The 72,089-nt window shown below is 43.5% G+C and overlaps 1 protein-coding gene and 1 long non-coding RNA gene across 3 annotated transcripts; one reads left to right on the forward strand and one right to left on the reverse strand.

Annotated features, from left to right (window-relative positions):
- The first annotated feature begins 5,131 nt into the window (after positions 1-5,131).
- LOC310767220 lies at positions 5,132-27,509 on the forward strand. Of its 2 annotated transcripts, XR_014550762.1 has the most exons (4): positions 5,132-6,141; positions 7,635-7,679; positions 16,438-16,509; positions 25,491-27,509. It is a non-coding gene; the product is annotated as an uncharacterized lncRNA (long non-coding RNA). The 2 variants fall into 2 exon arrangements; XR_014550763.1 differs by lacking the exon at positions 5,132-6,141 and having other exon boundaries at positions 7,428-7,679.
- On the reverse strand, positions 8,516-39,022 carry LOC310767008 (uncharacterized protein). The gene is made up of 14 exons (XM_083623689.1): positions 38,535-39,022; positions 37,674-37,762; positions 30,600-30,662; positions 29,774-29,960; positions 28,031-29,223; positions 27,569-27,655; positions 21,644-21,706; positions 20,756-20,942; positions 19,016-20,208; positions 12,522-12,584; positions 11,635-11,821; positions 10,096-11,084; positions 9,429-9,515; positions 8,516-8,745 (listed from the first exon to the last, which is right to left on the reverse strand). Exons 1-14 carry the CDS (start codon positions 38,647-38,649, stop codon positions 8,662-8,664), a joined length of 4,587 nt encoding a protein of 1,528 aa, XP_083479815.1. The 5' UTR covers positions 38,650-39,022; the 3' UTR covers positions 8,516-8,661.
- Between the last annotated feature and the right edge of the window lie 33,067 nt (positions 39,023-72,089).

The raw sequence follows: 72,089 nt of genomic DNA on the forward strand, positions 1-72,089 counted from the left end.
GCGTTGTTCCCGGACTTCGGTTTGTGCGTCTTTTGTGATCAGCACATAAGATAGGGCACGGACGTGTCTTCTCTGTTCTGCTGGTGCAGTCAGGGTCATCCCTGCTGTCACAAACCGATAAAGGAGAGGGCTCTGAGCACAGCTGGGTTTTTGTTTATACATTGTCTCAGAGCTCAAGTTAATGGATTTTAGCTAAGGAAAAATAGGGATTTTGGTGCAGTTTCAAACTGCCTTCACAGTCAGTTTTGGGTGTGGGAAACCCATTCCTTCATCCATTTCCTTTAAGTGACTCAAAGAGCCAAAGGATCAAGACGTATAAGACAAAAACAATGACAAGATAAAATGATGGTTTACGGGTGCTGTTCAGAGCTACAAAAATGATAGATGTTACATGCTAATCATACCTTTGAGATTTAGATCATCCCAGTGGAAGGACTGGCACTTTCAGCTGACAGAACTGCTTTCCTTTCTTGAAGGAGTCTGGTGCAATTTTCTGTCTTCCCTGATCCCCCTTGTTAAAGCATGCTCTGTAGACAACGGGATGCTTGGGGCGCCGTGGTCTAAACCACCAAGCCTCTTGGGCTTGCTGATAGTAAGATTGGCAGTTCAAATCCATGTGACGGGGTGAGCTCCTGTTGCTTTGTCCCAGCTCCTGCCAACCTAGCATTTCGTAAGCATGCCAGTGCAAGTAGATAAATAGGTACTGCTGCAACAGGAAGGTAAATGGTGTTTCCATGCATTTTGGTATTCATCACAGTGTCGTGTTGCACCAGAAGTGGTTTCGTCATGCTGGCCACATGACGCAGAAAAGCTGTCTGCAGACAAACGCCGGCTCCCTCGGCCTGAAAGCGTGATGAGCACCGCACTCAATAGTCAAATTTGACTAGACTTAACCATCCAGGGTTTACCTTAACTGTAGACAACATAGTGTTTGTTTGTTTGTTTTGGAGGGAGCTCAAGATCTTGGTTTTGAACTGCTGTTTGGCCTTATATTTGGATTAGAAGTTTTAGATTGCAGAATACACAGGAAGTAGATGTTTGTTTGCTTTTGCCAAATCATTTCCAGGTTGGGTTTTTTAGTTTTTGGTTTTGGTTACCTTTTCACAAAACAATCAGTCAATGGTGTACAGGCAGGCCATGGGTTTCATAAGTTTCATAAGTTGGTACTTCCCTTCTCCTTAGACTACTAAAAGATAGATACTCTATGAATCTAATGAAGAACCTTCAGCTGGTACTTGGACCAGGAAACGTTTAGAGCGAGGGGAAACACTTTCTCATTTTCCTGTGTCATTTAGCAACTTTTCACAAGCCTACCTTGATTTTTTGAGGAAAAAAACAAAACGGAAAAATTCTTGAATCAGAAAACCTAGAAAGAAAACAGAGGCACAATAACAGCAAACTATATGTGAATGCAACTTTGACAAGTTTTTGAAATGAAAAACACCCTCAGGGGGCTGCAATTTTGATCAGAGAGGTACTTATTCCTTTCCCTGATAGCTGTTTTTCAGCTCAGACTCAACCCTTCCAAGCTGCATTTGCTCTTGGGATTCTAAATGTAACATTACCTTTGAAAACTTGCATCTCAAACCCTGGGTGGGGTGGGGAAGTAGACAAAAAAACCCCAGACACCTGAGACAGGATAAGACACCTCCTCCCTTGTCGAACCCTCAAATTCAGAATTGAGGGGCTGCTTTTCTTTAAACCAATCACAAAACCATTAGGACTTCATTCTGCATTATTTGTGCACAACATGTAGCTTGCCAGGATAGAAAGGAATCATTGGAAAAGAAAAAGGAAAGAAGAATTACCGTATTTTTCGCTCTATAGGATGCACTTTTTCCCCTCCCAAAATGAAGGGGAAATGTGTGTGCATCCTATGGAGCGAATGCCGGCTTTCGCTGAAGCCTGGAGAGCGAGAGGGGTCGGTGCACACACACACACACATATATTTATTATATATATATATATATATATATATATATATATATATATATATATATATATAATTTCAGCTATATTATATTGCTTAAAAGAAAACTCAGTTTAAAATGAAATAAGAATTTAATGGAAACAAAAGGTTAACTTCTATCCATAGTTTATTAAGCTTTACTAGATATGCTGAACGAAAGCCTGCTTTTCTATATAAAAGAGAAAGTCTTTTATGTAGATAGAAACATTTGGCTCAAAGTCAAGCATTAGAAGTATGATACAAGAGAAGAAGAAGAATAGGAATACCACCCCTCAAACTAAATATGGGAGGTTCCCCACCCCTTTTCCCTATAAGTCTCACACTTTCAGAATAAAAAATTTCTTGAGCCACACTGAATGTTATTATTGATAGGAGATACACTGGAAAACAAAGCGAAACAGCTCCTTGTAGTGCTTGATTTATAACGTAGAACACAACTACTTTATAAAATGATAACAGGACACCCAGAAAGTATAAAACAATGCAGCTACATAGGAACATGGATCATTCCCAAAATATAATTATAAACAAGCCCCTTACATAAATGTACCTTAGCTATGTATACAAACTCAGTGAGAGTCATAAGCATGCTTTGGCCAGGCAATATCATTTATATTTGGTCTAATTTGAGACAAACAAGCTCTCATCTCCTTTTGATAATATTTTTTATTAGTTTTCAATTACAATCCAATAATAGCCTCATTATAACAATACCAATTTATAATACAATTATTAATGCCAATAGTTCAAATACCAAATTATGTAATTTAGATATGGTGGCCCCCCACATGGTAGAATTGATGGCTTGATGATTTGCTTTATTTCTGCATTCCAAAATCTTATTAATTTCCATTACATTCCGGTCATAATAATAATCCATTATACAACAACTGCAATATTCATAACTTCTACTCATGTTGACACATTAAATGACTTGTAAAACTACAAGTGAGGAACTCAAACTATATTCTTATTCTTCCTGTGTGTGACAATTATTCTGTCTGTGGTGTTTCTTCCTGTGCTTGTAAGATGTTATGTCTTTCTTTCCCCTGGTTGTTGCTGTTATCCAGATGTTTTTGGCCTACAACTCCCATGATCCCTAGGTAGCAGGACCAGTGGTCAGAGATGCTGGGAATTGTAGTCTCAAAACATCTGGAGGGCCGAGGTTGAGGAAGCCTGCTGTTATCCACCATCCCTTGAGTGAAACAACAACCCATTGTTGTTTCAAAAATTTCTCCATCGTTCCATCCCATGCTTCATTGTATATATATTTGAGACCCAAAGGATTTGATGCACAGTGAGGACTTAAAAGCTATTTTTTTTAGGATCAAGAATGAATAGATGGATATATAGAGGGCTTAAAATATTTCCCATCTCTTAGGGTACTAAAGAAGACCAAGGGCATTTGAAATCTGTTTCTTCTTAACAGGGGCACCAAGCTGGCTCATGTACACAACAAAATTATTCATTATTATGTTCCCTGAAGTCTTCACAGAGGGTAAAGTTAAAGGGACCCCTGACCATTAGGTCCAGTTGAGGCCGACTCTGGGGTTGCGGCGCTCATCTCGCTTTACTGGACGAGGGAGCCGGCGTACAGCTACCGGGTCACTCAGAACTCTTTCCACACTGTCAAGGACAGTTGCCAGCACAATAGGAAGAAGAATCCACAACATGAAGCAGTGCAAAGCTGGCAGATTAGTAATAGCATCAAGAGGTGACAATCTCAAGTCTCTTGCCTCCCCTTTCTTCTTTGCATAGACAGTTTCATGTCTGTTTATCCCTCTCCTTTCAGAGTGAGGAACAATAGCTCTCCCCAATCCGCTGACCTTTGCATATTCTATGCTATCTTTTCAAGCTATGTATACACAAAATCTAATGGTTATGATGCCAATGAATGCGTTTACACTATTTATTGCAAACAAAATGAGCTGTTTGCAACAGTGGAAAGGACTCCCTTGAAAAGTAGGGGACTCTTCTTCATAGGAGGGTTTTCAGCAGAGCTTGGGTGGCCATCTGTCAGGAATGCTTTAGTAGAGATTCCAACTCTACAATTCTGTGATCCTATGAATATATAAGAAGAATGTAATGTCAAGGGATGCCGGTGGTGCTGTGGGTTAAACCACAGAGCCTAGGGCTTGCCGATCAGAAGGTCGGTGGTTCAAATCCCCGCGATGGGGTGAGCTCCCATTGCTCGGTCCCTGCTCCTGCCAACCTAGCAATTCGAAAGCACAAAGTGCAAAAAGAGTTACATTTGGTTCAGGTTATGTCTTTTCAGGTTGCGTCCCACGGTGACCCGGACGTACTGGAAAGGGTTACTTCTGGGTTTCGCCGCTTGTGCATGCATAAACGTGCATGCACAAACACACAAAATGACATCACACGAATGCGCAGAAGTGGTGAATCACGACCTGCGCATGCGCAGACGCGGATTTTGTTCCTTTCAGGTTGCGAACAGGGCTCCGGAACGGATTCTGTTCACAACCAGAGGTACCACTGTAGATAAATAGGTACCGCTCTGGCGGGAAGGTAAACGGCATTTCTGTGCGCTGCTCTGGTTCGCCAGAAGCGGCTTAGTCATGCTGGCCACATAACCCGGAAGCTGTACGCCAGCTCCCTCGGCAAATAAAGTGAGATGAATGTAGCAACCCCAGAGTTGTTTGCGACTGGACCTAATGGCCAGGGGTCCCTTTACCTTTTATTGTCATGGTAGCATCTGCTATATATTTTGGAAAGCTGTCTGTTTACTAGGCATTTAGAATTTTTAAAAAGCTATTATAACTGAATTTTACATGATGGTTCCCGAGACCAAGGGGAAAGTTTTTTATTGATGTCTGAATACAACTGCATGTCATTCTGTACCATGATGAGAGACTGAGCATTTCAGAACTATGCTGACTGTCCTGATATTATTGTTGTTGTTTCTTAGAATTTCTGAGCAGCTTGTTTTAAATAATTAGGAATCGCCATAAGGGAAGTTGTACCCCTCCTTTGAGTCTTTAAAACGAATATTAAAAGGCAAGAGTTCAGAAATGGCTAAGCTAGCAAATCTCCCAACCTTCTCCAGATATGACAGTCTACAGCTAGAAATATCACTACACAACCACTTCGGGGTAGGCAAACAGAATGTCTTTCCTTGTCTGGGGTTCCCAACCAAGAATAAAAATGGAGTACCTCACCTTAGAGATCCCCCAGAAAGAAGGGGCCTCAATAGTTTGTATGAAAGAGATCCAGTTGGGAGTGAAGAACCAGAACTAAGGTGGACATACAGTACAGGTGAAACTCGGAAAATTAGAATATCATGGAAAAGTTCATTTATTTCAGTAATTCAACTTAAAAGGTGAAACTAATATATGAGATAGACGCATGACATGCAAAGAGAGATATGTCAAGCCTTTATTAGTTATAATTATGATATTATGGCGTACAGCTAATGAAAACCCCAAATTAACAATCTCAGAAAATTAGAATATTGTGAAAGGTTCAGACGGGCAGCCCATGTTTCACATTTGACTCCTCTTCTTTCTTCTATATCCAATCCAGTCATTTCTTCCTGTCCAACTGATTATAATAATAGCTTTCCCCTTTGAAGTTGTGCCTTACATATCCTACTGCTTTCTAAGCTGCTGTGGATGTCTGTCCCATAGAAAATAAACAAAAGTGTGTGTGTGTGTGTGTGTGTATCCTGACTGATCAAACAGCAACATAAAACAAAATAGGGAAAAAAATAAAATAAAAGTAGCAGATTCAAATAAACTTTGTGATCAGTCAATATACGCCAAAAATCTAATAGCTGTGTTCCCTTCACAGAGCTGCAAGCTCCAGAGTTCCCTAGGAAGAGGAACTAACCTCTCAGCACCCTTAATAAACTCCAGTTCCCAGGATTTTAGAGGGGGAATTCATGACTGTGTAAATAGGTATGATATTGCTTTAAATGTATGCTGCAGATGGGGCCTAAAACCACCAGAAGATTAATATCTGGGGCAGAGAGAGGAAGGCAGAGGGCAAGGAAGACCTTACACAGGAATGGACGAAGTCACAGAATCAAAGAATCATAGAGCTAGAATGGAAGAGAGGGTCATCTAGTTCAACATCCTGCAATGCAGGGGCTCAAAGCCATGACCCTGACCTGAAAATGAAAGCCATGGTAGGAACTGGGGAAAGCCAGAAGTGAAGTTGAATGAAATGCCACAGCAAAGAGTTGGGCTCAACCCAAGAGACAAAGAAACCTGGGAGCAAAGCAAAGAGGACTTCCAGACCAGCGTTAGTCTTGGGTGGGATTCAGCCACATCCCAGCAAATCCCAGTTGTGCAGTCCAAAGTTTTTGGGAGGCCTTGAACAACAAACCCACTCCTCCCAAAAGAATGGACTTTTAACAAAATATTCCCCCTGTGGGGAAAGCTGATATTTTTCCAGGACTTCTGCATCTTTACAATATGCAATTGGAAAGAACAGAGAGCTGGAGAAGCCTGTCCTTGTCGTCCAGTAATCTCCTACCATAGTTAGATTTGCCTTGGAACAGAAACAACACATTGGAATGAAAATGGTAAGATGTTTATGGAGAATGCAGAGATACCTTCTGATTAAAACAGAAGACTAAATTAAGGCATTCTGGGAGATGATTTATAATGAAATGAAGAAGGTATCTAAATATACCTTCCTGAAGAAACCAGAGGCCTTTCTCCTGGGCATGGTTGGCCAATTGGTGTCAAAGAAAGACAGAACGTTTTTTATGTATGCCACAACAGCAGCAAGAATACTTATTGCAAAGTACTGGAAGACGCAAGATCTACCCGCCTGGGAAGAATGGCAGATGAAACTGATGGACTACATGGAATTGGCGGAAATGACTGGCAGAATCCGAGACCAGGGAGAAGAGTCGGTGGAAGAAGATTGGAAAAAATTTAAAGTATATTTAAAAAAAACACTGTAAAATTAATGAATGTTAGAAAGATGCTGGAATGGATTTACATGGTCTTAGCAGAAAGGTTACAAAGAATTAAGTAAAAATGGACTGTTAATGGGTTAAAGTGTAAAATTTAAGGTTAAATTGCGTTAAGATAAATTAAGGAACAAAATTTGAGAAAGAGGGAAAGGACTTGCTGGAACAATTATGAAATAGAATACAAAAAGGGAGGCGTGAGGAAGTCAAGGAAATAAGTAAATGAAAGATAATAATATGAAAATACTGGATGTTAATGTTTTTTTAAATGTTATTGTTTAGTTGTATTGTCTTTGGGTTTTTTCTTTTTTTCTTTTCTTTTTCTTTTTTCGCTTTAGTGTTGTATTTTTCTTTATTTTTGAAGTATTGTAATCTTTTTTTTTCATTATTATTGCCTGTTTTTCTTTTTTCTGTAATTGTTAAACTTCAATAAATATTTTATAAAAAACAAACAAACAAAAAACAGAAGACTAAATAAGACTCTGCTCACAAGGTGACCGGAGCCCTCATACAGTGGGCACAGGGGGAAACTGGAACCTACAGTGGGACACTTTTAATAAGCAGCCATATGTTAGCAGGCCTTGCATTACTAGGGATGATGGAGTTTTGTCACAAATCCCAATAAACTATGGGGTTTGTGAGGGCGTTTTGTGACAGGGCTGAGGTAAGTTTGTGATGGCCCTTTGTGATTGGGCTGAGGTGGGGTTTGTGATGGCCCTTTGTGAGTCTGCTGAGGTGGGGTTTGTGATGGTGCTTTGTGAGTGGGCTGAGGTGGGGTTTGTGACTCAAGCCCTTAGGATGAGTCCCCAGTAGCATTTCATCTTTCAGCCTTGTAGATGTTAGCAGTTATGGAATTGGACAATAGCCCTTTAAAGAACACAGCCAGCTCCTCTGCAAAGGCAGGGCTAATTGCAGGGCAGGGTTTGCCAACCTCAACCTCTTTGCTGAGACAACATCCACCCATTAACCACAATCAAGAGAAAACTGCAGCCACTGGACCTCACAGGACCTGTCCCATGGTCCTGATAGGGCTTGCCTAAATCTGGGTATATATTTACATCCAGGTACCTGCTTGGGAGTTCCATCTGAAAATATCTATTTCTTACAAATGCGGATCAAGTATTATGTGGCACTTGTAACCGTGCCAGTTCCACAGATCCAAGCAGTTGCATGGGCATATATAGGATAAGGAAATCTCACAAGTAAACTAGGGACAAGCTGTTAAAGGCTTTATATACTAACCTGTATATTTGACCTTGGCCCTGAACTTGAAACTGCTAAATTGGATCTTTGCATTAAAGCAACAAAATCGCCAAACCAAGCCACAAACGCCCCCGCACCCCCGTCTGTCTTCCTTTTTCACCCCACACTCGTGACCAGTAATAAAACCAGAAGCTCTTTTCTTCAGGATCGCCTAAGCAAGAACAATCGCACAGTTTTACACCCCAGAATGGTTTTAAAATTAAAAATTGGCCGGCGTCCACTTTACATCTCGCCCGCCCTCTGCTAAGAGAAGATTGGGGGGGGGGGAGTAAAAAAGAAAGAAAGGGGGGGTAGCACTTGTGTCAACAGAGTCTGCCCCAAGTAAGAAACCTTTTTCTTGCAGATGCCTTGAAAGCACAACTTAGGTGCTCCTTTATTACTTCAGAGAATTCTACAAGGCAGAAATGCAGAGTCCTGTTCTTTTATCTCCGTTAAAGCTGAATTGTTTCTTGTGTGGTATTTGTGGAAACATCATTGTAAGAGGTCTGAGTTATTCTTCCCCAGAATGTGTAGTTTCATTCAGGAGAGTGTTCATGGCTGGCATTGCCTCAGCAAGTTCTCCCTCGCACTCCTCCTGTAATCATATCAAATATACCACATAGTCAGGATGAACAGTCCAGTGAAACAATAACTTTCCAAGAACCACCCTTTCCCTTCTTATTCCAGGTGCTGCCACTGGATGTGCCTTGATTGGAATTTATTGAGGGCCCTCTCAGTGGCAGCTCCCCACCTGTCAAATGCACTCCCTGGTGCAATGGGAACATGGTCACCCAGTGAGTTTTAGAACTCAGTGTGGATTGGAACCCTGGTCTCCCCTGGCTTAACACTCAACTGCATCACACTCACTCACTTGTGACCCCACAAAAGGAGGGCATTTTTGCCCAATATTACTTTTAACTCTGGGGTAAATAGCAACCCTAGGGAGGCAGCTGTCAACGTTTTCCTTTTTTTGAGGGAAATTCCCTTATTCCGAATAGGATTCTTTGCAAGAAAAGGGAAAAGTTGACAGCTATGGGCGGATCAGAAGGGGGGGGGCAAGGGGTTGAAACCCCTCTAAGTAACATCATGTGTGAACATCCCCTCTTAATTGCGGCTCTTTAGTTAAAGAGCAACTGTGGAAGGGCACATCATGTTCTGACAGTGCAGCCCTGTGTGTGCCTCTTTTTTTAGTCTTCTTGGGTTCAAGGGGGCTTACTCTCAGGTAAGTTGGCATAGTAGAGAATGGGGAGGGAGCACCAGGCTGCACAGCACAATGGCCTGAATACCCTGGGCAATAGCGGCCGCTTCATTGGCTTCCTTTTCATCTGCACCCACTAGCTGCTCCTTGGCATCAGAAACTGCAGCCTAAGGAGGACAAACCAAGGAAGAGGGCATAATCTACATATTAATTCCTTACTGTCCCATTCTTCAGTTCACCACATTTCATAACCATATTCAAATTCAGGAAAAAAATCAAAACAAAAATGCACCAACATTTTAGTGGGCAACTAGGTACCAGAATCTGCCAGTGATGTTGCTTTCTAACTAATCAGGAACTGTAGTTTGTTAAGGGTGCTGGGAATTGTAGCTCTGAAAGATACAGTGCCCAGGATTCTTTGGAGGAGGTCATGGGCCTTGGTGTGTCTACAGCTATTGTCTTTCAACAGCCCTGTTCATAATACTGAGCTTGCAACGGCTACAGCAGATAATGAAAACAGATACAAATTTCCATAAAATCTACCTGTTTCAACATAACCAGAGACACGGGCTCCTTGGTGACGTGGTCAGACTCCTCCAAGTAGTATTCCACTTGAAATCCATTGAGTAAAAACTTGAAATTGCTTGAGAACTCAATAACGTTCTCTCTCAGTCTCTGTTCATAATACTGTGCTTGCAACGGATACAGCAGATAATGAAAACAGATACAAATTTGCATAAAATCTACCTGTTTCAACATAACCAGAGACATGGGCCCCTTGGTGACATGGTCAGACTCCTCCAAGTAGTATTCCACTTGAAATCCATTGAGTAAAAACTTGAAATTGTTTGAGTACTTAATAACGTTCTCTCTCAGTCTCTGTTCATAACGCTGAGCTTGCAACAGACATGGCAGATAACGAAAACAGATACAAATTTCCATAAAATCTACCTGTTCCAACATAACCAGAGACATGGGCTCCTTGGTGACATGGTCAGACTCCTCCAAGTAGTATTCCACTAGAAATCCATTGAGTAAAAACTTGAAATTGCTTGAGTACTCAATAACGTTCTCTCTCAGTCTCCTGTACTCTACACCCTGCTGTTTGAAAGTTGCCATTAGCAGCACTGGCTCTGAGATGGCAACCAACTCTTCCTCGCCGATATTTTCAAGCAAGACTAGGGTTCCAAAGTGGATGGCGTTCTCCAAAGTCCTTACGTAAGTGGAGTCAGAAACCTTGATAATGGAAATATTATAGCTTGCTGCTTCCGTGCCCCTATCCTCCTTTCCTCCCAAGCTCATCCTTTCAGCAATTTCCAGATTTTGAGAACATTCCTCAATGCTCTTTTCAAGTGATTTCTTCCGGTGATTAAGTGATTCAAGTTCATCGTGTAGGTCCCGGAGGCGGTCAGTTACTTTCTTTAGTTCGTCTCTGTCCGTATTGAGCTTCTGCATCAGTAGAGTGTGCAACCCTTCCTCTTTCCTGAGTTCTTGATGTTTTGGGGCCACCACGTTTGCTGCCCGGTCGTTCGCTTCCATGGATCCAACTCCTTGGCACAAGCCTTTGCAGGCAGATGATACAGCTGGCTCTATGAAAGATGGCTGAAAGTCCACATGGCTGAAAGTCCACAACTTCTCTGTACTTCTCTTCATTACAGCTGGGAGGAAATTCTCTTTGTCAGAAGTCTTCAAGGAGTCGAGGAATTTCAGGTGCCTTACAACCATTTTGGAACTACCTGAAATTTCAAATAAATACATATATATTAAAATGTTTTCAAAATATAAATATCTCATTTTAAAAATCTGGAAGATTTTCAACCTTGCTGTTCTTTCCCCTGTAATAGTTTTTGGAGCATCCAGGTGATTCTTAAGCCAAAGGAAATGGATAAGGTCATAAAATGACACTTGCATCTATGGTTCATTTTATTGCATTGAATGCAGGGGGAGGGGCTGATGCCCATTGGACTTGTAGGGCAGAATATGGGAGATTCAACAGTAGTGGGGAATTAGAGCCAATGACAGGCAGAGTGAACTAATTCTGGCTTTGTCCTCACCCTCCTTCCTGCTGAGTTCTATAACAGCAACACTGGGTCTACGGAGGAACAGGAGCAGATGGGGGCTGGCTAAGCAGAAGCTTAGCTTTTTAGGGCAGTTCCCCACTTGCCCTAATGGACTAAAGTCTACAGGTTGAATGTCTGAATATAAAGTGATATGATGAAAATGCTCAGTATCAACAAAGAAACACATGACAACCCCTCCCAATAGAGGATTAAAAAAATAAATTACCGCTTCCAGTTGAATCAGGTTTTCTTTCTGGCGTTTTTGTCACATTTTCCATGCCCAACGTGACAGGTCCTGGTGGATCGTTTATGCAGTTGACAAATGAGGTATTTGTCAGTTTGAGGGTATGGAGAGCCGAAAACGGACCTTCCAGGGCGGGCATTCGCTCCACCAGGTCGCTCTCACACTCCTCCTGTAATGACATCAAATATATTCTCAGTAGGGATTTGATAGCCCTGGTCTCCCCCGGCCTAACACGCTAACTGCATCACACTCACTCTCTTGTGACCCCACCCACAAAAGGGGCAATGCTGGAGCTTCATGCTCCGGCACCGGGGGGGCAGAGAGAAGGCGGGGCGGGGCGTGCGTCCTGGGGGCGGGAAGCGCTGCCTGTGGGGGCGGGGTGCCCAGCGCGGGGGCAGCTGCAATGGCACCCTGCCAGGATCATGCTGTCGGGGGTGGTGTGCTCCCCCTGCACTCCTCTTCCTCTGCCAGTGAAAGGGGGGCATTTTTAGACATTTTTAGCAATAAATGCAAATGTTTTACCTTTAAAGGTAAAGGGTAAAAGGACCCCTGACTGTTAGGTCCAGTCACGGACAACTCTGGGGTTGCGGCGCTCAATTCGCTTTACTGGTTGAGGGAGCTGGCGTCCAGCTTCCGGGCACGTGGCCAGCATGACTAAGCCGCTTCTGGCAAACCAGAGCAGCATACAGAAACGCCGTTTACCCTCCCACCAGAGCGGTACCTATTTATCTACTTGCACTTAGACACGCTTTTGAACTGCTAGGTTGGCAGGAGCAGGGACCGAGCAACGGGAGCTCACCCCGTCACGGGGATTCAAACTGCAGACCTTCGTATCGGCAAGCCCTACCCTAGTCACATTTTTTTCTTACCTCAGCATGCTTGGTGCCAGAAATTGACACCAAGAGAATTATCCAGAAAATCGACATCGTAATCTATGAAAAAAGAAAAGCAGATGAATATTGCTTTTAGACAGCTTTTAAATCCCAGAACACTTTCCCGCCTAGGCTGTTCACCTAACAACTTACCTATTTGCAGCTCATTTGCTGAAATGTCCTCTGTGCACCAGATAACCCCAATATAAACTTAACATTGGATTGTGATGTAAGCTGGCACCCCTGTCTTGAATTATTATGCCAAGATGGGAAAAGTTAAAATTGTCATTGCTAGGCAAAATTTCAGTGATTAAAAATGAATGATTTGCCTAGAATGATATTTTTATTTCAAATAATACCTCTTGCGACTGATTCACTATTTAAAGAATGGCAAAAGGGGTTTATCTAAGTGTTATGGCAATGAAAAAAACTACAAGTTAAAATGAAAGTACTGCAAGATGTAAAGCAAAGGGGAGGATTGGAACTGCCTGATTAGAAATTGTATTTTGCCACCTATTGCTTAGCGTGGATGAAGGAGTGAGTGATCCTAAGGAATAGGGGGATTTTGGAATTAGAGAGTCATGATTTAAGGTTTGGGTGACATGGATATCTGTGGTATGACAAGGTCAAAGTGAATAAGGACTTTCAAAACCATTTTGGTAGATGCACTATATTGAGAATCTGGAGTAGAGATAAACCTAGGTTGGAGGTGAAGATACCCCTATGGACTTCAGTGCAAGACGCATTTCATATGGAAACAGGTGACAGGTAAAGGCAAATGGTTAGCCTAGGGAGGCCAGATGACTTCACCTATTACAACTTTCCATTTTATAGGTTTGTTAGATTTGTGCATTGCTTGCCACTAAGAAAGTGCCAATGCTATGTACAGCTGTTCTTCTGGTTTCTGCCAGAGCATTCCTACATCCCACTCTTCCTGAATTCTGGGTGAACTAGAATAATTCCAGAACAAAAATTTCAGAACAGCAGCATATGTGCTTTACTACAGTTTTAAGTTTCCCCAGTTCATTCCTTTCCATACCCATACCAGTGTGCTCTGCACTTTAAGCTGGACGCAGCTCAACATGGGCTTCCTCCATGACATTTCAATATCTTTCTAGGGCAGAAATGAGATGGGAGAACTAACGCAGTTGCTCCCTCAGTCTTAGGGCGCAACAAGGTGGAGGTGGGCGAGCGGGAAGATGAAGCTCACAGGATCCTTATCAAGCAAAGCAATATACAGTGTCTTCATGGAAAGAGTGAGATGGATGGGGGATGTCTTAGCCATGACCCTGCAATGATGGGGAAGAAATTCCAAACAAGGCTGAACTGGCCCCATGAATAAGTCGTCAGCCTGAAAGTTGGAAAAGAGTAAATGGCTTTCAAATGCAGCAGAAGTTGCATTATTACCAATAAGAACAGTTTGCTATCAGTCAATATGCAGAGCCAGACTAATACATTTTGCTGCCTGAAGCAAAAAGCAAAAACAAAACGGTGCCTCTTCAATCCCATTCCACGTACAGCAGCCAATTGAGCTGGCAGCTGAGTCTTACAATGGGGCAGACAAACTCCAGACAAAGCATGGGATAACCCACCTAAGGTTATCAGGACAGTGGTGTCTCGGGCTGCCATAGGAATAACACAGGTCAGCCTGAGCTGTTTCATTTGAATAGGGTGATGTGGGGAACAGCAGCTTATGAACACTTCTCCAAGTGTTTTGTGCTTGGTAGCACTTGTGTCAACAGGGTCTGGCTCAAGTAAGAAACCTTTTTCTTGCAGATGTCTTGAAAGCACAACTTAGGTGCTCCTTTATCCCTTCAGAAAATTCCACAAGGCAGAAATGCAGAGTCCTGTTCTTTGATCTCTGTTAAGGCTGAATAGTTTCTTGTGTGGTATTTCTGGAAACATCATTGTAAGAGGCCTGAGTTACTTTCCCCCAGAATGTCAGTCATTGCACACATCCTCTAAAATGTGTCCAGCCCATTCACTGCATGAGATATATGTTGTTCCCCTTTGAATTTCCATCTTTTGAGTTCTGGCCTTAAAGGAACTAAAAGACTGAATTTGTTGTTGTTTAGTCGTTTAGTCGTGTCCGACTCTTCGTGACCCCATGGACCAGAGCACGCCAGGTTTGAATACTGCAAAGCATATCCATAAGGCAAGTGAGCTGGTGCAGTGAGGTATTGTGTGGCCTAATTAGCCAAGCCAATATTACTATCTGGTTACAGTAAAAGAAGAAGAAGAAGAAGAAGAAGAAGAAGAAGAAGAAGAAGAAGAAGAAGAGGAGTTTGGATTTGATACCCCGCCTTTCACTCCCTTTAAGGAGTCTCAAAGTGGCTAAAATTCTCCTTACCCTTCCTCCCCCACAACAAACACTCTGTGAGGTGAGTGGGGCTGAGAGACTTCAAAGAAGTGTGACTGGCCCAAGGTCACCCAGCAGCTGCATGTGGAGGAGCGGAGACGCGAACCCAGTTCCCCAGATTACGAGACTACCGCTCTTAACCACTACACCACACTGGCTCTCCAAAAGCTCAGGGGTGGAACAATTATTCAATCCATGTTTCATATTTGACTCATCCTCTTCTTTCTTCTATATCCAATCCAGTCATTTCTTCCTGTCCAACTGATTATAATAATAGCTTTCCCCTTTGAAGTTGTGCCTTACCTATCCTAATGCTTTCTATGCTGCTGTGGCTGTCTGTCCCATAGAAAATAAACAAAAGAGTGTGTGCATCTGTGTGTGTGTGTGTGTGTGTGTGTATCCTGACTGATCAAACAGCAACATAAAACAAAATAGGGGGGGAAATAAAATAAAAGTAGCAGACTCAAATAAACTTTGTGATCAGTCAATATACGCCCCAAATCTAATAGCTGTGTTCCCTTCACAGAGCTGCAAGCTCCAGAGTTCCCTAGGAAGAGGAACTAACCTCTCAGCACCCTTAATAAACTCCAGTTCCCAATATTTTAGAGGGGGAATTCATGAATGTGTAAATAGATATGATATTGCTTTAAATGTATGGTGCAGATGGGACCTAAAACCACCAGAAGATTAATATCTGGGGTAGAGAGTGGAAGGCAGAGGGCAAGGAAGACCTTACACAGGAATGGACGGATTATGAAGTTAAGAGAATCAAAGAATAATAGAGCTAGAATGGAATAGAGGGTCATCTAGTTCAACATCTTGCAATGCAGGGGTTCAAAGCCATGACCCTGACCTGAAAATGAAAGCCATGGTAGGAACTGGGGGAAGCCAGAAGCAAAGTTGAACGAAATGCCACAGCAAAGAGTTGGGCTCAACCCAAGAGACAAAGAAACCTGGGAGCAAAGCAAAGAGGACTTCCAGACCAGCTTTAGTCTTGGGTGGGATTCAGCCACATCCCAGCAAATCCCAGTTGTGCAGTCAAAAGTTTTTGGGAGGCCTTAAACAACAAACCCACTCCTCCCAAAAGAATAGACTTTTTACAAAATATTCCCCCTTTGGAGAAAGCTGATAGTTTTCCAGGACTTCTGCATCTTTACAATATGCAATTGGAAAGAACAGAGAGCTGGAGAAGCCTGTCCTTGTCGTCCAGTAATCTAACTAATCTCCATAGTTAGATTCGCCTAAGAATAGAAACAACACATTGGAATGAAAATGGTAAGATGTTTATGGAGAATGCAGAGATACCTTCTGATTAAAACAGAAGACTAAATAAGACTCTGCTCACAAGGTGACCGGAGCCCTAATACAGTGGGCACAGGGGGAAACTGGAACCTACAGTGGGACACTTTTAATAAGCAGCCATATGTTAGGTGGCCTTGCATTACTAGGGATGATGGAGTTTTGTCACAAATCCCAATATACTATGGGGTTTGTGAGGGCGTTTTGTGACAGGGCTGAGGTAAGTTTGTGATGGCCCTTTGTGAGTGTGCTCAGGTGGGGTTTGTGATGGTGCTTTGTGAGAGGGCTCAGGTGGGGTTTGTGATGGCCCTTTGTGAGAGCGCTCAGGTGGGGTTTGTGACTCAAGCCCTTAGGATGAGTCCCCAGTAGCATTTCATCTTTCAGCCTTGTAGATGTTAGCAGTTATGGAAGTGGACAACAGCCCTTTAAAAAAAACAGCCAGCTCCTCTGCAAAGGCAGGGCTGATTGCAGGGCAGGGTTTGCCAGCCTCAACCTCTTTGCTGAGACAACATCCACCCATTAACCACAATCAAGAGAAAACTGCAGCCACTGGAGCTTACAGGACCTGTCCATGGTCCTGATAGGGCTTGCCTAAATCTGGGTGTATATTTATTTTTATTTCTTTCACAAGATCTATACACCACTTGATTGCAAGAAAACCTCAAAGCAGTTTACAAAAAGAGTAAAACCATAAAATCATCTAAAAATGGGGAAACAACTATTGAAAACATTGAAAAATAAATAAGATCAACAATGGGCAGGGAGTAAATAAAAATGTATGTCAAGATTCTACATTTATGGATGTTTTTTGCAGGCTTCAAAAAGTGTAGAGTGAAGGTACCTGCTTGGGAGTTCCATCTGAAAATATCTATTTCTTACAAATGCGGATCAAGTATTATGTGGCACTTGTAACAGTGCCAGTTCCACAGATCCAAGCAGTTGCATGGGCATATATAGGATAAGGAAATCTCACAAGTAAACTAGGGACAAGCTGTTAAAGGCTTTATATACTAACCTGTATATTTGACCTTGGCCCTGAACTTGAAACTGCTAAATTGGATCTTTCCATTAAAGCAACAAAATCGCCAAACCAAGCCACAAACATTTCTGGTCTTGCAGGCTTTGCATTTAAGCTTGGTGGGAGATTAAAATGTTTGCGGCCACTGCTGTCATTCCCCCCCCCCCCGCACCCCCTTCTGTCTTTCTTTTTCACCCCACACTCGTGACCAGTAATAAAACCAGAAGGTCTTTTCTTCAGGATCGCCTAAGCAAGAACAATCGCACAGTTTTACACCCCAGAATGGTTTTAAAATTAAAAATTGGCAGGCTTCCACTTTACATCTCGTCCGCCCTCTGCTAAGAGAAGATTGGGGGGGGGGGTGATTTAAAAAGAAAGAAGGGGGGGTGGCACTTGTGTCAACAGAGTCTGCCCCAAGTAAGAAACCTTTTTCTTGCAGATGCCTTGAAAGCACAACTTAGGTGCTCCTTTATTACTTCAGAGAATTCTACAAGGCAGAAATGCAGAGTCCTGTTCTTTTATCTCCGTTAAAGCTGAATTGTTTCTTGTGTGGTATTTGTGGAAACATCATTGTAAGAGGCCTGAGTTATTCTTCCCCAGAATGTGTAGTTTCATTCAGGGGAGTGTTCATGGCTGGCATTGCCTCGGCAAGTTCTCCCTCGCACTCCTCCTGTAATCATATCAAATATACCACATAGTCAGGATGAACAGTCCAGTGAAACAATAACTTTCCAAGAACCACCCTTTCCCTTCTTATTCCAGGTGCTGCCACTGGATGTGCCTTGATTGGAATTAATTGGGGGCCCTCTCGGTGGCAGTTCCCCACCTGTCAAATGCACTCCCTGGTGCAATGGGAACATGGTCACCCAGTGAGTTTTAGAACTCAGTGTGGATTGGAACCCCGGTCTCCCCTGGCTTAACACTCAACTGCATCACACTCACTCACTTGTGACCCCACAAAAGGAGGGCATTTTTGCCCAGTATTACTTTTAACTCTGGGGTAAATAGCAACCCTAGGGAGGCAGCTGTCAATGTTTTCCATTTTTTGAGGGAAATTCCCTTATTCCGAATAGGATTCTTCGCAAGAAAAGGGAAAAGTTGACAGCTATGGGCAGATCAGAAGTGTGTGTGTGGGGGGGCAAGGGGCTGAAACTCCTCTAAGTAACATCATGTGTGAACATCCCCTCTTAATTGCGGCTCTTTAGTTAAAGAGCAACTGTGGAAGGGCACATCATGTTCTGACAGTGCAGCCCTGTGTGTGCCTCTTTTTTTAGTCTTCTTGGGTTCAAGGGGGCTTACTCTCAGGTAAGTTGGCATAGTAGAGAATGGGGAGGGAGCACCAGGCTGCACACCTGAATACCCTGGGCAATAGCGGCCGCTTCATTGGCTTCCTTTTCATCTGCACCCACTAGCTGCTCCTTGGCATCAGAAACTGCAGCCTAAGGAGGACAAACCAAGGGAGAGGGCATAATCTACATATTAATTCCTTACCGTCCCATTCTTAAGTTCACCACATTTCATAATCATATTCAAATTCAGGAAAAAAATCAAAACAAAAATGCACCAACATTTTAGTGGGCAACTAGGTACCAGAATCTGCCAGTGATGTTGCTTTCTAACTAATCAGGAACTGTAGTTTGTTAAGGGTGCTTGGAATTATAGCTCTGAAAGATACAGTGCCCAGGATTCTTTGGAGGAAGTCATGGGCCTTGGTGTGTCTACAGCTATTGTCTTTCAACAGCCCTGTTCATAATACTGAGCTTGCAACGGCTACAGCAGATAATGAAAACAGATACAAATTTCCATAAAATCTACCTGTTTCAACATAACCAGAGACATGGGCTCCTTGGTGACGTGGTCAGACTCCTCCAAGTAGTATTCCACTTGAAATCCATTGAGTAAAAACTTGAAATTGCTTGAGTACTCAATAACGTTCTCTCTCAGTCTCTGTTCATAACACTGAGCTTGCAACAGATATGGCAGATAACGAAAACAGATACAAATTTCCATAAAATCTACCTGTTCCAACATAACCAGAGACATGGGCCCCTTGGTGATGTGGTCAGACTCCTCCAAGTAGTATTCCACTAGAAATCCATTGAGTAAAAACTTGAAATTTCTTGAGTACTTAATAACGTTCTCTCTCAGTCTCTGTTCATAACACTGAGCTTGCAACAGATATGGCAGATAACAAAAACAGATACAAATTTCCATAAAATCTACCTGTTCCAACATAACCAGAGACATGGGCTCCTTGGTGACATGGTCAGACTCCTCCAAGTAGTATTCCACTAGAAATCCATTGAGTAAAAACTTGAAATTGCTTGAGTACTCAATAACGTTCTCTCTCAGTCTCCTGTACTCTACACCCTGCTGTTTGAAAGTTGCCATTAGCAGCACTGGCTCTGAGATGGCACCCAACTCTTCCTCGCCGATATTTTCAAGCAAGACTAGGGTTCCAAAGTGGATGGCGTTCTCCAAAGTCCTTACGTAAGTGGAGTCAGAAACCTTGATAATGGAAAGATTATAGCTTGCTGCTTCCGTGCCCCTATCCTCCTTTCCTCCCAAGCTCATCCTTTCAGCAATTTCCAGATTTTGAGAGCATTCCTCAATGCTCTTTTCAAGTTCTTTCTTCCGGTTCTTAAGTGATTCAAATTCATCGTTCAGGTCCCGTAGGCGGTCAGTTACTTTCTTTAGTTCGTCTCTGTCCGTATTGAGCCTCTGCATCAGTAGAGTGTGCAACCCTTCCTCTTTCCTGAGTTCTTGATGTTTTGGGGCCACCACGTTTGCTGCCCGGTCGTACGCTTCCATGGATCCAACTCCTTGGCACAAGCCTTTGCAGGCAGATGATACAGCTGGCTCTATGAAAGATGGCTGAAAGTCCACATGGCTGAAAGTCCACAACTTCTCTCTACTTCTCTTCATTACAGCTGGGAGGAAATTCTCTTTGTCAGAAGTCTTCAAGGAGTCGAGGAATCTCACATGCCTTACAACCATTTTGGAACTACCTGAAATTTCAAATAAATACATATATATTAAAATGTTTTCAAAATATAAATATCTCATTTTAAAAATCTGGAAGATTTTCAACCTTGCTGTTCTTTCCCCTGTAATAGTTTTTGGAGCATCCAGGTGATTCTTAAGCCAAAGGAAATGGATAAGGTCATAAAATGACACTTGTATCTATGGTTCATTTTATTGCATTGAATGCAGGGGGAGGGGCTGATGCCCATTGGACTTGTAGGGCAGAATACGGGAGATTCAACAGTAGTGGGGAATTAGAGCCAATGACAGGCAATAACTGGCTTTGTCCTCACCCTCCTTCCTGCTGAGTTCCATAACAGCAACACTGGGTCTAAGGAGGAACAGGAGCAGATGGGGGCTGGCTAACAGAGGCTTAGCTTTTTAGGGCAGTTCCCCACTTGCCCTAATGGACTAAAGTCTACTGGTTGAATGTCTGAATATATAATATAAAGTGATACGATGAAAATGCTCAGTATCAACAAAGAAACACATGACAACCCCTCCCAATAGAGGATTAAAAAAATAAATTACCGCTTCCAGTTGAATCAGGTTTTCTTTCTGGCGTTTTTTTCACATTTTCCATGCCCAACGTGACAGGTCCTGGTGGATCATTTATGCAGTTGACAAATGAGGTATTTGTCAGCTTCAGAGTATGGAGAGCCGAAAACGGACCTTCCAGGGCGGGCATTCGCTCCACCAGGTCGCTCTCGCACTCCTCCTGTAATGACATCAAATATATTCTCAGTAGGGATTTGATAGCCCTGGTCTCCCCCGGCCTAACACGCTAACTGCATCACACTCACTCTCTTGTGACCCCATAAAAGGGGCAATGGTGGAGCTTCATGCTCCGGCACTGGGGGGCAGAGAGAAGGCGGGGCGGGGCGGGGCGTGCGTCCTGGGGGCGGGAAGCGCTGCCTGTGGGGGTGGGGTGCCCAGCGCGGGGGCAGCTGCAATGGCACCCTGCCAGGATCATGCTGCCGGGGGGGGGTGTGCTACCCCTGCACTCCTCTTCCTCTGCCAGTGAAAGGGGGGCATTTTTAGACATTTTTAGCAATAAATGCAAATGTTTTACCTTTAAAGGTAAAGGGTAAAAGGACCCCTGACTGTTAGGTCCAGTCGCGGATGACTCTGGGGTTGTGGCGCTCAATTCACTTTACTGGTAGAGGGAGCTGGTGTCCAGCTTCCGGGCACGTGGCCAGCATGACTAAGCCGCTTCTGGCAAACCAGAGCAGCATACAGAAATGCCGTTTACCCTCCCACCAGAGCGGTACCTATTTATCTACTTGCACTTAGACATGCTTTTGAACTGCTAGGTTGGCAGGAGCAGGGACCGAGCAACGGGAGCTCACCCCGTCACGGGGATTCAAACTGCAGACCTTCGTATCGGCAAGCCCTACCCTAGTCACATTTTTTTCTTACCTCAGCATGCTTGGTGCCAGAAATTGACACCAAGAGAATTATCCAGAAAATCGCCATCGCCATCTATGAAAAAAGAAAAGCAGATGAATATTGCTTTTAGACAGCTTTTAAATCCCAGAACACTTTCCCGCCTAGGCTGTTCACCTAACAACTTACCTATTTGCAGCTCATTTGCTGAAATGTCCTCTGTGCACCAGATAACCCCAATACAAACTTAACATTGGATTGTGATGTAATCTGGCACCTCTGTCTTGAATTATTATGCCAAGATGGGAAAAGTTAAAATTGTCATTGCTAGGCAAAATTTCAGTGATAAAAATGAATGTTTTGCCTAGAATGATATTTTTAATTCAAATAATACCTCTTGCGACTGATTCACTATTTAAAGAATGGCAAAAGGGGTTTATCTAAGTGTTATGGCAATGAAAAAAAACACAAGTTAAAATGAAAGTACTGCAAGATGTAAAGCAAAGGGGAGGATTGGAACTGCCTGATTAGAAATTGTATTTTGCCACCTATTGCTTAGCGTGGATGAAGGAATGAGTGATCCTAAGGAATAGGGGGATTTTGGAATTAGAGAGTCATGATTTAAGGTTTGGGTGACATGGATATCTGTGGTATGACAAGGTCAAAGTGAATATGGACTTTCAAAATCATTTTGTTAGATGCACTATATTGAGAATATGGAGTAGATATAAACCTAGGTTGTAGGTGAAGATACCCCTATGGACTTCAGTGCAAGATGCATTTCATATGGAAACAGGTGACAGGTAAAGACAAATGGTTAGCCTAGGGAGGCCAGATGACTTCACCTATTACAACTTTCCATTTTATAGGTTTGTTAGATTTGTGCATTGCTTGCCACTAAGAAAGTGCCAATGCTATGTACAGCTGTTCTTCTGGTTTGTGCCAGAGCATTCCTACATCCCACTCTTCCTGAATTCTGGGTGAAGTAGAATAATTCCAGAACAGCAGCACATGTGCTTTACTACAGTTTTAAGTTTCCCCAGTTCATTCCTTTGCACACACATACCAGTGTGCTCTGCACTTTAAGCTGGACGCAGCTCAACATGGGCTTCCTCCATGACATTTCAATATCTTTCTAGGGCAGAAATGAGATGGGAGAACTAACACAGTTGCTCCCTCGGTCTTAGGGCGCAACAAGGTGGAGGTGGGCGAGCGGGAAGATGAAGCTCACAGGATCCTTATCAAGCAAAGCAATATACAGTGTCTTCATGGAAAGAGTGAGATGGATGGGGGATGTCTTAACCATGACCCTGCAATGATGGCGAAGAAATTCCAAACAAGGCTGAACTGGCCCCATGAATAAGTCGTCAGCCTGAAAGTTGGAAAAGAGTAAATGGCTTTCAAATGCAGCAGACTTTACATTATTACCAATAAGAACAGTTTGCTATCAGTCAATATGCAGAGCTAGACTAATTCATTTTGCTTATTGAAGCAGAAAGCAAAAACAAAGTGCCTCTTCAATCCCATTCCACGTACAGCAGCCAATTGAGCTGGCAGCTGAGTCTTACAATGGGGCAGACAAACTCCAGACAAAGCATGGGATAACCCACCTAAGGTTGTCAGGACAGTGGTGTCTCGGGCTGCCATAGGAATAACACAGGTCAGCCTGAGCTGTTTCATTTGAATAGGGTGATGTGGGGAACAGCAGCTTATGAACACTTCTCCAAGTGTTTTGTGCTCTTGGTAGCACTTGTGTCAACAGGGTCTGGCTGAAGTAAGAAACCTTTTTCTTGCAGATGTCTTGAAAGCACAACTTAGGTGCTCCTTTATCCCTTCAGAAAATTCCACAAGGCAGAAATGCAGAGTCCTGTTCTTTGATCTCTGTTAAGGCCAAATAGTTTCTTGTGTGGTATTTGTGGAAACATCATTCTAAGAGGCCTGAGTTACTTTCCCCCAGAATGTCAGTCATTGCACACATCCTCTAAAATGTGTCCAGCCCATTCACTGCATGAGATATATGTTGTTCCCCTTTGAATTTCCATCTTTTGAGTTCTGGCCTTAAAGGAACTAAAAGACTGAATTTGTTGTTGTTTAGTTGTTTAGTCGTGTCCGACTCTTCGTGACCCCATGGACCAGAGCACGCCAGGTTTGAATACTGCAAAGCATATCCATAAGGCAAGTGAGCTGGTGCAGTGAGGTATTGTGTGGCCTAATTAGCCAAGCCAATATTACTATCTGGTTACAGTAAAAGAAGAAGAAGAAGAAGAGTTTGGATTTGATATCCCGCCTTTCACTCCCTTTAAGGAGTCTCAAAGCGGCTAACATTCTCCTTACCCTTCCTCCCCCACAACAAACACTCTGTGAGGTGAGTGGGGCTGAGAGACGTCAAAGAAGTGTGACTGGCCCAAGGTCACCCAGCAGCTGCATGTGGAGGAGCGGAGAGGCGAACCCGGTTCTCCAGATTACGAGACTACCGCTCTTAACCACCACACCACACTGGCTCTCCAAAAGCTCAGGGGTGGAACAATTATTCAATCCATGTTTCATATTTGACTCATCCTCTTCTTTCTTCTATATCCAATCCAGTCATTTCTTCCTGTCCAACTGATTATAATAATAGCTTTCCCCTTTGAAGTTGTGCCTTACCTATCCTACTGCTTTCTATGCTGCTGTGGCTGTCTGTCCCATAGAAAATAAAAAAAAAGTGTGTGCATCTGTGTGTGTGTGTGTGTGTATCCTGACTGATCAAACAGCAACATAAAACAAAATAGGGGGGAAAATAAAATAAAAGTAGCAGACTCAAATAAACTTTGTGATCAGTCAATATACGCCCAAAATCTAATAGCTGTGTTCCCTTCACAGAGCTGCAAGCTCCAGAGTTCCCTAGGAAGAGGAACTAACCTCTCAGCACCCTTAATAAACTCCAGTTCCCAATATTTTAGAGGGGGATTCATGAATGTGTAAATAGGTATGATATTGTTTTAAATGTATGGTGCAGATGGGGCCTAAAACCACCAGAAGATTAATATCTGGGGTAGAGAGTGGAAGGCAGAGGGCAAGGAAGACCTTACACAGGAATGGACGGATTATGAAGTTAACAGAATCAAAGAATCATAGAGCCAGAATGGAAGAGAGGGTCATCTAGTTCAACATCTTGCAATGCAGGGGCTCAAAGCCATGACCCTGACCTGAAAATGAAAGCCATGGTAGGAACTGGGGGAAGCCAGAAGCGAAGTTGAATGAAATGACAAAGCAAAGAGTTGGGCTCAACCCAAGAAAGAAAACTGGGAGCAAAGTAAAGAGGACTTCCAGACCAGCGTTAGTCTTGGGTGGGATTCAGCCACATCCCAGCAAATCCCAGTTGTGCAGTCCAAAGTTTTTGGGAGGTCTTGAACAACAAACCCACTCCTCCCAAAAGAATGGACTTTTTACATAATATTCCCCCTTTGGAGAAAGCTGATAGTTTTCCAGGACTTCTGCATCTTTACAATATGCAATTGGAAAGAACAGATAGCTGGAGAAGCCTGTCCTTGTCGTCCAGTAATCTCCTACCATAGTTAGATTTGCCTTGGAACAGAAACAGTGCATTGGAATGAAAATGGTAAGATGTTTATGGAGAATGCAGAGATACCTTCTGATTAAAACAGAAGACTAAATAAGACTCTGCTCACAAGGTGACCGGAGCCCTAATACAGTGGGCACAGGGGGAAACTGGAACCTACAGTGGGACACTTTTAATAAGCAGCCATATGTTAGGTGGCCTTGCATTACTAGGGATGATGGAGTTTTGTCACAAATCCCAATATACTATGGGGTTTGTGAGGGCGTTTTGTGACAGGGCTGAGGTAAGTTTGTGATGGCCCTTTGTGAGTGTGCTCAGGTGGGGTTTGTGATGGTGCTTTGTGAGTGGGCTGAGGTGGGGTTTGTGACTCAAGCCCTTAGGATGAGTCGCCAGTAGCATTTCATCTTTCAGCCTTGTAGATGTTAGCAGTTATGGAAGTGGACAACAGCCCTTTAAAGAACACAGCCAGCTCCTCTGCAAAGGCAGGGCTAATTGCAGGGCAGGGTTTGCCAACCTCAACCTCTTCGCTGAGACAACATCCACCCATTAACCACAATCAAGAGAAAACTGCAGCCACTGGAGCTTACAGGACCTGTCCATGGTCCTGATAGGGCTTGCCTAAATCTGGGTGTATATTTATTTTTATTTCTTTCACAAGATCTATACACCACTTGATTGCAAGAAAACCTCAAAGCAGTTTACAAAAAGAGTAAAACCATAAAATCATCTAAAAAAAGGGAAACAACTATTGAAAACATTGAAAAATAAATAAGATCAACAATGGGCAGGGAGTAAATTAAAATGTATGTCAAGATTCTACATTTATGGATGTTTCTAGCAGGCTCCAAAAAGTGTAGAGTGAAGGTACCTGCTTGGGAGTTCCATCTGAAAATATCTATTTCTTACAAATGCGGATCAAGTATTATGTGGCACTTGTAACAGTGCCAGTTCCACAGATCCAAGCAGTTGCATGGGCATATATAGGATAAGGAAATCTCACAAGTAAACTAGGGACAAGCTGTTAAAGGCTTTATATACTAACCTGTATATTTGACCTTGGCCCTGAACTTGAAACTCCTAAATTGGATCTTTCCATTAAAGCAACAAAATCGCCAAACCAAGCCACAAACATTTCTGGTCTTGCAGGCTTTGCATTTAAGCTTGGTGGGAGATTAAAATGTTTGCGGCCACTGCTGTCATTCCCCCCCCCACACCCCCGTCTGTCTTTCTTTTTCACCCCACACTCGTGACCGGTAATAAAACCAGAAGCTCTTTTCTTCAGGATCGCCTAAGCAAGAACAATCGCACAGTTTTACACCCCAGAATGGTTTTAAAATTAAAAATTGGGAGGCTTCCACTTTACATCTCGTCTGCCCTCTGCTAAGAGAAGATTGGGGGGGGGTGATTTAAAAAGAAAGAAGGGGGGGTAGCACTTGTGTCAACAGAGTCTGCCCCAAGTAAGAAACCTTTTTCTTGCAGACGCCTTGAAAGCACAACTTAGGTGCTCCTTTATTACTTCAGAGAATTCTACAAGGCAGAAATGCAGAGTCCTGTTCTTTTATCTCCGTTAAAGCTGAATTGTTTCTTGTGTGGTATTTGTGGAAACGTCATTGTAAGAGGTCTGAGTTATTCTTCCCCAGAATGTGTAGTTTCATTCAGGAGAGTGTTCATGGCTGGCATTGCCTCAGCAAGTTCTCCCTCGCACTCCTCCTGTAATCATATCAAATATACCACATAGTCAGGATGAACAGTCCAGTGAAACAATAACTTTCCAAGAACCACCCTTTCCCTTCTTATTCCAGGTGCTGCCACTGGATGTGCCTTGATTGGAATTGATTGAGGGCCCTCTCGGTGGCAGTTCCCCACCTGTCAAATGCACTCCCTGGTGCAATGGGAACATGGTCACCCAGTGAGTTTTAGAACTCAGTGTGGATTGGAACCCTGGTCTCCCCTGGCTTAACACTCAACTGCATCACACTCACTCACTTGTGACCCCACAAAAGGAGGGCATTTTTGCCCAATATTACTTTTAACTCTGGGGTAAATAGCAACCCTAGGGAGGCAGCTGTCAACGTTTTCCTTTTTTTGAGGTAAATTCCCTTATTCCGAATAGGATTCTTTGCAAGAAAAGGGAAAAGTTGACAGCTATGGGCGGATCAGAAGTGGGGGGGGGGCAAGGGGTTGAAAACCCTCTAAGTAACATCATGTGTGAACATCCCCTCTTAATTGCGGCTCTTTAGTTAAAGAGCAACTGTGGAAGGGCACATCATGTTCTGACAGTGCAGCCCTGTGTGTGCCTCTTTTTTTAGTCTTCTTGGGTTCAAGGGGGCTTACTCTCAGGTAAGTTGGCATAGTAGAGAATGGGGAGGGAGCACCAGGCTGCACAGCACAATGACCTGAATACCCTGGGCAATAGCGGCCGCTTCATTGGCTTCCTTTTCATCTGCACCCACTAGCTGTTCCTTGGCATCAGAAACTGCAGCCTAAGGAGGACAAACCAAGGGAGAGGGCATAATCTACATATTAATTCCTTACCGTCCCATTCTTAAGTTCACCGCATTTCATAATCATATTCAAATTCAGGAAAAAATCAAAACAAAAATGCACCAACATTTTAGTGGGCAACTAGGTACCAGAATCTGCCAGTGATGTTGCTTTCTAACTAATCAGGAACTGTAGTTTGTTAAGGGTGCTGGGAATTGTAGCTCTGAAAGATACAGTGTCCAGGATTCTTTGGAGGAAGTCACGGGCCTTGGTGTGTCTACAGCTATTGTCTTTCAACAGCCCTGTTCATAATACTGAGCTTGCAACGGCTACAGCAGATAATGAAAACAGATACAAATTTCCATAAAATCTACCTGTTTCAACATAACCAGAGACACGGGCTCCTTGGTGACGTGGTCAGACTCCTCCAAGTAGTATTCCACTTGAAATCCATTGAGTAAAAACTTGAAATTGCTTGAGTACTCAATAACGTTCTCTCTCAGTCTCTGTTCATAATACTGTGCTTGCAACGGATACAGCAGATAATGAAAACAGATACAAATTTCCATAAAATCTACCTGTTTCAACATAACCAGAGACATGGGCCCCTTGGTGACATGGTCAGACTCCTCCAAGTAGTATTCCACTAGAAATCCATTGAGTAAAAACTTGAAATTGCTTGAGTACTCAATAACGTTCTCTCTCAGTCTCTGTTCATAACGCTGAGCTTGCAACAGACATGGCAGATAACGAAAACAGATACAAATTTCCATAAAATCTACCTGTTCCAACATAACCAGAGACATGGGCTCCTTGGTGACATGGTCAGACTCCTCCAAGTAGTATTCCACTAGAAATCCATTGAGTAAAAACTTGAAATTGCTTGAGTACTCAATAACGTTCTCTCTCAGTCTCCTGTACTCTACACCCTGCTGTTTGAAAGTTGCCATTAGCAGCACTGGCTCTGAGATGGCAACCAACTCTTCCTCGCCGATATTTTCAAGCAAGACTAGGGTTCCAAAGTGGATGGCGTTCTCCAAAGTCCTTACGTAAGTGGAGTCAGAAACCTTGATAATGGAAATATTATAGCTTGCTGCTTCCGTGCCCCTATCCTCCTTTCCTCCCAAGCTCATCCTTTCAGCAATTTCCAGATTTTGAGAACATTCCTCAATGCTCTTTTCAAGTGATTTCTTCCGGTGATTAAGTGATTCAAGTTCATCGTGTAGGTCCCGGAGGCGGTCAGTTACTTTCTTTAGTTCGTCTCTGTCCGTATTGAGCTTCTGCATCAGTAGAGTGTGCAACCCTTCCTCTTTCCTGAGTTCTTGATGTTTTGGGGCCACCACGTTTGCTGCCCGGTCGTTCGCTTCCATGGATCCAACTCCTTGGCACAAGCCTTTGCAGGCAAATGATACAGCTGGCTCTATGAAAGATGGCTGAAAGTCCACATGGCTGAAAGTCCACAACTTCTCTCTACTTCTCTTCATTACAGCTGGGAGGAAATTCTCTTTGTCAGAAGTCTTCAAGGAGTCGAGGAATTTCAGGTGCCTTACAACCATTTTGGAACTACCTGAAATTTCAAATAAATACATATATATTAAAATGTTTTCAAAATATAAATATCTCATTTTAAAAATCTGGAAGATTTTCAACCTTGCTGTTCTTTCCCCTGTAATAGTTTTTGGAGCATCCAGGTGATTCTTAAGCCAAAGGAAATGGATAAGGTCATAAAATGACACTTGCATCTATGGTTCATTTTATTGCATTGAATGCAGGGGGAGGGGCTGATGCCCATTGGACTTGTAGGGCAGAATACGGGAGATTCAACAGTAGTGGGGAATTAGAGCCAATGACAGGCAGAGTGAACTAATTCTGGCTTTGTCCTCACCCTCCTTCCTGCTGAGTTCCATAACAGCAACACTGGGTCTACGGAGGAACAGGAGCAGATGGGGGCTGGCTAAGCAGAAGCTTAGCTTTTTAGGGCAGTTCCCCACTTGCCCTAATGGACTAAAGTCTACAGGTTGAATGTCTGAATATAAAGTGATATGATGAAAATGCTCAGTATCAACAAAGAAACACATGACAACCCCTCCCAATAGAGGATTAAAAAAATAAATTACCGCTTCCAGTTGAATCAGGTTTTCTTTCTGGCGTTTTTGTCACATTTTCCATGCCCAACGTGACAGGTCCTGGTGGATCGTTTATGCAGTTGACAAATGAGGTATTTGTCAGTTTGAGGGTATGGAGAGCCGAAAACGGACCTTCCAGGGCGGGCATTCGCTCCACCAGGTCGCTCTCACACTCCTCCTGTAATGACATCAAATATATTCTCAGTAGGGATTTGATAGCCCTGGTCTCCCCCGGCCTAACACGCTAACTGCATCACACTCACTCTCTTGTGACCCCACCCACAAAAGGGGCAATGGCGGGAAGCGCTGCCTGTGGGGGCGGGGTGCCCAGCGCGGGGGCAGCTGCAATGGCACCCTGCCAGGATCATGCTTCCGGGGGGGGTGGTGTGCTCCCCCTGCACTCCTCTTCCTCTGCCAGTGAAAGGGGGGGCATTTTTAGACATTTTTAGCAATAAATGCAAATGTTTTACCTTTAAAGGTAAAGGGTAAAAGGACCCCTGACTGTTAGGTCCAGTCGCGGACGACTCTGGGGTTGTGGCGCTCAATTTGCTTTACTGGTTGAGGGAGCTGGCATCCAGCTTCCGGGCACGTGGCCAGCATGACTAAGCCGCTTCTGGCAAACCAGAGCAGCATACAGAAACGCCGTTTACCTTCCCCCCAGAGCGGTACCTATTTATCTACTTGCACTTAGACATGCTTTTGAACTGCTAGGTTGGCAGGAGTAGGGACCGAGCAACGGGAGCTCACCCCGTCACGGGGATTCAAACTGCAGACCTTCGTATCGGCAAGCCCTACCCTAGTCACATTTTTTTCTTACCTCAGCATGCTTGGTGCCAGAAATTGACACCAAGAGAATTATCCAGAAAATCGACATCGCAATCTATGAAAAAAGAAAAGCAGATGAATATTGCTTTTAGACAGCTTTTAAATCCCAGAACACTTTCCCGCCTAGGCTGTTCACCTAACAACTTACCTGTTTGCAGATCATTTGCTGAAATGTCCTCTGTGCACCAGATAACCCCAATATAAACTTAACATTGGATTGTGATGTAATCTGGCACCCCTGTCTTGAATTATTATGCCAAGATGGGAAAAGTTAAAATTGTCATTGCTAGGCAAATTTTCAGTGATAAAAATGAATGTTTTGCCTAGAATATTTTTATTTCATATAATACCTCTTGCGACTGATTCACTATTTAAAGAATGGCAAAAGGAGTTTATCTAAGTGTTATGGCAATGAAAAAAACCACAAATTAAAATGAAAGTACTGCAAGATGTAAAGCAAAGGGGAGGATTGGAACTGCCTGATTAGAAATTGTATTTTGCCACCTATTGCTTAGCGTGGATGAAGGAGTGAGTGATCCTAAGGAATAGGGGGATTTTGGAATTAGAGAGTCATGATTTAAGGTTTGGGTGACATGGATATCTGTGGTATGACAAGGTCAAAATGAATATGGACTTTCAAAATCATTTTGTTAGATGCACTATATTGAGAATCTGGAGTAGAGATAAACCTAGGTTGGAGGTGAAGATACCCCTATGGACTTCAGTGCAAGACGCATTTCATATGGAAACAGGTGACAGGTAAAGGCAAATGGTTAGCCTAGGGAGGCCAGATGACTTCACCTATTACAACTTTCCATTTTATAGGTTTGTTAGATTTGTGCATTGCTTCCCCCTAAGAAAGTGCCAATGCTATGTACAGCTGTTCTTCTGGTTTGTGCCAGAGCATTCCTACATCCCACTCTTCCTGAATTCTGGGTGAAGTAGAATAATTCCAGAACAAAAATTCCAGAACAGCAGCACATGTGCTTTACTACAGTTTTAAGTTTCCCCAGTTCATTCCTTTGCATACACATACCAGTGTGCTCTGCAGTTTAAGCTGGACGCAGCTCAACATGGGCTTCCTCGATGACATTTCAATATCTTTCTAGGGCAGAAATGAGAATGTCCCCAGAATGTCCTCTAAAATGTGTCCAGCCCATTCACTTCATGAGATATATGTTGTCCCCCTTTGAATCTCCATCTTTTGAATTCTGGCCTTAAAGGAACTAAAAGCTTGAATACTGCAAAGCATATCCATAAGGCAAGTGAGCTGGTGCAGTAAGGTATTGTATGGCCTAATTAGCCGAGCCAATATTACTATCTGGTTATGGCAAAAGCTCAGGGGTGGAACAATTATTCAGACATGCAGTCCATGTTTCATATTTGATGCATCCTCTTTTCTTCTATATCCAATACTGTCATTTCTTCCTGTCCAACTGACTACAGTAATAGCCTTCTCCTTTGAAGTTGTGCCTTATGTATCCTACTGCTTTCTATGCTGCTGTGTCTGTCTGTCCCATACAAAATAAAGAAAAAGGGATGTGTGTGTGTATCCTGACAAATAAACAGCAACTTACAACAAAAAAGGGAAAAATTAAAATAAAACTGAAGGTAGCAGACTTTTGTAATCAGTCAATATATGCCTAAAATCTAATTACTGTTTTCCCCTCACAGAGCTGCAAGCTCCAGAGTTCCCTAGGAAGAGGAACTAACCTCTCAGCACCCTTAATAAACTCCAGTTCTCAGGATTTTAGACTGTGTAAATAGGTATGATATTGCTTTAAATATATGGTGCAGATGAGGCCTAAAACCACAAGAAGATTAACATCTGGGGCAGAGAGGGGAAGGCAGAGGGCAAGGAAGACCTTACACAGGAATGGACGGATTATGAAGTCACAGAATGAAAGAATCATAGAGTTAGAATGGAATAGAGGGTCATCTAGTTCCACATCCTGCAATGCAGGGGCTCAAGCCCATGACCCTGACCTGAAAATGAAAGCCATGGTAGGAACTGGGGAAAGCCAGAAGCGAAGTTGAATGAAATGCCAAGGAAAAGAGTTGGGCGAGAGATGTGGCAGTGGTGCCTTTTCTTCCTCTTTCTGGGAAAACTCATCAATCTCATCACTTCCCTGTGCTGAATGCAAAGAAAGAAATATTTCAATAATAAGAAATATACAATGTAATGCTAAGTGTATTTTAAGAAGCATCACTTGTGAGCAGGTTTGCTAGATATTGTGATTCCCAGCAACTGGTATTCAGAGGCATTTACTGTCCCTGATAGCGGAGGGAGAAAATGGCCATTGTGGCTAGCAGCAATTGATAGCCTTGTTTTCCATGAATTTGTTACGAAAAAGGAGCAATGCTGCTGAGTGCTCCAGATGGCTGGAAATCCAAACAGGATGTTGATGTTTTGGGACTGTACCGTGGGAACCAGGGACAGTCTATTATGTGCACTTAGCACCGGATGTTAGCTCAGAGTGGCACATGACCCTGTACTGGAAGTACATGGGTGGAGTTATTCTCTCTCTGGCTGCTGATGTGAGAGGGTGCAGACACGTTTCTCTGCACTACTGGAAAGACAGAAATAAAGACATGTAGATATATTTCTGTCTGTCTCTTTCCCCTCCCTGGGAGAGGAGGGGGAGGAATGGTGTGTTCTTCTTTCACGTTGGGAAGAATCGCCGATTGGAGACCTCCCTTGATCCTGCCGGGAGTCGCAGACAGGAGGTCACAAGGATTCAAGCCGGGCACCTGGAGGGTGGCCAAATTCCTCTGATATATGGCTTGATATCAACATATGGTAGCAGACGCTGCTGGTTATCTGATCCATGGGAATCAGCATGAGAGGTGAGAGGTTGATGGATCGTGTGCCATCCTCTGCGCCAAGGAAAGAAGATAACGTCTGCAATTGCAGCCAGAAGCTGAACGGCTGGACACCAAGAGGGGGTGTTTTCCAAGCGACGGAGCCCCAAAAAGGTATGCTGAATATCGGGCTAAAAGTGTGAATGCAGATTGATTTATTCTCTGGTTCACGAGAGCTGCGCTTGGAAAAAAACAGCTCTGAGAGAAAAGGCTTGCATACCACAGATTTTTGTGGTGAGATAACGAAGAAGTATGCACAGTTGCTAAGCAACGGCAGTCGGACAGTGGAAAACTACTGACACCTGGGGCTGGCTCAGTCAGAGCCGGGAAAGCGAAAGTTGTTTTGACTTTGAGACAGCTTGGAGATTGCCTGCCTGAGAGAGAGGCAGAAAGACAGCTCAAAAGGAGCTTTTGGGATTTTACTAGCTCGAGAGTGGAGAGCTGAGGCTTGGATTCAAAATGGATGCCAAGGACAGGGGGAGGGAAGAACGGAGTTCTAATTTCCCCACTGATGTTGCTACTGGAGAGGATGCTGTAGCTTTGAACGTTGTCCGATGCTACAATTGCGGACAGGCTGGGCATCTTCAGCGGAACTGCAAGAAGCCACGCCAGCCGAAAGGAGCGAAGGGCCGCTCAGCAAAGCCTGAGGCAGCAGGCAATGGTCATACCAAGTCTTCGGTGAAACCTGCAAAGGCCCTGATGGCGAAAGGAACCACGCCAGATGTTGGAAATTCATTTGTGATCGATACGGGCTGTAATTTTCATATGTCCCCGCACAGAGGACTCTTTTCGACGTTTAAGAAGCAAAGCTTCGCTGTGGAACAAGCCAACGGTCAGAAGCTGGAAGCGACCGGGGTTGGAACTGTGTATCTTAAGAGTCTGAACCTGACTATACACAATGTTTACTTGGTTCCTGAATTGAAGTTCAATCTGCTGAGTGTTTCGCAGATTGCAAAGAAAGGACTGAAACTGTCCTATGATGATAAGAGCTGCGAGATCTTCAAAGATGGAGAGTTATATCTTTCTGCCAGACAGAAAGGTGGACTGTATTTGTTGGACTTTGACCAAAGTGATTACATGGAATGTAATTCTGAGTCTAACATGATTTCTCTTGCAGGTGTGACCAAAACAAGCGCCAAGAAGGTGGCCAGGGTCGACAGAGCGTTTCAGCGGGTGTATGCTGATGTGATTGGTCCTCTAGAACCATCTAGAGGCAATGCAAGATTTTATCTTGTGTGTGTGGATCATTTCTCTAACTTTGTCTGGGTTTATGTGTTAAAGAAACCACAGGAAGCCTTGGAAAGGTTTCAGGAGTTTTGTGACAAAGTTAAAGATATGCATGATGCTAACATTGATTGTCTTTTGACAGATGAGAAGCAGATTTTTCTTTTACAGGATTTCCAGAGGTTCCTGCAGAAGAAGGGGATCAGACACAAGATTGCTGTTTCAGCAGAAGCGTGGAACAGGGGTGTCTGTGTAAAAGTGAACAAAGAATTGCAAAAGGGAATGAATGCGCAATTGCTTAGTTCACATCTGCCACATGAGTTCTGGGCGGAGTCACTCATGTCGTTTTGTCATGCGTGGGTGAGAAAGGTTTCAAAAGAGTTGGGAAGTTCTCCTTTTGAGAAACTGTTCCACAGAAAACCTTCTGTTGCCCATTTTAAGGTCTTTGGGTCTCATGTGAGGACAGAAGCTCCAGGTGGAGTAAAGAATGCCAGAGGCATTTTTGTGGGTTATGAAAAGGGTCTCTACAGAGTAATTTTGTCTGAATCTGGTCAGGTGATTCTCACAAAATTTCTAGAGAGTGCTCCTGAAAAGGAGAGAGTGATAGTGCACACATTTCCCACAGAGGGCGATTCAGATGATGATGATGATTTCACAGAGTACAGTGGTACTGAGAGTGACAGTGATAGCTCAGAGAGCTCAGTTGTCACAGTCATTGAGAGGAAATCTCACACAATGGATAGACCTTCACAGGTGAAGGATGAACCACTGTTTACTGTTGGAACTGGTTCTCCTAAGAGTCCTGAGACAGAACCAGTGAGCAGAGAGGATCAGCACCTCATACGCAGGTCTGAGAGAGTCACAAAGGGTGAACCACCCAAAAGGTACTCAAAAGAGTTTGCTAACTTAGCTGTTGCATGTGTTGCTGTTGTACACAACCGAGGACAGGTTGGAGCTGTGTCTAAGTCAGAGACAAAGACACAACAGAGAGTTGCTAGCCAAGGTAATGCAGATGCACTCATTCCTTGGAAGCCAGACAACCAGAGAGGTACACTGGGGAAACCAGTGGCGGGTAGTTCCAAGGGTGGAACTGAAACAACAGGGGAGTGTTATGTGTATAACAACTGTTTGTTTTCTTCTCTGGATCACGCTTTGCTTGCCGCAACATGCATTGATTCTTTTGGGGGAGGTTGTTACGAAAAAGGAGCAATGCTGCTGAGTGCTCCAGATGGCTGGAAAGCCAAACAGGATGTTGATGTTTTGGGACTGTACCGTGGGAACCAGGGACAGTCTATTATGTGCACTGAGCACCGGATGTTAGCTCAGAGTGGCACATGACCCTGTACTGGAAGTACATGGGTGGAGTTATTCTCTCTCTGGCTGCTGATGTGAGAGGGTGCAGACACGTTTCTCTGCACTACTGGAAAGACAGAAATAAAGACATGTAGATATATTTCTGTCTGTCTCTTTCCCCTCCCTGGGAGAGGAGGGGGAGGAATGGTGTGTTCTTCTTTCACGTTGGGAAGAATCGCCGATTGGAGACCTCCCTTGATCCTGCTGGGAGTTGCAGACAGGAGGTCACAAGGATTCAAGCCGGGCACCTGGAGGGTGGCCAAATTCCTCTGATATATGGCTTGATATCAACAGAATTTGCCTAATCCACTGTTAAAGCCATCCAGGTTGATGGCTATCATTATTTCTTGGGGGAGAGAATCCCAACGTTTTACTAGGCACTGTGTGAAAAAGTACTTTATCCACACCTTTGCTCTCTTACGTGGTACGTGCCAAAGGATTCTACAAAACATTCCCACTCTGGGGCTTCGAAATATATCTTCCCCATGTTGTCTGTGATGAAGAGTTGGGTGGCAGGGATGATTTTATCTGGTCTCAGGCATTGGAGGATGACCAATGGTGAATGGAATCTGGTCTCAGGCATTGGAGGTCACGACCTGTGACCAGATTCCATTCACCATTGTCAATCGAAAAGGAATCAATGGGCAATCCGGCAATCAGCCAGGCACAGATCTTGACTGGTTCCCCATAAGTGTTACTCAGGCTGAAATCAGTAGAGAATGGGACTTTCTCCTCCTAGCACAAAACCCACCGTTTCTTCTGACATTCTGTACGGTCACAACAGTAAAGGCTCCCAGATTAGCCACCGTCCCTGAAGATAACAAGACACCCCTGGTGAGGTCAGTGTGCTGAATTCTTGGCAAGCGTGCTGCTTCCATCCTTCCTAGCTTTCTTTCCTCCCAAGCCACTGTTCAGCTTTTCAGCCCTGTCCGGCTTCTCAGAGCAGACGTCAGTGTTGTTCCCGAGTTCTTTCTTCCGGGTATTCATTTCTTCATCCTTCAGGTCCTGGAAGTGGTCAATCACCTTCTTGAGTTCTGCTTGCTTTGTATTGAGCTTCTGCATTTGTACAGGGAGCAAACCTTCAGCTTCTCTGTGTCGTTTGCGTTTTGGGGCCATCACCTTTGCAACAAGGTCCTGCTCTTCCGTGGCCCTCACCCCTTTGCACAAGCCTTCGTAGGCAGATGATACATTCTCTATGACAGCTGGCTGAAAGTCCAAGCAGCTGTTGAACTTCTTTCTAATTCTTTTCGTTACAGCTGGTGGAATATTATCTTCATCATAAGTCTTCAAGCCTTTGAGGAATTTCAGATCCCTTAGAACCCTTTTGGAGCTACCTGGAATTTTACACAAATATATTATATATATATATGTTTTCAAAATACAAATGACTAATTCTGGCTTTGTCCTCACCCTCCTTCCTGCTGAGTTCTATAACAGCAACACTGGGTCACAGAGTGGACATGGTCATCAATTAAAAAAGAAGAGCACATGAAGATTGTTCTAAGGCAGAAGGCATAGTCATCTGTGTAGACCTGTGCCTTGAGGAGGACCCATGAATCCTAGGCTCGACTCTATCATGTGCCAGCCCTCCACCAGCCCTCCAATGCCTAAGCCAAATCCAACCTACCTCTGGAATCAAGAGTTGGTGAGGCCAACCATGGTCCGCACCACAGCGAATAGGAAAAGACCAAGGAGCCACAGAATGGACACGGTCATCTATTTAAAAAAGAAGAACAGATGAAGATTGTTCTTAGACAGAAGGCATAGTCAACAACTTGAGTAGGGATCAGTGAGCTCAGCCTGACAAACCACTTATTGGGCATTCATCTTGATTTGCTTGCTTATGCAGAAGTTAGATTATATCTGGACTTTAAGGAGCAAGCTGGATGACAGAGCACTTTAATCCACTTTAACTGCACCAACCTAAATTTCCAGTGTACACTTGAATCCCTCCCACAAAATACTAACAAGGAGGTGGCCAGAGAGAATGGCAGCTTACACAGACATGGGCTGGGCAGCTGTTGTGGCCCATCGTGGCAGGCTCTGACCCCCAGGAAGCAACACTGTGACAAGATGGCTGGCAGCTGGGGAATTCCTACGTCGGCCACTTGGATTGGCAGGCTTTTCCACCATCCATTTATTTGAATTCTGGCCAATACAGCCAGGCTAAGTGGACGGGGCTTCACTCCGGTCTTGAATCCCTCCCACAGGCTGGCTGTTCCCAATCCCAGTTGGATGAAAAACACCCCTCCTTTCCCACCTTATTCAGTAATGCCGTGGGTTTTGTATATTAATCTTTTGCTTCCTAGGATACTGGTGGTTTTATAATGGTTGCTGTTTTCGGAACCAGAAAGCCATTTGCCTGTAAACAGATTGGCCCCATTTTTGCCTAAGCCAAATCTAACTGACACCTGGAATCAATAATGTTGTGGCCCAATTTTAAATCTCAGAATACTGTCCTGCCCAGTTTGTTCACCTAACAACTTACGTTTTTGCAGGGTCACTGCATCAACTGAAATGTCCTCTGTGCACCAGATAAGCTTAATATTGGATTTGCCTTCCCCATAGTAATATCCACAGCTTTGGCGGAGAAGGCATTGCATGAAATCCTTTAAGTTCAAAATCAGACTTATTTCGTCTATTAAAAAGAAAAGGAGCAGATGAAGAATGTCCTCAGACAGACTATCATGTGCCTGCCCTCCACCAGCCCTCTAATGCCTAAGCCAAATCCAACGTACACCTGGAATCAATAATGTTGTGGCCTAATTTTAAATCCCAGAACATTGCCCTGTCCAGTTTGTGCACCTAACAACTTCTGTTTTTGCAATGGTTTACCTTCACCTGGAGGTGCTGGAGGAGACTCTTGAGAGTCCCATGGACTGCAAGAAGATCAAACCTCTCCATTCTTAAGGAAATCAGCCCTGAGTGCTCACTGGAAGGACAGATTGTGAAGCTGAGGCTCCAATACTTTGGCCACCTCATGAGAAGAGAAGACTCCCTGGAAAAGACCCTGATGTTGGGAAAGATGGAGGGCACAAGGAAAAGGGGACGACAGAGGGAGAGATGGTTGGATAGTGTTCTCGAAGCTACCAGCATGAGTTTGACCAAACTGCGGGAGGCAGTGGAAGGCAGGAGTGCCTGGCGTGCTCTGGTCCATGGGGTCACGAAGAGTCGGACATGACTAAATGACTAAACAACAACAACCTTCACCTTTACCCAGAAGTGCAAGCTGGATTTCGAAGGGGCAGAAGAACCAGAGACCAAATTGCAAACATGCGCTGGATAATGGAGAAAGCTAGAGAGTTCCAGAAAGAAATCTACTTCTGCTTCATTGACTATGCAAAAGCCTTTGACTGTGTCAACCACAGCAAACTATGGCAAGTTCTTAAAGAAATGGGAGTGCCTGATCACCTCATCTGTCTCCTGAGAAATCTCTATGTGGGACAAGAAGCTACATTTAGAACTGGGTATAGAACAACTGATTGGTTCAAAATTGGGAAAAGAGTACAACAAGGCTGTATATTGTCTCCCTGCTTATTTAATTTATATTCAGAATTCATCATGCAAAAGGCTGGGCTGGATGAATCCCAAGCTGAAATTAAGATTGCCAGAAGAAATATCAACAACCTCAGATATGCAGATGACACAACCTTGATGGCAGAAAGTGAGGAGGAATTAAAGAACCTTTTAATGAGGGTGAAAGAGGAGAGCACAAAATATGGTCTGAAGCTCAACATCAAAAAAATGAAGACCATGGCCACTGGGCCCATCACCTCCTGTCAAATAGAAGGGGAAGAAATGTAGGCAGTGAGAGATTTTACTTTCTTGGACTCCATGATCACTGCAGATGGTGACAGCAGTCACGAAATTAAAAGACACCTGCTTCTTGGGAGGAAAGCAATGACCGGGATGGTGACAGCAGTAACGAAATTAAAAGACCCTTGCTTCATGGGAGGAAATCAATGACAAACCTAGACAGCATCTTAAAAAGCAGAGACATCACCTTGCCAACAAAGGTCTGTAAAGCTATGGTTTTCCCAGTGGTGATGTATGGAAGTGAGAGCTGGACCATAAAGAAGGCTAATCGCCGAAGAATTGATGCTTTTGAATTATGGTGCTGGAGGAGACTCTTGAGAGTCCCATGGACTGCAAGAAGATCAAACCTCTCCATTCTTAAGGAAATCAGCCCTGAGTGCTCACTGGAAGGACAGATTGTGAAGCTGAGGCTCCAATACTTTGGCCACCTCATGAGAAGAGAAGACTCCCTGGAAAAGACCCTGATGCTGGGAAAGATGGAGGGCACAAGGAGAAGGGGACGACAGAGGGCGAGATAATAATAATAATAATAATGACGATGCTGATGCTGATGATGGTTTGATAGTGTTCTCGAAGATACCAGCATGAGTTTGACCAAAGTGCAGGAGGCAGTGGAAGACAGAAGTGCCTGGAGTGCTTTGGTCCATGGGGTCAGGAAGAGTCGGACACGACTAAACGACTAAACAACAACATATTGTAAAAACTGGGAAGTTCATTACAAGTTAAAATCCATCCATGTATCCATTCCTTTATCCCACTTAAAAAAAACACAAAAACTTTAAACAGCCTTCAGACTAACAGAGAACAAACAAACATAATGGGGTCCAGTATATTCTAAATACTATTTTTTTATTGTATGAGCCTCAATTTAATGTCCAGAGACACCCTTGTTATGTGTCTTAATATACTTAAGCAATTATTTATTTATTACTGTTTCACTGTATTTTATTCTTGTGAATTGCTTTGGGACATTACATTGCTGTAAGTGATTTACCATTTTACATTTATTTAAAATATGTGGTAAAATGAAGGAGGGAAACGTAAACATACAAATGCTATGAGGTAAAATTGGAATTATGAAAACCATGAGGCGGGATGGAGGGAAGTCAACAGCTCGTATGAGCAAATAATGAAAGAGTTTTATAAAGATGTAATTAATATTATAAAAAGGGGAAATTAATAAATATATTATTAAAAAATAAATAAAAGATTGTAAAAAGAAAGGAAGAAGACTGTAGACAATAAATCTTCTTCTAATTACCACCACTGCATGCTGTTTATATATGCCGGCAGCCTGCCAGCACACACATATGCAGCAGCTCGGGTCAACACGGTACAAAGTCTTGCTGCACTATTCAAATACAACAATTCCTGTCTTCATGTAATCCTCCCTGCTCTTTGCAGGCCAATTTTGCCAGGCTACAGTCTAATCCATATTTATTTGTGTAAAATACTGTTGAAAAGAACGGGATTTCTAAGTAAACATGCATAGGACTGGACTTTATAGCAGCTCTCCTATGCAAGACACTTATGCATACTTACTTTGTAGTACGTTCCACTGGACTCAATGGAACTTACTTCCATTTAATCATTCAGACAATAAGAGTGCAAAGGTTCATATGCTACAGATAAATTTTTAATAATATATTTACTTTGGATATAAATCTAGTTAAGCCACTATTTTAAATATCTGTGTTTATGTGGCACATATGGCAATGTGCAAATAGTAATTTTAAAGGATTAGCATCCAACAAATATTGCAACAGAGACATGGAAATGTGATATCAATTAACACATTCAGTGTGATTCCATGACAGATTTATGACTGAAATATGAGGGTAGTCTCAGGAGCAAAAGCAAGATGGAAACAGCAGTGTGTCTGTTTTCTGAAGTCTAGGAAAAAATAAATCCCACATGGAAAGTTTATTCTAAATATAATAAAAGTTTCAAGTCAACACAAACCTTATGTCAACTTTTCTTCAACTGAAAATCAATATTGGGAAAATGCAGTTCGGATGAATTGAAGATGGTTGCATCAATCATTTTTGTCTAGTGGATATAGTGGTCCAGTATGCAGTGTCCAGAATTATTTGCAATGTGTATTTTAGGTATGGCTCCGCTGAATTTTTGTGAGTTTTAGTCACATGGTGTAGTCAATCATATGATCAGCTGACCCACTCAGGAACTTGATGGGTTTGGTCATTAATATCAGTGGAAATGTCTGCTTTGGACCAGAGTGGAATTCTATTTTTGCTAGACTTAACCTGCCAGGTAAGCTAGGAAGGAAAGATCAGTGTGGTAGCTTGGTAGCTGATACTGACGCGTAGCTGATACTGACGCGCAGCGTAAATTAATAATGCAGAGTTTTAAAGAATAAAAGCTTTACTTAGTTAAAATAAACTTCTTCATAAACAACATGGTTCCAAACAGTTTGACTGAGATCACATACTGACTCTGTTCACAACTGAAACAGACTGACTCTAACGGACATCTTACAGAGAACACAAAAAGAAACTGGCTACTAAGTCACATGTTAGAATGACTCAACAGTTAGCAGGACTGAATAACTTTAGTAGGCCCAAATCACTGTGCAGTCCCAGCACTTCCCAGCCTACTTTGCTGCTTCTGCTCTCATGTGTCTTTGTCACATGACAGATACTGCCTAAGAAGTGAGAACTGTAAACAATAGTGGGCAAGCCACACAGGTGTTGAGTTCTATGTATTTTAAAGTGGAGAAGCTATAACCAAATGGATAATGAAAACTTTTTCACAGTTATATTAGGAAGTTTCCCAAATGGACCTCAGACTAGATAGGGACAACCATAATTAAATAAAGTTATAATAATAATTGGAAGCAGGTGGCGCTGTGGTCTGAACCACGGAGCCTCTTGGGCTTGCCGATCAGAAGGTCAGCAGTTCGAATCCCCACGGCGGAGTGAGCTCCCGTTGCTCTGTCCCAGCTCCTGCCAACCTAGTTGTTAAAAAGCATGCCAGTGCAAGGAGATAAATAGGTACTGCTGCATCAGAAAGGTAAATGGCGTTTCTGTGTGCTCTGGTTTCCGTCACAGTGTCCCGCTGTGTCAGAAGCGGTTTAGTCATGCTGGCCACATGACCTGGAAAGCTGTCAGTGGACAAACACCAGCTCCCTTGGCCTGAAAGCGAGATGAGCGCCGCAACCCCATAGTCACCTTTGACTGGACTTAACAGTCCAGGGTTCTTTTACTTTTTATTTACCTATAATAATATTATTATTCTAATTTATTTATTATACCCCAGCCACTCTGGGCAGCTTCCAACAAAATATAAAGGAACAAAACAAAACATTCAATACTTAGGGCATCTTGAAAAAGGGCTGACTTCAGATGTCTACAAAAAGTTTAACTTTTTGACATCTAACGGGAAGGAGGCCAACAGGGCAGGCACGACTACTGAGAAGATTCTCTGCCTGGTTCCCTGTAACTTCACTTCTCTCACTGAGGGGACCACCAGAAGGCCCTCGGAGCTGGACCTCAGTGTCTGAGCTGAATGATGAGGGTGGAGATGCTCCTTCAGGTATACAGGGCCAAAGCCATTTAGGACTTTAAACACTTTGACATGTGTTTGGAAATGTACTGCATAAGCCTCTCCTTCTCAAGGAGGGGAGGAGAAGAAGAAGAAGAGTTTGGATTTGATATCCCGCTTTATCACTACTCGAAGGAGTCTCAAAGCGGCTCATAATCTCCTTTCCCTTCCTTTTTTTAAAAAATATATTTATTAGAGTTTTACAAAAAACAAAGATTTACAGAATAAAAGAAAAACCAAGAAAAAGAAAAATTCAAAAATACATAAAGAAGAAAAAAAAGGAAAATACAAAAAACAAATCCATTTTTTGATATTTTTAAGCTCATTTGCTTGTTTCCTTGACCTCCTCACACCTCCCCTTTTTGCATTCCCATTTACATAATCAATTCAGCAAATCCTTACCCTCTTTCACTTATCTTAACTCTATATCCTAACATATTATGACTCTATCTTTTCATCCATTTATCAATTCATTTTTGCATATTCTTATTAACTTTTGTTGCTGAATACCACTTATTGCCAATCCGAACATAATTTTAACATTCATTAATTTTACAATATTTCTGAAGATAGTCTTTAAATTTCTTCCAGTCTTCCTCCACCACCTCTTCTCCCAAGTCTCGGATTCTGCCAGTCATTTCCGCCAATTCCATATAGTCCATCATCTTCATCTGCCACTCTTCCAGGGTGGGTAGATCTTGTGTCTTCCAATACTTCGCAATAAGTATTCTTGCTGCTGTTGTTGCATACATAAAGAAAGTTCTGTCCTTCTTTGGCACCAATTGGCCGACAATGCCCAGAAGGAAGGCCTCTGGTTTCTTCAGGAAGGTATATTTAAATACCTTTTTCATTTCATTATAGATCATTTCCCAGAAAGCCTTAATTCTTGGGCACGTCCACCAAAGGTGAAAGAATGTACCTTCAGTTTCTTTACATTTCCAACATTTATTATCGGGCAAATGATATATTTTTGCAAGCTTGACTGGGGTCATGTACCACCTGTATATCATTTTCATAATATTCTCTCTTAAGGCATTACATGCCGTAAATTTCATACCTGTGGTCCACAACTGTTCCCAGTCAGCAAACATGATGTTATGTCCAACATCTTGTGCCCTTCCTCCCCCACAACAAACACTCTGTGAGGTGAGTGGGGCTGAGAGACTTCAGAGAAGTGTGACTAGCTTAAGGTCACCCAGCAGCTGCATGTGGAGGAGCGGAGACGCGAAGCCGGTTCCCCAGATTACGAGTCTACCACTCTTAACCACTACACCACACTGGAGTTGTGAGCGGGAGCCGTTTCCCGTGTTGGAAGGGGGCATTCCGCCCCCTGCCCAGCTGCTCCGGCTACTGCGCCACACCCCCAGGTGGCCAGCCCATTGGCTGGAGGCTTGGGGGCTGGTTTAGCCACTCAAACGTGGCCTTGGCAGCGTTTCCCAGCCATTGTACTGCTGCTTCTCGTTGGATCAAGACGTCGGCTTAAGACCTCCAGGAAGGACCTCCTCGACCATGTGCAGGCTGAGCAAGCATTGAGGATCTTTAGCAGCTAGTTTGCTTTAGGCTAACTGGTCTGCAGAAGATCGCCCTGTCAGCGCCAGTTGAGCCAGCGGGCTACCGCTGCCTTGCGCCGCCAGGTCTAAACGCCAGCTCTGAACGCAGCAACTGTTACTGAGAGGCTGAGGCGACAGCGGTGTGCGAAGCTGTGTGCGAGGTTTGGAAGCGGGGGTGTGGGGTTGGCTGGCTGTATCCCCCCCCCCTTTCTAGTTTTTTCGGGCTTTGACCCCCCCCCCGGTCCTTTTAAAGTTTTAAAGGACCCCCCCCCGTCCTTTTAAAAGCTCATTGCTGTGCCTGCACTGAGGATAGGTCCAAAAACTACCTTTGTCTGCTGTGGGGTTTGTGTCATTAGCTGGGTTTGTTCCTTGCCCGGTCCCTGTAACACCCGGCTTTAAAATTCAAATTGCCCCTTGCCGTTGGTGGCTGGGGCTGCTGTTACCAGGGTTGCTACGGCGACGAGTGGCCGCCATTCTAAGGCGCCACATGGTCAGCGCTGATCTTATCCTCTGGCCGTATTAGGTTCTCTTTTTCAACCTTTCCCTTTGTGTTTCGGTTGCCTTGGGGACTGTGCAGGCTGCTATAATTTTCCCCTGACTCCTGAGTTAGACTGGGGGCAGGCCCGCTTGGCAGCGGCTCTGCTGGGCGCAAAAAACGGTTGAACTAAGGCTGTACATCTTTGGACAGTATCCACTCCAAATTGGCACTGGCCACTTGGTTTTTCGCCTACCTTGTAGCAAATCATCGCAACATTTGGGTATTGGTGGTTAGGCATTGGAATATGATTGTGGGTTGGAGGGCAGGGTGTGGCCATCGCCTACCCCTCCATTTTATGGGTATTCTGGTAAAGGAATCCGGTGGTTGTGGATCCTGTCCAATGCCCTTTGCTGGTGGCTAGGGCCATGGCACGACCCCCGGTGACATCAGGGGGAGCTTTCAGTTGTATTTGCATCAACAGGCTCCTCCCACTGGTGGTTAACCCTTGATAGACTCACCCCTCCCAGAGGGGGTGGAGTCACGCACTGTTGTTTTATCCAATGCCTAAGCCAATGCCTCTCACATGCTATAATCAATAAAGTTGTGGCCTTTTTTAGCCCATTAACCTAATATACCCTGTCCATGTGTCTTTCTTTTCCTCAAGCTAGTCCTAGAATCACAATATGAAGTTATGGCTACAGAACATCTCAGTTTAGGGTTTGATTTGGTTTCTTTTTTCCTTCTCCCACACAGGTCCAAAATTACAAAGAAGTAGCCCAATATCTTGTATTGAATGTGCAGGTATCTGCACACTTTCTAAGTTGCTCAAAAGTTTTGAACTTGCCTTAGGATCTTTGGGGTGAAGTACTTATTCGTGCATTCAACCTGCAGCCGGCACAGTCATTAAAATGCTAGTGAACGACAACTTTAAATGCAGTGGTTAGCTTAAACAAGGTGACACTGAAGTCTTTTATTTTTATACATTATAATTTTGTCTGCCAAAACAACTTTTAGCTTTTTAACCTGCATCACACTGTGTCATCTTCAGGCTCCAGATGACATCCCCAGTGAAAAATCACGTACAGGTTGTGAAATGTCTTTTTCTTTGACTCACTGTGCCTATTCTTTGGGTAAATTTACATGTTAATATCAAGCCTAGGTCATTGTTGGATACCTCAGTGGTAAAGTGAATTATTTTGAAACAGAAGGTTCCCAGGTCAGTCACTAGCATCCCAGGTTAATCAAGCAGCAGGTGTTGTGAATAAGGATAGGCAAATTTGTCAATTTGAGGTTCTCACTTTTTCATTTTTTTCTAATCTTAAATTTCCACACATTTCCACAAAAAAATGTAATTAAATAACAATCTTTGTGAAACTTTCTCATAATTTTTGGTGTGGATTTCTCTTAGTAAACACATTTTAATATGCATAATCTTGCAAGCTATTTTCACTAATATATGCCTTTTGATACATGTTCCCCTTAATAGATGCATTAGAAATGCAGACCCTCCAATTGTCCATATTTCCAGGAACATCCCTATTTTAGAGAAGCTAAAATAGGGATTTGACCCCGGAAAGTCCCACTTTTGCTTAGGATGTCCTAAAGTTGAGCTTCTATTGGTTATTAGGTTAGCTGCCTGAAGCATGCTTCTTGCAAAGCAACCAATGAAATTAGCAAATATTTGTAGTCATTCTAGTTAGTCTTGGCTGGTATTGGTGCCCACCCTGTGGAACGCCCTCCCATCAGATGTCAAGGAGCTGAGTAACTATATAATCTATAGAAGACATCTGAAGGCAGCCCTGTAGAGGGAAACTTTTTAATTTTTAATGCTTTATTATGTTTTTTTTATATGTTGGCTGGGACAACCCAGTCAGATGGGTGGGGGACAAATTTTTGCAGGTTTAGGTGCATATTGACAACAGCAAAAGTTTGTCTGGTTTCTTGTCAGGTTCCTGTAGGAGGGGGGAAAATAGGCTTGGCAGATTATTGTTTGTTCAAATTTTAATGAAAATGCTAATGCTGCTGCCAGACCTAATTGTTTAGCTGGAAAGGGCAAACATGATTTACATTAATTTGAACACCTTAATAACTAATTAAAATTATAGCCTCGTAGCCTTGCTCTCAGACATCCTTGCACTTTTACATAGCAACAAAGTATTGCTAATCACTCTCTCATGTGAAATTTTGGTTTGATTTATTGACACTTTAAGGCCATCTTGCAATTTGAACCTAATCAAACTTAACTGCAGATTTTGCACTCTGTGTGGCTCAGGGCTTTTATTCAACAGCTTACCTCTAAATATTGCTTGTCAAGCAGGATTTTCTCTACTGGTTTGCTCTGAGCAGTTTATCTTGGGCCAATTTTGCCTAGTGCGTTGGTCAAGGATTTTACAGATTTAAATCTCATCTGCTAAAGATAAGGGGGAAACCCTTGAAAAAGAAGAAAAAAACACCATTATGACTGAATAATGCTCTGTTGTGCAAAATGAGTAATTTTATAATTTACCTGCCCCTTCCTCTTAGCAGATATTTTTAATCTAAATATCAGAAAATTAAAAAGGAGGAAATTTCAGGGCTAGTCTTCCACAGGGTTAATTCTCCTGTGAACACTGGAGACACATAGTGGGTTTTTTCTGTCATATGATTCCTTACAAATATACAAATTGAGCACTGGAGAGCAGGCAAACATCCAGCCGCACTGCAGACTTTAAAAACAGCTCCAGTTATCGAAAAACAACTGGCATGCCCTTCGAGCCTCGTAGGGCTTCTCCTTGCCAACTATCTACAAAACTCCGACTCTTTTCTCCTTTACTAGCTACATTTTAATTGTCCCACATGCTGCTTCTTGAGCACCTCTCCAAGAGGCAAGTGAGATGTTTACATCAAACAGCAGCTATGCAACAAGTGCATTTAACCAACAAAGTGTACAAGGGCTTTGGGATGTTGAAGATCCAAAAAGGATGCTTATAGCAGGACCTTTGGAAACAAACTAAAATAGACCAATGTGGTAAAAAAATAGCACAAATCATCATGCAAAAGGCTGGGCTGGATGAATCCCAAGCCAGAATTAAGATTGCGGGAAGAAATACCAACAACCTCAGATATGCAGATGACACATCCTTATGGCAGAAAGTGAGGAGGAATTAAAGAACCTTTTAATGAGGGTGAAAGAAGAGAGCGCAAAATATGGTCTGAAGCTCAACATCCAAAAAACGAAGATCATGGCCACTGGTCCCATCACCTCCTGGCAAATAGAAGGGGAAGAAAGGGAGGCAATGAGAGATTTTACTTTCTTGGGCTCCATGATCACTGCAGATGGTGACAGCAGTCACGAAATTAAAAGACGCCTGCTTCTTGGGAGAAAAGCAATGACAATCCTAGATAGCATCTTAAAAAGCAGAGACATCACCTTGCCGACAAAGGTCCATATTGTTAAAGCTATGGTTTTCCCAGTAGTGATGAATGGAAGTGAGAGCTGGACCATAAAGAAGGCTGATCACCGAAGAATTGATGCTTTTGAATTATGGTGCTGGAGGAGACTCTTGAGGGTCCCATGGACTGCAAGAAGATCAAACCTATCCATTCAGAAGGAAATCAGCCCTGAGTGCTCACTGGAAGGACAGATCGTGAAGCTGAGGCTCCAGTGCTTGGCCACCTCATGAGAAGAGAAGACTCCCTGGAAAAGACCCTAATGTTGGGAAAGATTGAGGGCACAAGGAGAAGGGGACGGCAGTGGACAAGATGGTTGGATAGTGTTCTTGAAGCTACGAACCTGAGTTTGACCAAGGTGTGGGAGGCAGTGGAAGACAGGAGTGCCTGGCGTGCTCTGGTCTATGGGGTCACGAAGAGCTGGACACAGCTAAACGACTAAACAACAACAGTGTCAGCACTGACATAGGATAATGTCAAGCATGGTGGGGTTTCTGCATAAGAAGTCCTTGCTTTGGGGGACAGGCCTGGGCAATTTGTAGCCCCATTCCCAGCCAAACACATGCCACCTCACGAACCATGGTTTTGGAAACTCAGAGTTTTTAACCCCCCCTTTTTTTGCAGTCCCATCCAGGCAACATAAAGTGGAGTCTGAATTCACCCCTTAATACATCCAAATGAGCTGCATTCACTTTAATGCAGACCTGGTTTAAGAACGGTGTGCAACTGAAGATCTTACCCATTATGCTTGCATGCACATATACTTCTCCATGGGTGCATGCAATTTGAAGACATGACCCCATGTGTCAGGGAAGAGGAAAGGTGGGAGCCCCCCCCCCTTTTCTGAACCTTCTGAAGGGCAGGATCACAGTGTTGATTTAGAACAGTGGTTTGCAGAGGGGCATAGTCCAGAGGGGAAAAGCTGGGAAATACTGGGTGAGGAACAGCTAGAAGAGGGCACACCAGGAGAGAGATAGCTGGCAGATTCAGTGTCCTTGGACAGCATTCGTGACCCCACTTTGCCTGAGACTAGATGGGCTTGGAAAGTGATAGAACAGAAAGTGCTACGGCAACAAGCTCAGATTACCCGATGTAGGAGTGACGTAGATTAATGGGGACAGAGGGAGTGAACCTTAACTGGGAGCAACACCATTTTTTAAGAGAGAAATGCATTCCTTTGTCTCTGGCTGTGATTATTAAAGAACTTATCTGGCAAGAAGGTTCCTTTAGTTTGATCTGCTTAATTACTGCCACCGGGGGAGGCATCCGATTCCCTGAAGCCTGACACCATGTATACATACATGCATTGCAATGTACATATTCTACCACCAAGTACAATGACTTGTACACAGGTTTTGTTCTATTTTCTTAAGATCAAAGCCAGCCCAAATTAAAATATCCCTTGTAGTTACTGAAATGTATTCAGCCTCAAGATCTGCCAAACCTCAAGGTAAGGTTGTCTGCCCATGGTTTGTTTTCATTTATTTCAGTTGCCTGAGATAGAACAGTATCATCCATCACCACCCCCAAAATCAGGGTACAATATTGCAGGCTGACAAAGTTATTTTGGCGCATGTGGCAGAAAACCTCACAAGCACTTGTGTCCGGAAGTGAATACAGTACAAAAATGGTAATAGCAAATTGCTGCCCTGTCGTGATGACACCAAAGTCAGCTGTCTGCTGAGAATATGTTACTACGAACCGTAATTATTCATTCTTGACTCCTGGAGGATAAAGGGTAATTCCTGAGGACGGTGATAGGACATAGGGAGAAAAAGATGGACCTGTAAAGATTATAGCTGAAATTTTGGTAGGTGGTTCTGTAACCTGGGTGGAGAATGTAATGGAGATTATCATATTTAGGGGTGAGACTCCTTTGCACAATAATTATCCCAGCGTTTTTTCCCCAGTTTAGCACTGAAGCAGCAAATATAGAGTATATGGCTATCCCTGTGCATTTTGCCTATTGAATAAGGGAAAGTGCTATTAACTCCTTCTCCTTGAGCAAGGAATAATAATATAATAATAATTTATTATTTATACCTCGCCCGTCTGGCTGGGTTTCCCCAGCCACTCTGGGTGGGTTCCAACAAAATATTAAAATACACTAGTCCATCAAACATTAAAAACTTCCCTAAACAGGGCTGCCTTTAGATGTCTTCTAAAAGTCTGGTTGTTGTTCTTCTCTTTGACATCTGGTTGGAGGGTGTTCCACAGGGCGGGTGTCACTACCGAGAAGGCCCTCTGCCTGGTTCCCTGTAGCTTGGAACCATTTGTTTTCCAAGCACCCGTAGAGAAGCAGGAATCCTAAACCTCCAATGTGCTTAAAAGGAAATCTTCTAAGTTCCTAGCTATGGCCAGGGATATCTTGTCGCCAGATCTTTCCTGTAGGGCTTGCCTCCAGATCTTGCAGAACACAATATTTTCTGGTGCTACATTTGAGTATTTTTTTTTTTTTTGAAGGAGTATGAAACTATGCAAGGCGAAAAATACAAAGTGTGCAGCCATGCAGATTTACATGTTTCCTGCTCCCCCTCCCTTTCCCAGTACAGTTGGAATTGGGTAATCGTTCATGAATGACAGAGGCTATATTGCTTTCTGGAGTATATGCCGGAGTGCAGCAAGTAATTAACATGCCTTTCCACAGTATGTTTGAGGGTATTTTGTTTCAATGAATGGAAAGCAAAGGCTGCTTGCTCTCAGGAGAGGGATTTGAAAATAGCAGCTCCACCGTTCGCATGTTGGGGACAGAATTAAAGGCGGGGAAGGGTGCAGCCACTTCTCACCTCAGCCACAGATTCAACAGGGGTCTCAAATAGCTCTCTGCCTCAGCCCATCACTTCAATCTGCAATACAGCCATAATAATAGGGTCTCCTTCACAGGGCTGTTGCAAGGTAATACTATACATAAAGGACTCTGCTTGAAATGCACAATAAAGGCTAATCATCATCATAGGTTTTATACTTTGGTGAAGAGAAGATCACAAAATTTACACCAAGGTGTTCACAAAGAAGTCCATGAGTGACTTCCATGTTTCTCTCTGCTGCTCTGAGTCCAGAAGAAGTTAGGTGCTGCTGGAAATAGGATTAATATACAGTGGTACCTTGGGTTAAGTAATTAATTCATTCCGGAGAACCGTTCTTAGCCTGAAACTGTTCTTAACCTGAAGCACCACTTTAGCTAATGGGGCCTCCTGCTGCCGCCGCACCGCTGGAAGGCATTTTCTGTTCTCATCCCGAAGCAAAGTTCTTAACCCGAGGTACTATTTCTGGGTTAGTGGAGTCTGTAACCTGAAGCGTATGTAACCTGAAGCGTATGTAACCCGAGGTACCACTGTAGAAGTATGACAATGGAACTAAGAAAGACAAGGATAGAGGTGGCTGTGCAGTTGGCAGTAATAGTTTCAGTTTCCAGTGGCTACATTCAACTGGAGACTTTGCCTCATAGGTATCTGTAGATCCCTTCTCCTGAAAAAAACTGAGCAACCTGAATTTGCTGGTGGGAGATTAAATTCTACCTACAAAGTAGCAATAGTTGGAAGCAGCCTAATTAGCACGACAGCAAAAGATGTGTAGTCTAGTAACCTGGTTGAATTATGGTAATATGTTGTTCATGTGGTGGCCCTTGAACACATCTTGCATTTGGGTTATGACTGCTTGAATATTGGCTGGTATGCCTAGGTTTCAGCAAACCACACCAATTTTTTTAAAAAAATCTTCTAAGTGTGATTTTGATTGTTCCCTGGCAAGTGAGGCTTGCATTTGGTACCTTTTAAAGTTGGTACCAAATGCAAGAAGCCCTACTGGGATTGGTTCTGCTGGGGAGCTCCAAATCAGAGCTCTGAAATGGATTCAGCTCTTGCCCAAAGCAGGAGTTGCATTGCCGAATACAGGGATCTTCCTTTGCAGTTTGGCTTGAGTTCAAGCTGAGCTGCGAAGGAAGAAAGGAAAGGATTGAATGATTGTTGAAGCTGGGTCAGCCAGGGCTTTTTTTGCAGGTGGAACTCACTGGAACTCAGTTCCTGGCACCTCTCAGTTGAGCATAGTTGCCAGTATAAGAGAACAAGGTTTACGGTGAATTCCAGCATCTATTTTTCTAGAAAAATAGTACTGGGGTCAGCTGATGTCATGGTGGAACCTGAGGACCAGGCCCACTAGACTATTATTATCACCCTTTGCCTTTGGACATCATTTCCCTGCCAGCCAGTGCTATGGAGTGAACATGTAAAAATACACAGGGTAGAACTTAACCTCTGGCTGCCATTTTTGATAGCAGCTACATGTTAAGTGTTATGTCTAATTCTGCCCTAAAACAGAAGACAGCGAGGCTTTATGATCCCTTAGAGGAAATTGTGAATTTCTCCCTTCCTTCAACTCTGAAGTAACCTCAGTGCCCTTGAGGTCATAAGAAGATGTAAATGAGAGTTTCTCAGTAGTATGGAAATTGAGAGTAGCTTACACATTTATGATGTGTGGAAAGCTCGAGGTCTTTCCTCATATATCTTATTCCACCATTCAATGAACTGCAGCTGCTTAGACCAGAGGTCTCTGCCATATATATATATATTCCATATATATGCATAGAGTTTTTTAGATCTCTTTTTTACCAGCCTGATTCCTCTTCATTAATAAGTGCAGGATAGTTAATTTTCAGCATGACTCTTACAAAAGAGCATTAACATTTGCTAGCTCGAGGGTGTCATCTTGTACCAGTTCTAATTTATAGTCTCAGGAAAGAAATCATTAAGGGCCTAAGTGAATGAGCTGTCTATTCCTAAATCAGGTCGATATAATTTGGTTAGAGGTCCCAGACCTAAAGGACAGTGAAATGGCCCACCTGAGTACAAACTGCTCTGCTGAAGTACACATCTTGGAAACACATTATAAAGATTTCCCTGGCAGACCCTTCCAATGTCAAGGCATTAATTTCAACCTTTAATCTTGTATTAGAACTGACCATGCATTGGTTCCACTGAAACCAAACTGCCGTGTGTTCCTCTTCTCTGGTGACTAAAGCCTTTATCACTCATAAAGAGACTTTATCACTCATAAAGATGGACTTCAGTGGGGAAAGCCCAGGTTCACATCCACACTTAGGGCTTGCTCCCACTGCACACTTACCACAGTGACTGGGTCACAAAGTGATGACTACCAAGTGTCATCCTGAGCCACAAGAGATCAAACATTCCAGATCAAGTGATGAGTGGGCTTCCCCCAATATGCACCTATGGTTTGCTGGGTGTCAGGAGTTCAGGTTCCCAGCGTGATACACAGTAAGAGTAGGTGATTAAAAAGGAGGATTTATTGCAAAACCAAACAGATAGCTCCGGATGGCATTATCACTCAAGATGATCCTTCTGAAGACTCCTTCCAGTGTCTGCAGAATAGATTGAACCGGCATCCCTTGCATCTCTTGTTTTGCTTCCGATCTAGCAGCCCTCCCATTCACCGACTCTTTGGACTGATTGGATTCCTGTTCTTCCTGTTCTTACCCACTGTCTGCCTGTTCGCTCCTGTTTGTGCTTCCTGAGAGCTTTAGCTGTGTTCCCATCTGCTCTCCGCTACAGCCTTATCAGCTTGCAGTTCAAGATCAGGAGGAGGTGAAGCCTGCAGCTGTTGGCTCTCCTCTGCCTGAGTGAAATCCCAGCCTCTCTGTTCCTGGCTGCTTTTTGCAGCTGGCTGCAAACCTTCACTTGAAGCTGGCGTATTCATGGCACCGGCTCTTGGTTTAGCTAGCATTTCTAAAACTAATTATGGAACTTCAGTATGCATGGTTCCTTTGCATCTTTTCCTCCCTCTACATTGATTCAACCCTACATGCAATCATATAAAGAGTGCCTTCATTTGCAAAGTTTTTAATCAGAGTGCTTTGTGGGGCTTTGCATCCAACTTGGGAAGGAGGTGGGGCATGGGGAGAACAAGGGTTTGCATGCTAGCCAGCAAGGGTAGGCTCAGTAAAGGATTTAAAAGCTTCCCCTGCTTCTTGCTAGCTTTCTTTGGATTTATCACGTTGCCCACCCACACTTAGGTTCAGAGTGTAGAAGCAGGCGGTTACTTAGGAGGCAGCCAGCAGGAATGATTTACCTGTTCACATTGGCACAAGGAAAATTGAGCTCGTGTGCATGTGTGTTTTGTTTTGCTTACTCTGTCTTGATATGATTGTACATATATTTGCATCAAAGCTCTGACTCTGGGGATGGGGAAGATGAGAGCAATTAACCCCCCACTCCAAATCTCTGGGACATGACATAGCACTGCCCCAGGAAAACAGCCACAGTAAACATACCACCAGTTCAAGTGATAGCAAAGGAGTTTTTTATTTTTCAGGAAAAGGGCAGGAGGGAAGGGAGTAAAATTTTGGCCACTTTCTATATTCAAGGTGAGATGCATATTGTACAAATCCATGTGTCTCCCCACCCCCACCTTGACATTAATTTTCTGGAGGCAATTTCGCACCAGACCAACCTTCGGTTTTTCAAAAATCTTTGGGCAAAATATTTCCGTCCAACACTCATTTCTTCCATGTGTTGAACACGAATAATGCAGGGAGTGGGAAGACACAAGGGAACTGAAGGAAGCAGCAGCTATGAAAATTGTGCATTCAATATACAAAATTCAGAAATTAAAAAGCACACTCGGAAGGATTCCTACGGGGTTGGTCCCAAATGGAAACAACGACAGCTAATTCAAAAGTTCAACATCTAGGGAGAAATTCAGTTGAGGAGAATTTTGGAACATGCTTATTTCAGATACCATGCTCTTTAAAGGAACTATTTCACACACTGAGCTGCCAGGAGCAAAGTGAGAAATCCAGTGTCATATATGCATGGCTGAAGTATTCCACAGATGTAAAGTTGCTGCTTGGCTGACCTGGAAAAAGTTTTGAAGAAAAAGTCTACTTCTTTCTTCTTGATTATATGGATTGCAGAAAGCACCACCCTAAGCGAAACCTTTCTTCCCACATGCCTCATGATTTTCTGGGTTAATGTATTAAATAAAATAAAATACATTATGATGCAGCGATATTGAAACACCTTTCTGAATATAAATAAATGAATCATGGGAGTTTTTTTGTGCACACTCCCCCTACCATTACTTGGTACACATTATTTGGTCAGGAAGCTGCATCACGAAATTCAGAATAGTGCAAATTTCAAAAGATGGCAGTGTTTCATTTTGCATTTTGCTTTAGGTGGTGCGAATTAGGTGGATTCACAATAAAATCCTAACAAAAACGAATTTCTCCTCCATTTCTGTGTTCACCTTTTTTGGGGGGGGGGCACACTCTTTCAATGCCATTCACAATTTCCCAACTCTGCATTGCCCCTTTATATTAATTCCCTCTCCTCCAAAACAAATTGAAGTCTCCAAAAACAACATAGCTTTTCTTCACAGCTTGTTGAGCATAGTTGTTATCAGAGGAATGCTTGTGCATTTAATATCCAAGGCCATTTGAATGATCGACATGTATTTAACGGCATTGTTTTATTGCAAGACTAGAAGTAATCATTTGACGTGGTAGATTTCGCTATCAGCTTTGGCAACGTATTACATTTACATTAATCTCTGGGCATGCTAGGAGCAACAAAACCTGTTCCTTTGCCATTAAATGCCAGCACAAGCTGCCTTTTCTCTCTCCCTTTTTGGAACTGACAACATGGCTGCCAGCTGTTTCCTAGTATAACTCATATCAGAAATGATGGGCTTGGTTTGCCTTGTACTCAAAAACCATGTCCATGGCTGCTGGCACACTGATAGAGATCTGTACTTCTCTTTTTAGGGGCGTGTGCCCATTTTGCCTTGGCCGTCTTGCGTTCCTTGGAATCTCACCAAACAGAAAGGAGGACCTGTTTGAAACCCTTGCCTTGCCTCAATTGTATTTGTGGTTTATTAAGTTCTTGTCCAGGATACAAATAAATCTTGGTATCACCCATCTGCTGTTGCTTTTTAAAAGAAAAATCTCAACGACGCAATTAATTGTCTTGTAGTTTGAGTTTCCTTGCCAATTTCATCGGCCGTTTCAACTCCAGCCAACTTTTTAGGAAAAGCTGCTGCTGATAACAGAAGATACTAAAAACAATTTAAAGTGAACGAGATTGCTTTTGGTCTATCAGTGGATAATGCTTGGATGTGTTCTTGCTTGGTCATTCCAAGCAAATTTATTGTACTTGCAATCACCACTCCAGATGGCAAGCTGGAAAAATCAGCTCCTAGCTTTGCACTGGTTATTATAGCAATTCCTATAACACTTCTTTATTTTTTATATGTGTGATCATTGCCTGTAGCAACTTAACTCTTTGTCCGTATTCTTGCATAGAACTAGTTTTTAAACAGTATTACTTCCAAGCACCACTCGCTACTTGAATGTGCCTACTGTATATCTATTCTTCAATAGGCTACTTAAGCATGGCATGTGACTAAGTCAAACTTAAGTGTAATAATAATAACAATCATCATCATCATCATCATCATCACTCACACTTTACATTGTGGATGCCCTTTGCGGGATCGTGCATGGTGCTACAGTTCCCAGGGAGCTTACTGGCAAACAGGGGCTGGCTTGCCTCTCAGTGTTAATTTTTGGAGATTCACGCCCAGCCTCAGTAATCAAGTTTCTTGCTAGGAGGTGGGGCCAGCCCCATTTATAAACAGGAGGTGGAGCCAACGATAGCCAGGCAGTTGGCTCTGAAGATTCACCCTCCCTCCCCTCCCTTAGTTTAATGTTTCTTGCTTGCAGGTTAACTTTTTCTTCCTGTTTACCGGGTGCTGCTACAGTATTTGACTGGTTGCTGTTGAAGGACCGGGAAGAAATTTCCCTGCATTGGCAGGTTTTGTCTTCCCCGTAGCAATTCGTCGCAACTTTGGTGGCTATGGCCTTGGGTGGAATCCTTTAGTCTTTTCTTCCCTATATGGGGTGTGTGTGTGAAGTGGCGACTTACTCCCCTGCAGTGACGATTCCAGGACCCCCTCTTAAAGGGGTTATATATATGGGTGTCACTGGCCATACACTGAAAGGTTGTCAGTGAACTACCCTGCGTGCGGGGATATGCGCTTGGCTGCCTGGTACACTTACGTCTCGCAGAGCACCCCCATATCCCATTTACCTTGATGAACCCCGGTTCCCCCCAGCTGGGGGGCTGGGAGGGATACATACCCAAGGCCTAAGCCAAGGTCTTCCCACATTCAGAAGTTTAATAAAGTTGTGGCCTAATTTTAATTCCATATAATGTGGTCAGAGTCTTTATTCCTTCCTTATCATCCCTGGGGGCTGGGGCTGTCACCGCCAGGTCACGTAATAATAATAATAATAATAATAATAATAATAATAATAATGCTGATGATAATGATAATATGAATACATTTAATAAAGTGTTCAATCTCATCATGGAGATGATTGCATTTATAGAAGAGTCAAGTTTGGCAACATTTGCTATCTGAATATGAAGTACTGCATGGCACTTTGATTTTATGTATGATTTTTATATCCTCTATATCCCACATTTTTACCAAGAGTTAACAGAAATGTGGGTGGTTCTCTCTTCCTTTTATCCTCTCAACAGTAACCATGTGATATAGGTTAGCAAAGAACACCCTGTGAGCATCATGGCTGAGTGGGGATTTGAACCCAGATCTCCCCAATTATTATATACCATGCCAGCCCATGGATGAAGAATATTTTTCAGCCTGCACCTTTGTGTCTCTTGAAGATACACACACACACATTCTTTTTACTCACATTTATGTCAGTAGTGGTCAATATGAACAATAGTCTTTCTCTCAATTAGCTTCCAAGGTGGCCAATAAAGGTAGACTTGTCCATGAAGTTGTCTAATCTTTTTCTGAAATCCATATGGAATAGTAGTCTTGGGGCAATAAAATGGTTTCCTTCATCTGACTCTGCCTATGTTTCATTCTGCTTTGATTTATACCCTGTTAGGGTGCCTGAAACCATAGCAAAGTGAGCTTGTCACATGGCGGCAATATTAAAGAGGTTCCTTGATTTTAAATGATGTTTTGAATCTCATTTGACTGGTGTTTTGAATTTGAATGTATGTTGTCGGTTAGTTTGTTTTCAGTTTTCATATTTTATTTGGTTAGATGTCTTATACAAAGATTGACAGCTCCTTTATAGTACTTCAGTGAAATACATAGGAAATATTTTGGATCTCAAAACAGGAAAGAAATGACAAAAATTTAAATGGAAAAAACCCCACAATGAAACAAATATTTCCTGACCAGGTACATTCTTGTGAATCCACTTCTGAATTTGTCTTGAAAGTGACACAGCAGGTTATGTTTTTCAGGCAGGGTTTCTTTTATATGAAATCTGAAAAATGCAGCAGATGTTGGTTGATTGAGCAAAAAAAACAATTCCACCTTGAAGAGGAAAAATTAACCAAAATATTAAGTAGTTTGGATACCGCCTTCTTATTAGGAGGCTTTCTTCTGTTTACCACTTCTGTTGAAATAATAACTTATAATTAATATTATTTTATCCATTGATATTGTTACAAAGGTAGCATGCCAGCCCCCAAGCTCTGCCAAGTGGTGCACAAGATTCCAGGGGGTACCAGGTTCTCACCTGGGGTTGTGTTTCCTTTGAGAATCAAGATGCAGTGGAATTTGACTTCAATATATATGGTGGGTTAAACCACAGAGCCTAGGACTTGCTGATCAGAAGGTCGGCGGTTCAAATCCCCACGACGGAGTGAGCTCCCATTGCTCAGTCCCTTCTCCTGCTGACCTAGCAGTTTGAAAGCATGTCAAAGTGCAAGTAGATAAATAGGTACCGCTCTGGCGGGAAGGTAAACGGCGTTTCCGTGCACTGCTCTGGTTCGCCAGAAGCAGCTTAGTCATGCTGGCCACATGACCCGGAAGCTGTACGCCGGCTCCCTTGGCCAATAAAGCGAGATGAGTGCCACAACCTCAGAGTTGGCCACAACTGGACCTAACGGTCAGGGGTCCCTTTACCTTTACCTTAAATACAGTGGTACCTCGGGTTAAGTACTTAATTCGTTCTGGAGGTCAATACTTAATCTGAAACTGTTCTTAACCTGAAGCACCACTTTAGCTCATGGGGCCTCCTGCTGCTGCCGCACCGCCGGAGCACGATTTCTGTTCTCATCCTGACGCAAAGTTCTTAACCTGAAGCACTATTTCTGGGTTAGCGGAGTCTGTAACCTGAAGCGTATGTAACCTGAAGCGCATGTAACCCGAGGTTCCACTGTATGGTTTATTCACATGTATGCAACCTGAGTGTAGGTGGAGGAAGTTGCAGCTGTTACAGCATTGTCCTCTCAAGAGTGTTTGTCCCTGCTTCTCTCATGGCTTCAGCCAGCTTGAGTCTAGAGTAGCCAACCATGTTCTCCAGTCTCTTGGTTGCTGCCTCTTCAGCCAGCAGCTAAGATGGTTCGGGGCTTCCTCCTCCTCTTCCTCCTCCTCCTTCTTCGCACGCTCTGCAAAACACAGCCCTACCTTTCAGCCCCAGCTATTCCCAGCTTCTTGCAAAAAGCACAAAATCCTCCTTTGACATTGCATCCAGTTACCCTGGTAACCTTCCAATCTCCTCAGAGCAGGGTCTTTTGCATTTTCAATGACACTTAATGGCCTAGTATTGTTGATTAATAACCTTGCACTCGGCTAGTCCAGCCAGGCCGTTTTGCATCTGCTAACCCATAAATTCCTCTGCACCTTGTATTTTCCCCTTCATATCCCACATATTATCTAAATACTACCATTTATTAATTTCTGCTATGAACTAACAGACCCCAAATCTGTAACAGTATCAACCATATATAGCAAAACATAGACCTCTCTGATACTTGTTATTTGTCCCAGGAAATCTTATTATTCACCTTGACAAATGCAGAAAATAAACCCATGGTTTCTGGTTCCTTTGGATTGTTAATGGCGAATATTAATTTCATCGACACAGGGATCTGTTAGGTTCACTGTTTATCTGAAGCCAACCAGAAACTCCCCCCCCCCCAATTACTCTATTGCTGGTTTGACAACCTGTATGATTTGTAGATCCCTTGTATCAGTGACAGTGAGCCAGATGGAAAGGCCTTAACATGTTTCTGACAAATAACTAACATAATGTCCCCTGATGATGATGTTTTGCGCCATCTCTTCAGCAAACACTGCTCAGTTTTCCCTTGAAAATGTCAGCAGCTGGAATTTGAGCTGGTGACTAATAAGTCTGAATTAATTGCTGCTGTTAATTTTAATTGGGATTCAAAATGATCCTGTTTGGCATATATTTAAACTACCAATTAAAGTTCACTCTCTGTATTCATATTATATGAAGCAATTACATGATAGCGTATCTCTGAGTTCAGGTGCCCAGGAACAGAGAATGCGGGAAGGAAGGCTGTTCATTTCAGTAATCAGTATGGTGCATTTAACTTCATTGACATTTTACAGAATGCAACTGACACTTCAGTCCTAAGCTTCTGTGCTGGCGCATTGTTGTAATATGGCTTGATCATCATGTTCTGTAACTTTGAGCTGATGCAGCTCCTCATGTTCCCCATCCGATTACCTCCTCTGTTGACATAGCATGCCTTAGGATTAGGCTCTAAGGAGTCAATAGTGAAAGAAGCATTTCAATCACAAGTGAAGGATTTGATGAGGTGTGCAGTCTTTGTCTAGTTCCTTTCTTCTTAGTTGTGGCTGTCTAATATTTTACACTATAAAGTTGGTAACGCACAATGCTTCAGAGGTCTCGCTTCAGAGACCATGCAGCAACATGAAAAAGAAAATGCATATTAGGAGAAACACACAGAAAAATTATGCACAAAATTTCAAGTGGACTTCTTTTTTTTATTAAAAAAAGCTCAAAGACTGATGAATGGTGCAAGCTACGCTTAAAACTGGGCAAGTTAGAAACCCAAATTAACAGATTCAGTTCCTCCCAATTTAACTGCAGTGGGGGAAAGGTAATTTCAGGGGTAATGAAGCCTTAACCTTTACCCAGACCCTGCCTATGACCCCTCCAAATGACCCCTTTCTTGTTCCAATTAGGCTTGGAAAAAGCCTTCTGTTGGTTGCAATAGTGCCCTTTCTTTCTGGATAGACCTTCTTTCAAGTCTAATTACAGCGGGGTATTACTTGGGATGGACTATCTCTTGCTGATAGGTATCCTGCAATGCAGGGCAGCATGTCCTTGTGGGAAGTGACCTTTGGTGGCCTTTTTTTTTGTTGTTGTTAGTCGTTTAGTCGTGTCCGACTCTTCATGACCCCATGGACCAGAGCACGCCAGGCACTCCTGTCTTCCACTGCCTCCCACAGTTTGGTCAGACTCATGCTGGTAGCTTCGAGAACACTGTCCAACCTTCTCATTCTCTGTCGTCCCCTTCTCCTTGTGGCCTCCATCTTTCCCAACATCAGGGTCTTTTCCAGGGAGTCTTCTCTTCTCATGAGGTGGCCAAAGTATTGGAGCCTCAGCTTCAGGATCTGTCCTTCCAGTGAGCACTCAGGGCTGATTTCCTGAAGAATGGATAGGTTTGATCTTCTTGAGGTCCATGGGACTCTCCAGAGTCTCCTCCAGAACCATAATTCAAAAGCATCAATTCTTCGGCGATCAGCCTTTTTTTATGGTCCAGCTCTCACTTCCATACATCACTACTGGGAAAACCATAGCTTTAACTATACGGACCTTTGTTGGCAAGGTGATGTCTCTGCTTTTTAAGATGCTGTCTAGGTTTGCCATTGTATGCAAATCCTCTGTGCAACACCTTACCCATTGCATTTTGTTAGTAGACAGATGTTCAGGAAAGAGCAAAGTCAGATTTTGATTTCAAGTTGTTAGTAGACAGGGAAAACTTAAGGCAAAGAAAAGCAGAAACACAGTGATTCTACACACCCACCTGCAGTCCAATGGGGGCAGTTAATTGCTATAGTTTGCTCAAGATTTGGGGGGAAATGTGAATTCTACCTTGCTCGTGTGCTTTAGAGTATAGCGTTTTGGGCTGTAACCAAATGATGTTCTTGCATGAAATTAGATTAATAATGAGCACCCATATCAGAGTGCTCTGTAGATTGATAGCTATAGTCTTATATATCCTAACCTCTTATGATCTTCCACTCCCATCTAATGTTCCTAACCATTCTTTTAGACTTCCCTAGCTTCCTTTAGACTTTTAACTCTTTTTAGTTTTTCAAATCATTTTTCAGATTGTGCCTCTCCCCCCTTATGCTGGTCTTTGACTGTAATAAAGATTTGATTTGATGTACTTGCATGTACATGAATTTGCATGTATATGGAACAACCCTTCTTCTCTAAATAAGCTGGAAAATTGCCCACTGCTGTCACTCGATTGATGTACTGTGCCACAAAAATACTTTCCCTTTCTTGTATGAGTTTTCCCTCGGATGTACATGCTCTCAATTTTCTTTGGAAGGTAGCTTCAGTGTGATTACTTTACGGCAAAGATCCGTCCAAACGTTTGTTGATATTATTCCAAAGGCGTCTGACCAAAGTGCCAGTTAGGTGGCAATAGTGCAACCTGCCAAAGATGCTGTCTTTTCTGTGGTTGGCTGAAAAGCTATTTTTGTAAAGCTTTATGATGAGAAATATTTACAAAAAGCCCTCTCCTAATTGCTAGATTGAAGAGGCAACAGCCTTCCGCGGTAGCTCCTCCCTCTTGTGTTCTCTAAGCCTATCAACTTTGAGGTAAACAAATGAAAGATGACTTTCCAGACAGATGGCTATGTTGTCTCCGCATTCTAATTCACATGCAAACTTTGTAAGCAACTCTGTTTTGGCCATATGTACAGCTTTTCATATTCCCAAAACAAAAATATGCTGAGGGTTTCTCACAGTGCAATATTATTAAATGCGCCTATATCAGGTGTTTATGGGAAGACTTTGTTGCGTGTGTAGGTCCCCAGGCCACCCCTCAAATAACTTCACACATAACACGTAATTTAGTTTTGGTTTTTGGGCACTATTTTGGCACAACTTTATTAAAATACAAAATCAGTGAGTGGTTGTTTAGACATTGGTTATGACTATCTGTCCCCCCGCCTGGGACAGAACTGACATTCCGAGGTCCGATCGGTAGCCAGTAGAAGGGAAAGTCTAACTTGGGGATCATTTGAGCTAAGCGTCGGACCCACGCCGCTCACCCCAGCAGCTCCCCGAAAGCTTGCCAGCCCGGTCCTATGACAAGGATTCCCATGACAGGGATTGGGCGGCCCTGGTCCCATGACAGGGATTGGACGAAATCATGGCAAGCCCCAGGATTCCTTTAACAGAATTCCCTTCAGCGCAACGGGAGGGGCAGGCACGGCCTAACCTGACCCCTCCACCACCAGCATATTATAACCAATGCCTAACCGCCACACGAGCTCTAACGCTCGCCGCCAACCACTCACAAACCCAACCATGAACCCAATTTAGTAGCCACCGCATCCAGCCAAACATCATTCCCCAAATCGGAGAGGTGCACTCCATCTGCCCGGTAAAGGGCCTCAGCCTTAAAATTAATGTCTGGGTGCGAAATCACCAAACCACCCAGCTTCAATACCTTCACGCAAACAGCAGAGTTAATGCGCTTCCTGGCCCTTTCAGCGGCCTCCGGGCGGGAAACACCGCGCCAGGTTTGCCTCTGCAACAGGTAAGACCAAATTATTCTCACTGAAGGTAATAAGGCTGCCAATGCCTCCAAATCCTTTTTTGGATTGAGGTGCGCAAAGCAAGGCAATCAATAGTTGCCACATCATTTCCCCCCAGCTGCACCACTATGGCCATAGGGTGGGGAGGTCCGAGAGCAGCCGGCGACCAATCAGCGGCATAAACTCTCCCCATGACATTCCGTGTCTGGAAAACCATGACACTTGCATGTGCTGTGGGAGGCCGAGACACGCTCCCCTTGCAGACTGCCTCGCTCTGCTGCCAGCCCAATGAACGATGCTGTGTCCCACTATCCAGACGCGGACCACCGTGGGATCTACAAGGGTTGATACAAACAAGCATTAGTACCAAACTCAGCATTTGTTTCGCACATAACCCTTGAAAGCATCCGATTTCCATGTCCCAAATCCTTGATCCTGGCGGCTGAGAAGCCCCAATGGGCCGCTATAGTCGCTGCACCTATGCGGAAGGAATGAGGGGCGAAACCAGAGGCCGAGATCCCACAAGCAGAGATGGCCTTACGCATGACTTTTGTGAACTAGTGTCGCGCCAAAGGGTGACCATTTTCATGCATGAGTAGGGGGCCGTCCCCAGGAGGTCTCAAGGCCAAGTACTTCCTTACATCCTTGACCGGGCATGGGCCCACCTCCCCAGTCGCTGGGAGGCGGACAACCTCCCCCCGACCCAGCTGGTCAGTTTTGGAGCTGCGCACTACAAGTCTCAACTCCAAAAGGGAAACGCATATATCCTGAAGGAGCAACCCATGAGAACCAGCAACTTCTAGGATCGAGCCAGCCCCCCAGGGGAACGAAAAGCCAAATATTTCTGGTATCCAATAACAGGGCAAGGGCCCACCTTACCTGTGACTGGAAGCCTGATGATGGCAACCCTGCTCACTAGGTCTGACTTAGAGCTCCAGACACTTATGACAAGCTCCAAAGCAGATAAGGAAAAATCCTGAGGCAATAAGCCTCCAAACTCTCAGCCCCGTGCTGGCTCCAACACAATTTCCCCAACCCTCAGTACACCAAAATTACAATGGAATAGTGAAAGAAGTCTCGTCTAGATCTAGCACCAGGAGACAAGTCTTAACTTGTTGCGGATACTGCATAGGTCAAGATTGACCGGCTTCCTGCCTGCAGTCCTGTGAAGGCTGGAGTCTTTCCCAACCTTCCGAGACCCTGCGCACGACACACTTTTAGAAGGGTCTCTGAAATTTAAAGCTTTATTCTAGCAGACATTGCAGCGGACTGAATTCTGGTAGATTTAACAGTGCATCCGATCTGCAGCAGGTAGGCCCGTTACTGCAGGTCCTGCTCAGAGAATGGAGGCAAGTTCCTCTGAATGGCCGAGGACTGCCAGCTAAACGCTAAGAAATCAGTCCAGGCCTTCTCATAAGACCTGAAAGCAGAAGGGGAAAAGTAAGCTACTACTCCTCTTAATTATCAATTGTTGCCAAAGTGCCATGGGAGCTCCAGAAAATCCGGCTATAGCCGGGCGTCCGGAGCCCAGAATCTGAGCTCTCCAACTGAAAACGGGATAGAGTGACAGCGAAAACATTAGATGATCCAGTAATAAAGCGAGCAGAAACGCAATATTAAACCTTAAGCAGTGCAGCTGGAAAGCACATAAAAGGGGGCAGAGACTCTGCCAAAGCATGAGGACCATTTTGCCAGGACCCTCACACTGCCTGGTTATCAGACCAAGATAGACCCGACGGTCCCTGTACTCCTCAGTCCAGATGTGCGCTGACACTACAATGGGGAGAACTCAAGGAAAATTAGGTCACATGTGATAGCCTTGCCCTGCCAGGCTCAAGGCCACTGTACAGGATGCTGAAGGGACCCCGGGCCATGAGACCACCTGGCCGAGCAGGAATGGAAGGGGCAGCCTGGAACAACCACCCTGCATGCCAATTTTTAACTGACTTAGCAATGATAGAATCTGACAAAGCAACATTTGCTATCAGAGGAAGTATTACAAGAATAACGTCCTCCACGGCAAACAGCTTTTCCACAGGCAAGCAGAGGTATGAGCAACGATATCCAGCTAGCCCCCAAATACGTTAAAAGGGGCAGTAGGAGCCACTGTCCTATCCACTGCCAATGGAACACCCAGCTCCTCAGGGAATATAAGGGGCATCCAGTAAGCCAAGCAGAGGCTGGTGTCACATGAACCAGCCAGTGAGATAATCCAAATAATGGTACCCCCAGTTAAACGAGTCTTGACTCGCAATGTTCAATCCAGAAAGACGCTAAAGGACTCGAGTGCTGCACAGCCTATAGCGCAACCCATTGGCATCGCCTTATCAATGTAAGGACCATCCAATTAAAGCCCAACTACTTATAATCTTGAGGGTGAACCGGCAGCAGCCTAACAGCCAATTCAATATCGCATAATGCCAACCAGGCCCTCTTCCAATTTGTTGGTAAGCTCAACTGCCTGATCCAAAGATGCATATTTCACGGAACAATTCCAGAGAGTCATTCACTGAGGTGCCTTTGGGATGTGATAAATATGGATTATATGGGGCTTTCTTAGGCACGATCCCCAAAGGGGATAAATGAAAATCAGGAATAGAAGGAGAATCAAGGGGATCCCACCAAACGTCCCAATGAAAGCTGCTTCCTAACCTTCTTACTTGCTACCGCAGGTAGCTCTCTGACTGGCTTTTGAGTTGCTGTATTCTGAGCCACTGGCTGAAAAGCCAGAGGAATCCCAAACCTTGGGAAAACCCTTCCCACAAGCACAAAACCACTGACCCATCTAGATAACCTTTTTGCCAGGCTTTCAAGGAAGATATTTTTATGGAAATATGGGCAAGAGGTATTGAGTTATTGCTTGCTAGCCCCCAGCCCCCACTTGGGCAGAATGCCCTGCCTTGAGTTGCCACCATGATGTGTAAATTTACAGGGCCAACGCTGGCCAGAAACCCTAAAAAGTCCCAACAAAGCTGCTGCCGGGCCAGCTTCCTGCATACCAGCTTCAGGTTCTATTGCTCAGGGAATTTCCATTTGAAATGTGGAGCGGCGCAAGTGGTCCACATGTCCCCGTCCCTGCGGTCCTAGCAAGCTGAGGGGATGATGGCAGCCCTGCATCTAACATACCCATAGTGAATTGCAACTTAAAGAATAGTGGGGTGGAAGGGACCCTGAGGATCATCTAGTCCACTCTCCCACAAAATCATCATCATCATCATCATTGATTTGAACCCCGCCCATCTGGCTGGACTTCCCCAGCCACTCTGGGCAGCTTCCAACAAAAGATTAAATACAGAAATGCAGCAAACATTAAAGGCTTCCCTAAACAGGGCTGCATTAGATGTCTTCTAAAAGTCTGGTAGTAGACATCTGATGGGAGGGCGTACCACAGGGTGGGTGCAACTACCAAGAAGGTCCTCCACATGGTGCCCTGTAACTTGGCCTCTCACAGTGAGGGAACCACCAGAAGGCCCTCAGCGCTGGACCTCAGTGTCCGGGCAGAGTGATGAGGGAGCATGCAGCTGTCCCATACAGGGACCAATCCTGCAACCTAGGGATTACCAGCACCATACGCTGATCAGCTGAGCTATCCAGGATGATCCCTAAAGACCCAGGTTTGACGTACCTGCAAGGAGGTGTAAGCATCATCCCTGCTCCCCTTCTCCCTGCTCCTGGATCGCCACCTCTGAAGACGCTTCCTTCTGGAAGAAGGCACCTGGGGCATCAGCAAGTCAACCTCTGCAGGAGAGGCAAGCTCTGGAGGCATCTGCAAAGGCCCTGTCATAATCTGCAAAAAACTAAATGTGAGGAACTGGTGAAACCAATGCTTTGTGCACCACATGGGGAAGCTATTCAGGCCGGAAACGCTGCCAGAGGCCATCAAATTCTAGGGCCAAGCGGGTCAAAACCTAAGATCACCTGCTAGGCCAGACATAAATGTTTCCAATGAGATAACAAACTCGAGGCAGCCCACTGCCTGACCAGGTATCCCTGTCTGCCCTTTAGAGGGAAGCACGCCCTCAAGAAACCCAAAGTTATTTTTGGGAGCAATATCACAAGTGGGCCGAACTACCCAGCAACAGAATAGTCCAAAAGGAGCAGTTTGTTTGGTTTTGTGATAACAATGGCTAAGTGGGGGATATGAACCCTGTCTTCCAGGTCCTAGTCCTGCACTCTGGCCACTAAGCCACAGTGGCTCGCCTCTAAAATGGCAGTTGCCACTATCAGGGCAAAACAAACTCGAAGAAAATAAACTTGTTCAGAAACAGCATAGTTAAAGAGCATACACAGAGTGCTCACTGGAGGCACAGAGAGCCTCTGGCTCCACTCTGTCTGCCTAAGATATACATTAGCAACAAGTGAGCCTGCAAACAAACAGATAAATTCTTATAGAGAAAATGAGTCACATGTCACAGAGACTTAACAATTTACTGTACTGCTAACTGTAGCAGGTTTAGGCTTGAAAGATATGTGCAGGCCGAGCAGGCCTCCCTGCTGCAGCTCTCTGCCTTTTATAGTCTCATTGCAATATTAAAGGAACTCAATATAGTGCGCCCGCCCAAGGCTAGATTAAAACTCGGCCAACAGCACTGCATGCACCCAAAATAAAGCCAACCTTTGGGGATACTATAAATGAAAGTGATTCCAGCTAAGCTGGCAACAGCCCTGACTAGCCCCACAATTAAACAGGCAAAAATGGGGGAAAGCTTTTTGCAAAAGAAAGCCCCTAATGGGGGCTCTCTCCCTATTGGGAAAGGCAAGCCACAGATACAGGGAGAATCTTCCCACAGGGCAGGGTAAGGGGTAGGGTGAGAAATCAAACAGGAAAAAAGGGGAATTAGATTAATTAAGGGACTAGAGAGGATTAAAAAGAAGGGGGGAAATAAAGAAATGTAACCAGACATGAGAAGATTGCTCCTGATCCGATGCACTCTGCAAAGAGAAAGAGAAACCAGAGTGCACTGATATTTAAAGACTATGGTCCCACCCACCCAATTTGCAACATACAATTTGCCCCAGCAACCCGGTTATCCAATCGCAATGCCAGGCAACAACTATTAACCTGCCTGGCAACCAGAGGCCTGGCCCGGCGGCCCACACCGCAACACGTGCTCTCATTTATTGGAGAACACGCTTTTCCCTAACTTTAGCATCATAGTTGAATGCAAAGCTGCAAAGCGATCACAGGCAAGGAAGCTACATTTTACAACAACAACAACAACAACAACAACAACAACAACAACAATGATAATAATTTATTATTTATACCCCGCCCATCTGGCTGAGTTTCCCCAGCCACTCTGGGCAGCTTCTAATCGAGTGTTAAAAATAATACAGCATTAAATATTAAAAACTTCCCTAAACAGGGATGCCTTTAGATATCTTTTAAAGATAAGATAGCTGCTTATTTCCTTCACATCTGAAGGGAGGGTGTTCCACAGGGCAGGCGCCACTACCGAGAAGGCCCTCTGTCCTCTGTCACTTCTCAAAATGAGGGAGGATTCTCCTGATGGTAATTTATAAGGTGTCCATGAAATGAAATGTGCAAATTTTAATTACTTAGCAAAAAGGAAGTGATGTCTTAGGTGCCTATCCAATGTTAGCCATAGCATAGAATTCTAGCAGGTCTACGCTGAATATGACTAATATTGAATATCAATCTATGATGTGACACGCTAAGTATCTGCTGGCTTTTTTTACCTAAATATCAAAATTGAGTGCACCTTTCTAAAGAGTTGTGCTGAACAGAACACACAAATATGAACACCTCATGACATTTCCCTTTCATGAAAATTTACAGAATGGAGAAAAAATGCACTGAACATGACAAATTGTACAAAATCTGACTGTACAGTTAGCCAGATAAATCAACCTGTCCCTAGACTCTGGGTAAATAATTAGGTTTTCTTTTGGCAGGGGGCTTCAACATGGTCAATGGTCAGGCATGATGGGAGTTGTAGTTGAGATTATCTAGATGTTAGGTACCACTTAGCTACTTAATCTCCATGCATAATCCTGTAACTATAACTCATGCTACTACTACTAATAGACAGATACATATTGGGTTGTATCTGATATGTCATATTCAAAGAAGACCCACTGAAATAAATAGATATAAGCAAGACTGTCTGTCTATTGAAATAAATGGATCTACTCTTGAGAACGAAATAGTTGGATAGAATCCACTCTGACAGTGAAAAGACCTTACACAAATTAATGTCCATATTGAATTTCTGACTCCTATATTATAAAATAAATGGAGTCCAATGTTTCTCAAAATATTATTGCCAAGATAAGATAGGACAAGACAAGAAAACCACACTTCCTTGTTCTTTCCAAAATTATTTTCAATCTCACTAATGCATTCATATTATTTTCCTAATCTTTCAATCCGACATCATTTAAGGAACCGTGACTTTTCTTGAATTAAAAAAAAAAATCAAACATGTTTCTGTCCTTCTGTTATGTCTTGATAGCAAGTGATAAGATGTTCAGTGTTGCAGTTTGGTGTTGACAATGTGATAGATATAACATATTTCATATGCATTTTTCAGCAGTATCTGAAAATGGAAAATTTCATGGACATCAACAAAGCCTGTGAACATATCCCTAATTACTGTAGCTTGCTTAATTTATTTCAATTTTTAATTTTTTAGAAAAGAATACTTTATCACTATCTTGTTCATGTAACTTGGGTCTTGAACCAATTTGGGCTTTAATATCACTCCTGCCGTAGGTGGCATAATAGCAGTAAGTATCATCAGTGTGGCTGTGAAATTGGAATTGGAGGCGAGTGCTGAATGCATCCCACAGTTGCAACCTCTGTACTAACACTGGCAGGTTTAAGCAATCACCAGAGCTCTATTTCAACCACGTCTGGAGTGGCATGTAATAAGCAGTAGTGATCTGAATGGTTGAGCAGAGAGCTGTGGACCCACCCTTCTTTCCTGACACAAGCAACATAGCTGCTTTCCTGGAGGGAGTAACATTGAGGTCCCATGGTCCCATTATGCTGCCCTGAGACAAACCACGCACGACTACTCAGCATTTGTTTTGCATCTGTAAAATGGGATTAATAAATTACCTATTTTACATGGGTGTTCAGATGATGAATTAGTTGCAGAAATCCAGTCATCTGACCCTGATAGAATCATTTATATTACCCTCTTACATTGTTTACGTGGCTGTTTCTAAATTACTTCTGGGATACTTCAGGTGTTCTACAATCTTGTACACGTAGGAAAACTAAGGCCCGGGGGCCGGATGCGGCCCAATCACCTTCTCAATCCAGCCTGCAGACGGTCCGGGAATCAGCCTGTTTTTACATGAGTAGAATGTGTCCTTTTATTTAAAATGCATCTCTGGGTTATTTGTGGGGCATAGGAATTGGTTCATTTCCCCCCGCCCCAAAAAAATATATAGTCCGGCCCCCCACAAGGTCTGAGGGACAGTGGACCAGCCCCCTGCTGAAAAAGTTTGCTGACCCCTGATTCTAGTGTGTTTAAGCCAATTAAATTCAATAGACTTCATTGTTCTTACTGTGCATCAATTTGTGGTCAATGTTTTCAAATATTCACTTAGTGCTGTG

Source organism: Podarcis filfolensis, assembly GCF_964270895.1.
Source record: "Podarcis filfolensis genome assembly, chromosome: 7".
Lineage (NCBI taxonomy): Eukaryota > Metazoa > Chordata > Lepidosauria > Squamata > Lacertidae > Podarcis > Podarcis filfolensis.

Coding starts and splice junctions, on each gene's coding strand:
- LOC310767008 (XM_083623689.1), bottom strand. CDS start 38,649: ATGCAATGCCTTCTCCGCCAAAGCTGTGGATATTACTATGGGGAAGGC. Junction 30,663..37,673: donor ACCAACTCTTGATTCCAGAG/GTAGGTTGGATT, acceptor CTTTTTTCATAG/ATTGCGATGTCGATTTTCTG. Junction 20,209..20,755: donor ACCTGATTCAACTGGAAGCG/GTAATTTATTTT, acceptor TTGAAATTTCAG/GTAGTTCCAAAATGGTTGTA.